Genomic DNA, 58,519 nt, shown 5'->3' with positions numbered 1-58,519 from the left:
ATGAAGGTGATTATGAAGAAGATGATAATTGTGAGGTTGGTGGGTGAGTGTGGATTCTAAAGGTGTTCTCATTGCAATGAAAATGGCCTAATAAGATGTTCCATGTGTTGTTTCTAGTTCCATATTTTCATTTTGACACTTAACAATGAAAATGGCCTAAGTTAATTGTTAATTGTTTGCCTTTAATATCTTTTGAGTCATGGATAAAAAAAATATATATAAATTTTCAAGTTCGGGGAGCATTTTGCACATAAGTGCAAAACTCCAGGAGGTTATTTGCAGAACATCATGTTGACTAACAAAAGAATTTGACGGATGGGGTAAATTGATTAACGTTATACTATTTTAAGAGGGTAATTGAAGTTTTGTTAATTGCAGGAGGGTAATTGACGTTATAACTATTTACTCCTTATTTTAGTCTCCAAGTGTTTAGCAAAAGTTGACGCCACATGTTTCAATTGAATTTTTTATGACATTTTATTTTGACGAATTCCATGACATTTTATTCATACTATTTTAAAATATCATTGGTGTAATAATTTAAATCATTTAATATTTGATAATTTATTTAAAACTTCAAATTAAAGATTAAACTTTTAAATTAAAAAAGAAATAGTTACATTTATTGAGTCAATGATATTTTAATATCTTAACGATGAAAATCAATTTAGGGTTGGTCTAGCGGTTGATTTGAGGTCTTGAAGTGTGCTCCTCTCAAGGTTCAAAGTTTGACTCCCCTCTGCAACAATTTTGATGGGTTAAGTCCATACATAGTTATGATATAGCTCTAAGTGAGGGCCTCTAAGTGGACGGTAGGATTGAATCCTTCGGATTGTATCTAGTTTTTTTAAAAATAAAATAAAAATCTTAACAATATAATGATATGCTATAAAAAAATGTCAATTGAAAAAGGTTTTTTCTAGATTACCTTTGAAGAATGGTGGATAATTTACCCACCAACCAATGAAAATGAACAATTTGTTGGTGGGGTCAAGATAGTTCATGGATACCACTTAAAAATGTGCTTATGTGGCTAATGTGTATTGGTTGGGGTAAATTACCCACCATTCTTCCATGGATACCCTAGTTGTCACCATTGAAAAATATGACATGAACTTTTATTAAACACGTGGACTAAAATTGATAACAGAAAATTTAGAGACAACATAGTTCAAAAGAATTTTTTATGATGATTAAAAATAAAATTTGGTATATTAATAGGGACCAGAAACATATGAATATGCAAAAAATTAAATAAAATTATTAAATTAATTTCATTCTTGTATTGATTTTTGACTAAGAATAAATTAGAGAGGGTGACTGACTAGTGTCAAAAAAAGATTCGTCGTTTCTAGACTTTTAAATAAATCAATATCCAATGAGAAAAATAGCACTATGTTGTCCGATTGCATGCATTAATTGTGAATCATAAATGACGTTCACCTTCATTAGGATCATTATGTAAATCAAATTTGAGTTTATGCCAAACCGGTATCGTCTTAGGGCAATCCCACAACATACGTAAAAATTTCTGACGAAGTACTACATCTTTAACAAGTAGCAATTTAAAGACATATGATAAGTACATCAAACCTAATTAGTAGGCAACTTCTCTTACATAACAATCCACGTAAAATGATGAAATTGAGAGGTTTTATTATCACTATAATAATTTTAATGTGCAAAGACGTCACCATTAGAAAGTTTCTTGAGTTTACAAAACTAAGTTATCACCATTGAGTTAAATCTCAAGTGTGAGTTTAGAATTGTAACCTCAAACTACATAGTCACTTTAATTAACAATTTTTTTTTTCTCTTTCTCAATATTTTTAACAAAATAATTTAAAAAAAATGTGTTTTAATATTTGTCATGCATTATAATTAAAGTTTAACCAGCAATGAATTTGTCAAATAAGAAGAGTTTTGAATCCTTAAACAAGTGACAGAGGTTGGATCTTTGCCTCTTGTCAACATTTATAACCTTATCAAAATTATTCATTAATCTCATTAACTAGAGAGGAAAATTAATGCCGTCTTATAATAGTTTTCCCTTCAATTATGTAGGTAAAATACACGGTTGATTGTCCGAAAAAAGAAATCAATCAACATTATGGATGGGTGAATGAAATGGACCACAGTACCATGATTTAGATGTATGAATTGGACTTGTATGAAACACATTGGCCCTATTAAAATGATTCGTCCTCCCACTTGATAGGAACTTGTTCGATTAAGATTGGGTTCAGCCAACCTCTTCCAATTTGTCAATTATTACTCCCCAACTTGATGTTCTAGCTCACGAGTGTTTTTATTTTTATTTTATTACGTACCAAGTAACTTGATCATCAATCAAGTAAACCAAATACTATTTAAGTACACGTACGTGTCATGCAAATAATATATTTTACAATTTGTTTTTGTGAAAGTATTTGAAGCCACACGATTCATTTGGTATAAACAAGCAAGTAAATATTACCAAAATAAAATAAAAAAAATAAACAAAGAAGTACTTGAATAGTTTAGGTTTTCACCTCTAAGTTACCTATATATGTTGTTAATTTATGTCATTCTCTTCCATAAATGCTTGCGTGCGTTTGAAAACATCAATGGCAACGATGTATGGTTTTGACTTATTATTGATGATTATATTTATAACTCGTGTGACAATTAGCTCCAAATAAGACAGAAACGTGACCTTGCATTGCTAAGCCAAAAAAAGGAAAAGACATTTTGTGTGAACTTTCCTCTAGAGAAAAATTATGTGAACTAAGTAATTTGAGTGTTAGATAATGATTTTGACAGAAAGTACGTAACTCTTATCCAAATCTCAGAACCTTCAAGATTTAATCCTAGGGCGGTATGTTTTTTAGTTAGGCTATTAACGTTGTACGATTTGATTGAAACAAAAGGACACATGATTAGGGGGAGGAAATCTTTAGTTAAAAATGGGTGAAACATGCATGAATCAAATTTTCAATTTTCAAATATTTTTTTGTTGAAGGCTTTTCAAATACCATTATTCATTGCTCTATTCTCTTAATTATATATATCTAGATATTTAAGATTATTTTGGCTGTCTATTGTGTGATCAATTTGGCTCCATAGGAATGTTATCATTTTTTAAGGGAAGGAGGTGCTTAGCAATGATGTGGTTGAATAAATAGGAAGGATTCAAATAGGCCTTTCAAATGTAAAAGCACATTGATTGGTGGTTGAACCCTTTGTTACTTTTTTTTTTTTTTTTACCATTTTGCATATTAAAAGCACAAAGATCGGCCAATCAGGAGGACTAATTTTCATTGTTCATTTGCGGTGAGTTCAATTAAAGGTATAAAGTAAAACCCTGTATGACATTTGAAGAATTTAAATCTGAGACCTAAATAAAGACGCACTACTAGATCACATGTCTTCGCCACCAGGCCAATTTGGGTTCACTTTTAATTTGCTTTACATATTGGTTGACATAAAATGTGACATACTACTAAAAGACATAAAATGTGACAAGACACATCACCACAACACACACCTATATATGATCCTTATTTGTCTTTGTTAAAGGTAGAGCTGGGCAGGGTTCCACTCCCATTCCAAATGGCCTACCATGCCTTGATTACGAACTAACAATCCGTATGAAAATGGGGAAAAATGTGACAAGACTGTAGAAGAAGATGGATAAGAGGTTTCTGGCCTAAGGTTTCCAGTATCCTATGCCTCATAATTGGTTAAAGTAGTTTTGGCCAGTCCTAACCCACATGTAACCAGTAATTTTTGGGAGTAATTCTTTTCTAAGAAGGTTGTAATAAATAAATCCAACTATTTAACTCAAAATTATTGTCTTGTGTTTAATAAGTATTCATTTAAGTCCCGTATGAAGTGGTATCATCAACAAATAAGTAAAATGGTTTAAGTTTTCTTCACCGCAACAAATCTAAATCATTTGATGTATCGAAAACTTGAGTAGTTGTGAGAGTTTGCCATTTTATCATTGTAAAAAATTGCAAGTTGAGTAATAAAATATTTTATTGTGAGATTGTATATCTTATTACGGAGTGCCGAACCACTTTAAATTTGTGAGTTGTCTTTTGCTTCTTTTTCTTGTGTGGTTGTGCTTCAATTGTGTAGAGATTTCATCTTCTCAATCTCCAACAATAGACATCAAAACAGATGTTCCGATCAGTGGTAGAAGAGAAGTAATGTAGTACTCCAAGCCACTCATTTGAAGAAAGGTTTGAAGGTGAGAAAAACACAAAAAGGGGAGTTGAATTGTGTTAACTTTTTCTTCCTTTTCTCCTAAGCTGAAAAACATTGATCAGAAGTAGATAGAGTTCCACTTCTGAAGTGATGTTCAGAACTAGATGCAGCGAATAAAACAGAGAGAGAGAGAGAGAGAGAGAGAGAGAGAGAGAGAAGAAAGACGCAAAACAATTATACAGATTCCTTCCACAAACCGGAAGTCAGTTTTGTCCCCCTTGCACTTCCAAGGAGAGTTCACTATGTAATATCTGATTACAATTGATCACTGCTAAAACTAGCAAGAGACTTCAAATTGCTCAAGCACAACTGCAAGAGACTTCCTATGCTCCTGAACACAATCAAGGGACTTCTAACGCTCAAGCACAACTACAAGAGACTTCTTAATTCAAACAGAATTACAAGAAAAATGTTTGAGGTTGAACACTTGATATACAATCAGTGGTGTTCACAATACAAATCAGATACAAACTCTTAAGACTCTAGAATTTCTAAGATATGAAATTCTAAGTGAACTTTTGAATGCAGAACAATTTCAGCAGAGTTTTGGCACTTGTAATTCTTGGTATTGTTCTACTCAAAACTCTAAGTCTTCACTCCTTTATATAGAGGTGTGAAAGAGACGTTGTGAATTGCCAACACATCAAAATAGAGTCGTTTGAAGCTTTGATCAATCATCAATGGTCTTTTGCCTGATATGGTTATTGTCCCATGAAGGATCAATTTCAAATCCATTCCCATTGTGAAGGAACATCGTTGCAGGCAGAGCTGTTTTTCTTGTCTTGTAGCAGAGACAAAAACAGAGTAGTGGAGGTAGTGGTTATACACTTCGTACAATTGTACTTTGTCAACGCTCTTTGAAGAACAAGCATCTAACGCCTTTAAATTCTTTCAAAATAGTCGTTGCTTCACTCTTCCAGTCTTCTGCAATGCTTAGACGAGATTAAATCCATTTAACAGCCTTTGAAGCTTTATGTCTTGCATCTCCTGATGAACTAGAGCTTCTGGTGATTTTCAACTTCTAATGAACTTGCTTCTGATAACGTCACCACTTCAGGAGCACTTTGTCTTCAGGAGCAGTTCTCTTCAGACGCTTTAAACTTCCTTTTTGTTGATTCCTTTGCTCTCTATTGTTCTTCCAGAACCTTTTTAAGATGTCAAATTTTTGTCTATGGTCCTGTACACTTGAACAAATATTAACATATCCAATTGACAATTTTTAATACCTTGTTATCATCAAAACTCTCAAAGGATAATGTTAAAACACATTTTGTTCCAACAAAGTTAACTCATCTTATTTGCGTTTTTTCTTTGATAAATTAGTACTTTTTATGTTAAATTTGCATTTTACTTCATTTCCTTTTATTTTGAATAAATAGGTAATGAAATAAATGAAATGAATGATAAAGAATTTGTAGGAGACATGCAATTGATGAAGACTTCATTGCCAAGAAATCAAATGGACTTAGTGCAGAAATCAATGTCAATCTGCCCAAATTCACAACACTTGGTTGAGAAACCGTCATCATTGATCCCCCTTAAATAAGATAGAAGAACACAAACACTAAAAATAAAGGTTGTTAGGTCTGCCTGTAACCATGTGTTACGACCTTAACAACCAAATCCCCCTTAAATAAGTGTTGTTTCATTTATTTACTTGAACGGTCTTTCATAGTGGCTCTTATTAAGTCTTGTAATGGCTAATTATGCATGAATTCAGCAAGCCTCAGGCTATACATAGACTTGACATCGTAAGATTTCACACCACTTCACACTCGAGAAACTCTTGTGTATTTGCATTGCATTTTTAATATAATTCTTGTTTAAGTTTACTTGCTTTTTTTATTGGATTAAATATGTTCTTGGTCCCTATAAATATACCAACCTTTCGTTTTACTCCCTTTAAAATTTTTCTTCAACTTTTAGTCCATATAAAATTTTCAATCATTACTTTTGGTCCCTATTTTAAATGTAATTTTTGTATTTTTTTTTAAATGAAATTGTGCATAAATGTGTAAAATATTCTAAAAAAAATTCCCAAAAAAATTAGAATTTTTTAAGAAAACATAAATTAAATATGAATTTTTAACCTTAAAAAATATAAAAATTTATATTAAATTCATGTTTTCTTAAAAAATTCTAATTTTTTTTAGGAGAGATTCTTATAATATTATGAATTTTTGTGCAAAATTTTATTCAAATATAAGAATTCTACATATGACTTTACTTTAAAGGAGGGACCAAAAGTGAAAATAGAAAATTTTTAAGGGTCTAAAAGTTGAAGAATTTTTTTAGAGAGATTAAAACGAAAAGTTGACATATTTATAGAGACGAAAAACATATTTAACCCTTTTATTTTATTTTACTTAGCTAGTTCATTCTTATGATGAGTGAGTAGTTTACTTAGTCTTGAGGTCATGAAAAGTAGTCTTACGCTAAACTTTTTATAATCCCTATTTCTTTCTATTGTTGAAGAAATGTATTCACCTAATCCAGCTTTATATATGTGTTTTTATCAAAATCTTAGGAAATCGAGAAGCAAAAGTGATGGAAATTTGCTGGAAATATAAAGCTAGACAGAAAGTTTGAATAATGAGAATAGTGTAAGATCTTTTCGGATGCAAGCATATGGATCATATTTAGTCGTAATGGACTGCACTAACATGGATTTTCATGTGTATAAGAAGCTATCTTAGTGAGACACTTCTTTATTGTTAGAGATAGAATATAGATATAAACGAGAATATCTTATCATTAGGCATGCATTTTTAAGGCAAACGAAAGGAATATGATTTGGAGCGTTCGTTGTAATGATGAACTCTGATGATTTTGAGACTTTTTTTTATCATTGCATAACTCCAAAAAAAAAATCAAATCGTCTTCATTTATCTTGCCTCCAAAACAAAAATCAAATCGTTTTCATTTATCTTGCATCTTATATAAAAAAAAAATCAAAAATATTTTCCTTATTTTCATAAAAGCTACCTTGAAATTCTTAAGTCCGCGCGAGATTGATAATTTATTACAATAATAAAACCGTGTACTTGCAATGATATTAAGGAACAAGTGTTACTTTTGTTGAGTTAACTATTCAAATCTTTATAAATAACTGATGCAGTCAAAGTTAACAGAAAAGAGGTAATGAGACATTGAAGAAGAGTCGACAAATAATTAGTGATAAATCTTATAACAACAATCAAATAATAGTAAAGAAGGTGCACAAAGAAAGAAGAAGTATATATATGGTCAATAATATGGTAGAAAATTTCAATCAAGAGATATGATTATTTTTAAGGGTAATTATTGTGAAGAGTTTGGTCTTCTACATGTTAAATGTACAAAACTCTTGAAAGATTTATGAATTCTAAAGAAGAAGCTATAAAATTTGAAGAGTGTTATTTCTGCAAATATAGTTAATTAACAGAATATTCTTTTACTTTTTCAAGATGAATTTGATGATAAAATGAAGAAATGTAAAACTTTGGATAAATGGAGAAATGGCAATTAAACTTAAGTTCACTACCCAAGACTTATAGCATATATAGTACGTATAATTAGACATATAAACGTTATAGTATAAGTCAACATACATTCTTAATGTGTACTAGAAGATTAATGGCTATTTAGGCAGCACATGGAAATCAAATGGCATGTGTAAACTAAATCCTTATGATATAGTTAAAGCTATTGTAGAAGAAAATTGACGAGTTCCATATTTTCATGCTCCAAAATATTGATATTTTTCTTGAACATCCCATGCACTAGTTATGCTTTATCTCTTTAGCTTTGATTTTTTTTGGGTTCATAATATTTATGCTTAGAAATTATGTTATGATCCTTGTTAGATTAATAAGATGCGAAAACATGTAGTAGATGCAGCAACAAAAGCAGAGATGCCTGCAGTATATACGATGTTTTAATCAAAAATAGAAAAAACAAAACAGAAAATGAGAAAGAAAAAGTGGAAGAATGCTCAAAATGTTAAAATACATTTGGTTGTTTTTTCTTCTCTTGTTATGTGTTTTCCATATTTCTTGTCATTTAGTGAATTGTTGTTATTGTGTATTTTTCATTTCTTTGACCAAAGGTTTTTTCATTAGGATTAAATTAATAAAATATATTTTAAGCTAGGAAACTCTATTTCTTTACTTTTGTTAGCGCCTGATTTGTTGTCAACTTGGAATAACCGGATCTCAATAATGTAGAATTTAAAGAAGAGAAAATTATATGGTGAAGTTATGAGAATGACTTTTCTGGTAAGTTAACACTATAACATCAAAAGTGTTATGAGTAACATCCTACTGTTTGTCCAGTGGCATCAAAAGTTCAGTCTCTATAGTATCATCAATTCATCAGATTAACAAGAATACACTTAATCTAATTTTATCATACTTTGTTTTAAGTGTAACACTCCATAAAGTGTAACATTCAAGACTATCATATGATATCAGCAACTCTGTTTGCAAGTTAAAGATGTCAATGATAAAATAGTACATGTAAGTCCAAGATGTTGCAAGCATTACTAGATGAATTGCTATTGATCATTAAACATTAAAATTAAAATTAACTTTTTTAAAAAAGTCAGTTTCACGACTGCACTGTAGAAGCTCCCTTTAAGAAGACATACTTTGCAAATTTTGTATTTATGAATTATTATTGCTCTGCATGTTGTGAGTACGTAAGTGTTTAAAAACATGTTGTGAGTAGTTTAAAATGTAAAATTTTCCCAAAAGTTTGTTATTATCATGCTTTTAAACACTTTCAAGGTAAATTGGTGTCACACAACTGTACAACATAGGGACAAATACCAACTACAAGGACGAGTTTTAGTTTTTTTACCTTGGGGTTAAATCTTCCACCATATCAGGTGAAGTTTAGCATGGGAAAGGCTAATTTTTTCCACCATGAGAAAGTTAGTTTTTAACCATTGAATTAAGTAGGGAACATAATGTTATCATGGTCTCTCAACACTAAAAATTTTCCACATCATCTTCCATCACCAACCTTCTCCCCTTCCTTTGAAGAAACCATCTTTTAGTGCTAGAGTTCCATCAGCTTCCATATGAAGAAACCACAACATATACATGCCAACTTCAATAGAGTTTGTGGTTTTTCTATCAATATAAAAAGAATTATTGAAATAAACCAGCAGGTGGGACAGTTAATTTCAGAAAATCCAGAACACATGATTATTGAAATATTATGAACACTCCAGATTCATCACCATCATCTTCAACATGCTTGAAAACAAAACCCCAATATGCAACTCTAAAAAATAAAACATTCTGAAAAGAACCAGCCCAAGAATTGAATGCGACATCAAATGACACGAATCTAGAAAACTCCCACTATAAATTCGGATTCAACCTCATGAATTAAAAATCTCATGTTTGCATTCACAGTGACAATGATATATAAGGATTTGAAAAACATTATTAACCCACTTTTTCAAAACCAATTTCGATCAAAGTCTAAGCTAATTCTATTATGAAAACCATTTTAACTTCTTATGAGTTAAACATGGTGGTGGTGGTAGTTATGATGGTTCTGTTTGGAAAGAGAGGAGAGGAGGAGGTAGAGAGAGAAAGTAAGAAATCTGGTTGTGAGGTTGAAGAGAAATGGAGAAAAATCTAATGTTAAAGGAGCATGATAAGAGTGTGTTTATCATTTGATCCGATGGTTAAAAACTAACTTTCCCATGGTGGGAAAAATTAACCTTTCCCATGCTAAACTTCACCCCTTTCTCCACCTATAAAAATCTCCAACAACTTTCTAAATTATGATGATTCAAAAAATGTCACTACCCCTCACCTTTAAATTCAATCGCACAAACCACTCACACAGCTCAACCAATAACCATATCCATTTTTTAATCTCTTCTTCTCTTGACATTCGCAAGTCACACCATATCATTCTCTTCTTCCTTAATCCAGTGACGGAGCTAGAAAATTTATGGAGTTCGGACAAAAAATTTATCGCAAATTCACATATGAGATAACATATAAACAATCATAAATCCAAATATTTTTTTTTCTAAAAAAAACCGAAATAAAATAGGTTTATCATTTTGTCAACAAAAGTACAATTTAAAATATGGTTATTAATTGAAATCGACTTTGTAATTAAATAACATGTATTCTGACTATATAATTCAAGATTTTTATTATTTATAACCCTGTAATATACGTGAAGTCCTAAAAAGCAACCGAGAGATTGAATTTTTTCATGATTTCTTAGAGGTGAGTTAAGAACGTTAAAATCTGGATTTACACAAAAAAGTTATAAATTTTCGACAAACGACAAATTAATTATGAATTTTTAAAGCGTCAAAAGCTCAAAAAACAAAACAACGAAAATCTCGACCTATAAATCGAATTTTGAGCTCATTATTTGCAGAGACATCTATAAAAGTACATAAAAAGGATATGTAAAGTTTCATAGCATTTTGAAGTCGTTTAAATTTATTTTGATTTTTCAACCAAAACATGCAAAATTAAAATTTTGTTCCGCGTAAGCGTATACTCACAAGTCAAATTTAGTTCCCTACTTTTGTAGGCATGACTAGAACATGATAAGAATCTTCACAATAAAATTTTGTAGTTTTTAAACGAGATACAAATTAATTATAAATTGTTTAAGAAATTCATAATTATGAGGGAATAAAAGGTCATAATTAATTTATCCCTAGTCGAAGAAATTTAATTTTTTGTGTAAAGCTATATTTTAACGTGCTAAACATGTATGAAAAAAATAGTGAAAAAATCAACCTGTAGGTCACATTTTTAGACCAGACGTATATTATAGGGTGGTCAAAAATAAGAAGAAATTCAAGTTGCAATGCTAGAATATATGTTTTGTATTTTACAGGGTCATTTTTCAGACATAATGTATATTACAGGGTCAATTTGAACAATTAATCCGTTAAAATAAAAGAGATAAACCCGTCAATAGTGTGCTAAATAAAATTATGAGACATATTTGCGTATGAGAATTTTCAGATTGCCCAAATTTTTCTTTTTGTAAGTGTGTTAATGGGCTTTTGGGTTGGGTTTAATGTGCAAAAATTATCGATCGAGCCCGAGCGACTGCCTGGGGTCGCCGGGCGGTGAAACCGCCCCTGCTTATACCTGCACACGATCCTTTATCTTATAAAATGTCAACATTATTATATTTTTTTATAGAATTTCTTCAATAAAATTTAGATTTTTATGTTTGTTTGATGAACGCTTGGGTTTGTTTATGAGTTTGATGAATTTTTTATATGCTATTTTATATGTTATTATAATGTTACATTTTATAACATAAAAGATTAGATCGAAAAAGAAAAATATAAAGGACGAAAGTGTTACCCAATTATGATATAAAAGATTAAACTGAGAAAAAAAAAATAACGAAAGTGTTATTTGAAATTAAGTTAAAGAAAAAATTATGTAGTTTTACCTTAATATGATATTTCTATATTTTTACCATGTTGCTCCATATCTTCTTCATAGAAAAGTATAAAATATATATTCACATTTCACAATTGCTAATAGAGAACAAGAACCAAGGAGTAGATCTACATTCTACATCCAATTTCTACGTCATTTTCGCTCCATCTGCATTGTTTCATCCTAGTGATATTTCCACTTTTCATTGTTTATTCTGTGGATTTTTTTTATAAATAATCTCTGACATTTTCTTCATGATATCTCTACTCTCTAGTGGATACCAGCATACGGATATCCATGGAAAATATGAATATTGTTACGCTTCTCATGTCTCTATGGAAATATATTCCACAAAAGCGTGTTTTAAAATAGAGTAGTGTTATTTGAACAACTATATGAAACAACTTTTGTGACAACTTCTTTTTTCTATCTTTTCATTGGTAAAAAACAATGGAGAGAGAAAAAAGAAGAGAAAGAATAAGAGGATAATGTGAGTATGAGAGAGAAAGTTGTAAAAAAGTTGTGAGAAAGTGGTTGTACAAATATCATTTCTCTTTAATATAGATATCATGAAACTTGCCACAAATTTAAACGTATGCTAGAATCTCTATTGGTCTACATATGGTATAGGTCTTTTCAACGATCTTTTGAAAGGTTTCGCATGTGTTGTATTAAGTTGTGATGTATGGATTGAACATATGCAAAGCCTTGATTCTGATGAAGAATTGATAGAATAGAATCGTTTTTTCATCATAAACAAGCATTGCATGTCTCCAACATCAATACACAACCCACTTATACAGCAACATGAACAATGTTTCTCAAAAGATCACTAAAAAATAACTATATCTTTTGTAAACTAATAGATGTTGAAGTGTTAAACTTTGAGAGGACAATATGCCTTGAAACTTAATTTTGATTTCACAAGATATAATGTGTGTTTGTTTTAGTGGTAAACTTGACGCTGCCTTGCGTTTGAGCAAAATCTTGTATTCTTAACTTCACAAAATAGTGGTCAAAAAGGTATTGAGACACGATAATGTTAATCTAAACGCTAAACCAAGCAATGCAATATTTTCATAGGGAGTTATCTAGAGTGTAGTGTATTTGTATTTTCCAAGAATGTGGATGCAAACAAGTGTGTGTGTGTGTGTGAGGGAGGGAGGGAGGGGGGAGAGAGGGAGAGAGAGAGAAGAGAGAGAGATCAAAGTGTGTAGGGTTTTGTATGTGCATTGATAGGGTTTCTTGATGTAGTATTTAAAATAGTAAATTATTATTTACGATTTGAATTTAAGATTGAACTTTTTTTTGGACTAACCTTCATGGAACATAGAGTTATGTTGTGTAATTTGGTCTATTAAGTAAATTGAAATTTTAATTTAAAGGTAAATATATTGTTTGTCGAATTTCTGTTTTAGTTCTTGAGCATAGTTTTAAGTCCCTACATATTATAAAACAATATAGTTTTTGTCCCTCTTTAATTATATCCTACAAAAGTGAGTTTTAAGATATAATAAAACTTGCCTCATATTTATATATAAAAAAAAAATGATATAACGTCTATTGATCTACAAATGATATATGTCTTTTCAACGATCTTTTGATAGTTGCATTAAGTCGTGGTATATAAATTAGACATGTGCAAAACTTTGATTTCGAAGAAGAATTGATAGAACAAGATCAATTTTCCATCATAATCAAGTTGTTGCACATCTCCAGCATCGATATATGACGGCCGCATGCTACTACAAGAAATAAAGTTTTTCAAAAGATCATTGAAAAATACACATATCATTTGTAGATTAATAGATGATGTAGCATGTGTTTAAATGAAGCAGAAAATTAAATTTCATTATACCTTGAAACTCAATTTTGCACGACATATTTTCATAGGGAGCAAGGCGGTTAATAACGAGTCAAGATCCTCTTTATTTATGTGTTTTTCAATTTCTTCTATTTAAAAAGATAAAAGACACATAAAGTTTTGAAAGAAAAAAAACACTCTCTCCTTTCCATAATAAGTGACTTTTTGCAAAAACAAAAAAAAAAGTCCCAAAAAAGTTGATCAATTTCAGTTTTTAATACAATATTAATTACATTAATTATTTCTTTACCAACATACCCTTATTTATTTTGCATCATTTTCTTCAATCAACAATAAATATTAGGTTGAAAACATAAATTAACTCTCTCTCTTAAGGATAAAATTGTAAAAGCAATATTAATTAGTACCTCCGTACCTAAATATAGGAGCCTTTTGTCAAAATTGCGGAGATTAAGAAAGTTGGTTGTAGTTTTAAATTTGTATATAATTACTATTGTTTTTACAATTTTATCCTTAAGAGAGAGTAAATTTATGTTTTCAATATAATTTTATTGTTGATTGAAGAAAAAATGCAAAATAAATAAGGGTATGTTGGTAAAGAAATAATTAATGTACTTGAAAAACACCAAAGGGGTCTTATAAAAAGGGACAAATTATTTTTTTAAAAGGGTCTTATAATTATAGACGGAGGTAGTATATACAAATTTAATACTACAACCAACTTTCTTAATCTCCGTAATTTTTGCAAAATATGCTCCTATATTTAGGGACAGAGGTAGTACTACTTTGGAAGTAGTGTATAAAGTATTAATTGAAGGGTAAAATTGAAAAGGAAAAATTATTATTGCATTGAAACTTGAAAGTGACGGTCTTTTTGAAACAAATATTTTTGGCTAAAACGACACTCATTTTAAAATAGATGGAGTAATTGATTATAGTAGGACCGACTTACATCCAATTTTTTGCATGTATTTCTTTCTAAAAGTTATTCTCCATTTATTTTCATAAATAAAAGGAAAAAAACAAATTAGTAAATTTGAAAATCATACACAGCTGCTTGTTTTGTTCCATAAGCAAGAATTGCAAATAGAAGAAGACCAATGCATGAGAGAGAATGCAGAAAGTAAATGCTAATGATAAGCAACCTCATTAAAGAGAGAGAAATGACCTGTAGCAATAATAATGATATGACGAAAATCTAATGAGACCCTAAATCTCAAAAGTCTAGTTAAAATTAGGACTTAATTTATGTTTAGCTTAAACCTATGTTTTATCAGGTTTTTTGAACGTTATAACGACTTAAGCTGAAATACTCCTTTATAAAATGGAGTGCGTCTATTTGTAAGAACATGGATAGGGTGGCGATGTGATAGTTGAGCTAAAGATAATAATAAGAAGAAGAAGAAGAAACAAGAACAACAAAGTAAGTAAAATGAGTTGTAGAGTTTCTTATGTGCATTGAATAGGGTTTTTTGGTGTAGTATTTACTGTTTGAATTTAAGATTGAACTTTTTTTGGACAACTTCATGGAACATGCATACGGCTGGGTTGTGTAATTTAGCGTGTTTAAAGACCGTACATTGAAATTTTAATTAAGGGTAAATATATTGTTTGTTGAATTTCTGTTTTAGTCCTTGTATCCGGTTTTCAATTCCTATATATTATAAAACAATATAGTTTACTCCCTCTTTAATTGTTTGGCTTTTTGGATTAAATTATGTTTATTTTTTTGTCATTTGAGCGAGTTTTTGATTGTATAGAATAGATTATATGATAGAGGATAATCCAAAATTCACTCAAATTATGAGGACGAAATACCTTAAATTTGAAAATTTTGATGTCATGAAGATCCAATTTTTTATTTCTTTTAAATTATAAGGTTGGAATCCAAAATTAAATTTTACAAAAAGTAAACTAAAATTTGCCAAAATAAAAGGGGATAAACATCATTTAGTTTTTTATTTTATTTTTAAGAAGTCCCTCTTTACTTATTAAAAAAGATGTAATCTTGCATTTTTATCAAGGGATAAATCTTTTACCAATAGGCGGATCTTGTTAAAATAATCCTTCATATATATATATATATATATATATATATATATATATGGGTGTATTCTTGTATATGCTATATCGAAGATGTAGAATATAGGCCATAAAAACAATAGTTTGAAATGAATATGTTGATTCAAAATGTTCGATTAAAACATATACACAACACCTAGTTTTTAATTATATATGAAAAATTACACATGAATGAAAGACAAATGAACAATGAGATGTATCGTTATGTCTTTTTAAATGGCGGAATCAATCATGATACACACAAAATTCATAAACCCATGAGACAAATCCAAAAATATCCACCATGATAAACGGCATTTATATTTCAACTAGAAACCAATACAAATGCTGGGTGAGTCGGTCGATCACTTAACTATATATATTGCACCTATAGTATGACTTATGAGATTAGAAAAAGATTATGGTACAAATTTATTTATTTGAAAGTTGCGGCATTTATACTGCATCGTTGTGATTGTCTAATTTTTTTTTTTTAAGAAGTCAAAATGGAATATAATATTAAACCAAGAGTGAATCACCCCGCACAAGGCGTACTGAGAGAGAGACTCACTCAGAAATGTACAAAGTCACAGTTTATGCCACACTGAGAAGCACCTAAAGAGAAAGCGAATAATAAACAATTACGTGGAAACACTTATGCTGAGAGGCTGATTTGATTTCAACCACATAAAAGAATTCAGTTTCACTTTGTCAAAAAGGTTACATGGTTCAGACACCGCATTTTTTAAGATACGGTTGTTACGTTCTTTTCATATAACCCACACACAAGCAAGCCAAATAACCCTGAAGAACGAATAAGTACACCGAGGCATACCCGCCATGCGAACAAACTGATCGAAATGTTCCCCTAGAACTGTTCTAAAACTGTTCTTATTTGCATCGTTGTGATTGTCTAATTAATTATTAATCCAATTGGTCTAAGTATGTGTTTGTTTACACGGTGGGATACCCACAAACCTGCGTTTTGACCAACTCTACAAATCTTAGCTTCCTTATTTTTACGTTTTCTTTGCCTTGGGACGCGTAATTTTGAGTTGGAACGTGTTACCAAACACACTATAAAACTGTTTACAATGGGCCACTTGCAGCAATGATTCACGGTAGAATGCAATTTTATTTCCTTCCAATGAAAGCTTTAATGGGAAACACTTTACTAAATAAGATCATATGCTATAACTCTTACACTTGACACGAGGACTTAACATAAGTTGCAATAACTCTGGATCATTCTATGCACGAGTAACTTATCAGAGTTGAAGCTAATGGTTCCTCTTGTGAAATTTGGTGCCTCTGAACAAATAGTTGTCCAAATATTATTGTAGCTTCCACGTGATTTTTAACCATCGTTTATGCGACTCGAAATGCAGGTCTTAGAGAAAATGGTATGCAAGAAATTTGGTTGCAAGTATGAGAGTATATAGCGTCATCATCCACTCACGTTTTAAAAGGAAAGACTTGACATCTCAAATTTGTTCTTAGACATAATAAAAGAAAGAACTACCGCATGAAAAATATTGTTTCAATATTACCTTTTATTTTATCTAGAAACAATGCCAAAGATGATGTTTTACCAAAATATTGATGATAGTTGTTTCTGCCCCCTTTTTCTGCACACACTTACGACTCGTATGTTTCACTGCTCTACACATTCTCAAACTTGATGATAAGTCACAAACCAAGTTATTGCTCTCAAATGTTTAATGTGCTCCATTAAAGGACCAATTGTTCAGAAGAACTCGAGTTTGATTTCTGAGTGGAATAATTTTTATGGTCAAACTTTACTTACATCACAGTCGAACCAGATTTAAGGTCTGTTTATTATAGATTATAAAAAAAAAAAAAAAAATAAAAGGATTTTTTTCATTCCATAATTTAGAGATTTTTTAAAAAAAGTAGAAGATATTTTGTGTTCATTTGTCGTTATAAAAACAACTTTCAATTCGAAGTAGATTTTGAGAAAAACTAATAAAAACACTTCCATTCGAAAGTTAATAAGTTGTAACAATAAGATGAAAACTTTCAAAAGTTATTTCATTATTTTTTAAAATAAAGTGTTTTGTTTTTCTATATAAAATTGTGGAGTGGCACCATTGATTGTTGCTTCTTCGGTTGCAAAGAGAGAATCCGGTGTTCTACGAAAATCACAACATTGAGCATAAATTGGGCGTCAATAATTATATATATACTAGTATGACGATGCTAAAAAAGCAAAAAACAAAAACAATTATATACTATTACTTTGCAATAAAATATCTACAATATCTTCAATTGACGCCAAAAACAAAATAGTCACAACAAAAGGCATCCCCTTAGCAGAGAACCCATATTGAGAATCAAACACTTTTTTTATCTCTTCCGACAAAAAATAAAAGTCTGCAACAATATATCAAGGATCCGAATGGATTGGCTTATTTAAACTTATCTACTTGCATAAGTTTTGTGAGACAATTTGGGAGAACTTATGAAAACAACTTATAACATTGTTCATGAGATGTTTTCAACTTATTTTCACAAGTTTTCCAAGATAGCTTATGAAAACAGCTTATAGCTTTTACAAAAACCATTTAACTTTACTTTATCTTTTGCTATGGGAAGAGCTTATATAAGCTCTTATCATGATAAGCACTTGTGCTATAAGATGCAAATAAGCTGTTTGTCCAAACAAGGCCCAATTTCATCTAAAATGAAGATCAAAGAGCAACACTCACATCCATGTACAAAAAAAATGATTTTAATAACTCATACCAGAAAATCAATGATCATATGGTTTAAAATATGATGCAACTAACAAGAAAATATGAGTTTTTTTCCTGAAGAACAAAAAGGGATTGGATTCTCCTTTACACTATACATTTAACTAAATGGTTAGCAGGAGTATCAGTCAAACAAGTATTGAAACAAGTCATATGGAAGTGTTCAGCTCGCATCAGTCACCTACTAGCTTTAGCATCATCATATATTTTGTCTAATTAAGGGTATAGTAACCTCCATAATTGGATTCAGTAACTAAAATAAGCATCATATCTACATAATGATATAGACACCCTAATTTCAAGGATCAGAATAAATTCCCCAAGTCCATTCAGCCTACCAATTAATCCACTGAAATTACCATGGACTGCCATCGCTTGTCCTCCATGAGTAGTTTTGAATATTTCCCAGCACCCCATCTTCTAGAAAACCAAATGGTAACACATACGTTCATAAAAACAAGCTGTTGAGGAACTGATCATTACCCTCCTCTAATACGTCTGCCAGTTTACCGAGTGCTTCAAGTAGAGCTCCTTCTTGCTCCTGAACCAAATTATACATTCATATAACATACTTTGTTAGAATTGCCTAAAGACAAATATGTAAGGTAATTCAATGTATCTCAAAAGGCAGGAATTACTTTAAGAGTCTGTTTCGCTCTCTCAATATCGGCTGGACCAGGCTTCTCTCTACTGAAAAGTATCTTCTCAACCTGCCAAATGTAACAATTAAGGAATTAACAACACAAAGGAGTAAGAACCAAAGAAAGAACACCTGAAATACAGTGTGTTTCATAATTGCTAAGTTCACAATGAGTTGGTCGGAATGTGTGAAAAATATGCCTCGGTGATTTGATTGTATCGAAGTGTAATTACAGCATCTTAGATTATAGTATTGGTTTTTCATATTTTCTGATATTTATCATTTGTTACCTTATTTATAATAAAATATAAAGAAATGTGGAAATCATTACTAAGAAAATTAAGATACTATATTAACCAAGTAATTGGGTTCAAGTGGTTAATGAGCTCCACCAAAGGAAGAATCATTCGGGAGAACGCGAGTTCGATTCCTGGGTGGAATAATTTTTAGTCGGGCTATACTTACCTCATAGCCGAACTCCGGATTAAAAGGGGCCCTTCCTCTGGGAACCGGAGGGTAGCACCCAAAAAAGAGAGAATAAGATACTATATTCCATGTACATACAAACCCAATAATTTAAACAGGGTATTAGAATAGTATCATTCTCTGTTGACTTCTGTGCTGCATGTGCCCTACTGGTTTTTACCCAAATATATCTTATATATGGTCTGGCTAATCCCAGATTATAGTGTTTCAATTTTATTCAAGAAGTCTTACTTGTAATTAACATAAAACTTAGTAAGACTTAGTTTGGGGGAAGTGTTTGAATATGAAAAATATTCTATCATATCTTGATTGTATCAGATTAATACTAAGGAAGATCCTCCAAGAGAAAACATTGAGTGCACCAAATCATGAACCAAAGTATGGAACAATCAAAAAGAAAACAAGCAAAATAAATAATTAAAGAATGCTAGCAACATACTCTTTATTGTTTGATGAAATTCATGCAGACCACATCAGTTAAGAAGTGAGACCCACACGACTTAGTGGGACATGTGCATTTAGCCCAATAATAAATAATGTGACAGAAAATGTATTGTTAGCCTTTCTTTGAATAATTTAGTCCATGAGTGAATACTATTCAATAATTTAGGCTGTGAGTGTGTGCTATTCAATAACAAAAGAACCTATGGCAACCATTTTATCAACTACAAGATTTAGATGCTAAAATAATATCTTTGAAAATTTGGGGCATCTTAGCTATCTCTCCTCCACCTTTAGCCCTCACACAACAACATTCACTCATTCCATAATCAATTCAACATTCAAAAGCATATTCCATGATACTGACAAAGTATCAAGTATCAAGATACCCCGAGTTTAATATGATATAATGATAAAAAAAAAAAATTATATAATGATCATCAACATTTTAACACATTAACATCTACTAGCTACTAGGTGCATTTCTTGGTCATCACTTCATATCTACAAGTTCCATATATTGCCAGTTATATTTAACTGATCATTTAATTTCAGTCAAATTGTAACTAACATAAAACCAATCAAAAATAGATATGAAATAAGAACTTTCTTACATCTTGGATAACCCTATCTGTTGCACGGATCTGGATTAAATCAGATTTGTTGTTTAACATGACAGACTTGGATGGGGGGAAGTACTGCTTAAATTGATCATTTTGTTTCGGCACATTCCCTCTTCCAATAGGCGGTAACTGAGCATCATAGTTGAACATTTCCTTGGGTTGATCAGCATTCCCATGGACGAACTCCGCAGTCAACAGATTGTCATTAAATTTTGGCTGGCACAGACAAAATTCAATTAATAAGCCAGATTCAACTATTACTAATAATAGTGTAATTAGAAAAATGATAGATAGAGTTACCAAAAACATAATGATAGATATAAAATGAAAGCAGGTTGTGAACTGTCCCAAAACCGCGGTCTATCTTTAAATGGAAGAAAAGGCTGGTACAAATCTTAAGAATGACCATCTAATGAAAAACAATGTTATCCTAATAAGATAAGCAGCTCAAGTGTTTCCTTTTAAAGAGTCTGCATTTGCATGTGTTTGGAAAAACAATCATGTGATAACCGATAACCTAATCATAGTGGTGCCTCTTTTAAACGTACTTTGTTTAATAAACAAGGGCTGGTAGAATTATCCTCAAAATTCCATAAAGAAACAGCAGCAGAATGTATGAATAGGAGGTGACACTGGTTCTGAGCAACCACCACACTTGACACATTAGACATATATCAGTGGAACAAGCCTTATGCATCCTACGAACCTACAATATTATTATTATACTATTAATTTTATTAAGTACCACAGATCAAATAAAAGAGTTGACTTCAGAGGGAGCTTTTGATTTCCAAAGTGATTAATCAAGAAGAAAAATAGCCCAACTCAACCCAAAGAATGCGTAAGGAATTATATACAACGGCAAGCTTTGCAAGTTGCAACAACAAAAAAACAGCCCAGAAAGATCAAAGGACTAATTCCTTTTATTCATGTTACAAGATAAATGAATAGAATCAAATTTATTATGTATGTAAGAATTGACTGGTCTTAGAAAAGCAAAAGAACTTTGGATATTCTTGGACAATTATTTTCCATGAGGCATATAACCCAAAGACTGTTAATGTAAAAATTCAAGCTATTAATTTTTCCTCCAATGCGGTTTTGAATATCCAGAACACATCTAAGACCTAAACCAAACAGGCTCTGCAGCAACAGTGCAAGATAAACAATTTTCACAATTGTATTGGGCCGATTTTACTTACTGGCAATGAAGCAGGAATATGAATAGAACTATGAGAAGCTTTACTGCGTGATAAGTTATTCTGAGGATAAAATGCAGCCGAGGATGGAGCTTTCAATCTTATAACTGAATTTCCAATTGAAGCAGAAGGACATCCAGTAGTATTAGCTTTAATATAATCCTGAGCATGCGAATGAGTTTGCAAGCTTACAGTAGAATTTCCAATTGAAGCGGAAGGACACCCAGAAGTATTAGCTTTGATATAGTCATAAGCTTGAGTATTAGCTTTAATATAATCCTGAGCATGCGAATGAGTTTGCAATCTTACAGTAGAATTTCCAATTGAAGCAGAAGGACACCCAGAACTATTAGCTTTGATATTATCATAAGCTTGAGTATTAGCTTTAATATAATCCTGAGCATGCGAATGAGTTTGCAATTTTACAGTAGAATTTCCAATTGAAGCAGGACACCCAGAAGTATTAGCTTTGATATAATCATAAGCTTGAGTATTAGCTTTAATATAATCCTGAGCATGCGAATGAGTTTGCAATTTTACAGTAGAATTTCCAATTGAAGCAGGACACCCAGAAGTATTAGCTTTGATATAATCCTGAGCATGCGAATGAGTTTGCAATCTTATAGTAGAATTTCCAATTGAAGTAGAAGTACACCCAGAAGCATTAGCTTTGATAGAATCATGAGCTTGAGAATGATATGCCATTTTCCTTTGCTCCCTGCAACATAAAATGTTAAGAAAGTAGTGAAGCTTCTGCATTTCACAATACAATATCATAATATTCGAACAGCTGTGCATAATAATAGCACAAAAACATTTGTAAACACCTTATCCATTTAATTGAGTCATCGGAGTTTATTTTAGTCAGAATTTCTCCATGTTCAGAATCTGCGATATTTAGTTCCTTTCGTAGTTCAGTCAAGAGCTCCTCTTTTCCCTACAGCCACAAACAAATTTTCAGCATATACCTTGCAAAAAAGGATAGAGGATTTGCAAGAGCATATTTAACGAGACAAACTCAGTCAAAGAGAACAGATTTAGAATAAATATTTACCCAAGTAAGAAGTTCTGATTGAGCAATAAAAGCCTTCAACATGGAACTGTAAGCCTGAATTTCCATTGAGTGAATATGATTCTCCCAGTTCACCGCATCCCTCGTCCCATTAGGATCTGTAATCAATGAACTCAAGAGGTCAGTCATCAATCTGCATTTATATCATCTGTAAGATCTATTGATATTAGATGATGCATTAAACCTTTATTTGCATTGAGAAAATCTAAAGAAACAACAATAATTACTCAAAGAAAAGAGGCAAAAGTTATTAGAACATGGAAAGGTCATAATTTCTTATTTTTCCAGGTGACCAACCAAATTGTAGAAGTGTTTACTGACATAACATGTGCAGCAGCAGCTAAGAACCATGTACATAAAAAAACACAACTACTGCAGATTGATGGCATTTAAGATCAATAACCAGAACTTTTTAGAAAATTAGGTGAAGTATAACTGCTACTAAATCCTGAGTACAACGAGACATCTTAACAACATATATCAATCAATTGTAATGCAAACCACATCGTAACAAAACTTGGTGTATAACAAAACTCACTTGTATTCAAAGTGAGAACTAAGCATTGACTACAAACTCATTTGTATTTAATAAGTATAAGTATCCATACCAGATATGTTCAGGGCATGAGTATGTCAACCATTTAAAAGTATGCATCATAGAAATTTAGTTTTGATTAAAATCCACAAGTATCCTTCTACCAAAAGCAATCATGTTTAAGATCGATAGAACAAGCAGAATAAGACTTCTTCCCCAAGTAATTTACTATTAACAAAGAATCAAATCAGAAGTATTCACCTCCAAGAAATGCACATTTTCAAAAGTATTTTACCTCTAGCTAATAAGTATTCGCGTGCACATTCTATCCAGATGTGGACCTAGGGCCTTTTTGGATTGACTCATTTGAGCTTATCTACTGACATAAGCTTTGTTAAGACTATTTGGGAACACTTTTTAAATCAGCTTATGACATTTTTATAAACTGTTTTCAGCTTGTTTTTATAAATTCTCCAATATAGCTTATGGAAACAGCTTATAGCTTATACAAATATAATTTAAGTTATTTTATCCTTTGCTATAGAAGTAGCTTATACATAAGCGCTTATCATAATAAATACTTGTGCTATAAGCTGCAAATAAATAGTTTATCCAAACAGGGCCCAAGTATATTTCTACTAGGTCAGCCTCATTATAGATCTCATACATCATAGATAACACAAAAAAAAAACATGAAGAATCAATGTCAATGGCCCAGTGGGGCATAACATAAAAACAACAACAATGATCATGTTAAAAAATGTATAATGGGTCCCATTTTTACAATAAATAATAACACCAACCATAAACTAAACTAAAAAAAATAAAAATTAAATATGTTTCTCCTTTGTAGCATCAACACTTCTACTCGAAGGTGTCCGACATCAAAACACATGATTTTCTTCGAATTTGTCATTTTCTTAAATAATTACTGATGTCGACGTGTCAGTGTCGATGCTTCATAGCTTTTTCCCCTTTTCATTCCCGAATACAAAACCATAGAGAGAAAAAAAATTGAAAAGGTTGATGAAAAGGGTCAAAATTAAATATATCAAATACATGTCATGAATAACCTAGGCAGCAACAAGTACTGTCGGCCATTGTTATTAACTGTTAAAATATTAAATATCATGCACAAGATCAAATTTTTAGTTGAAAACAAAACTGTATATTTGTTTAATCACACTTCACTTTCATAAAATAAAGAAAAAAACTAGAACAAGTGGGAAATGTGACAATGCAAATTGCTGCTATAAAAAGAAAAGGTCTTTTGGGTTGTGATTTTTGCATTTCAGTTTTTTGGGGTCTAAAGAAATGTAAGAAAGTGAAAGTAACGGATGAAGTTAACGTTAAAAAGAGAGTGAGAAAGAGAAAGTTTACCGGTGATGCGGTGGTTGGTGGCGTGAGAGTGAGTGTAGTTCATGATGAGTAAACCACCCTTTCCTGCTCTGCTCAAAAAATGGTATTATGGGGAGAGTTTTTAGCAATGTTTTGTGCCACTTTTTTATTTAGAACCAAAATGTTTTCGTTTTTATTTATTTATTTTTTGCTTTTTTTCCTTCATTTTTGTGTTATGTGAGAAAAACAAAGAAAGATATAATCAGTTTTTTTTACAGATATAATTAGTTAGTTAAGTTAGATTAATTAGTTGTTCTTATTAAGGAAACTAGTGTAGGAACATTTAGGAAGAAATAAGTTATCTTGTAAAATATTTGATGGAGATGATATAATTAGGATTATTTGTATTTATATTTGACGGAAACAAACATTAACAAATAATATTTCCCTAAAAAAAAACATTAACAAATAATATTATATCTATTTTGTAAAAAAATATATATATATTGTATCGAAACAACAATATTTGTGATTTATTCTAATTTTATTTTTTAATTTGCATTTTTTACATAAAAAGGTTTTAGTTCAGTTGATATAAACTGTGCATATGTTCTCGTGAGCTTAACTCAGTTGGTTGAATAATGCATAAAAATATGCAAGGTTCGAGGTTCAAACCCCGACCACTACAAAAAAAACAAAAACAGTACATATGATATAAACCGAGATAGAGAGCGCTAAGGGTTAGACTTCGAGTATCGTATTTTTCACTTATTTATTTTAAATGTGAATTTCTAAACATTGGATTACTTAATATAAAAAATAATGTATTATAATTATAACAAAAGCATTGGGAAAAAAGACTCTATCCTTACTAAAATATACTAAACATTGTCGAATATTTTACTACAAACTACAATTTTGATCTCTAATGTTACACGAGTTTCGTCGTCTAATATTTGCATCTTCGATCCCTTGCGAAATGTCACACGAGAAACAACAACATACAAAGCGTAAAAAAAGTCTTGGAAGATATATACCAACACAAGAAAGTGATTGACATTTATATAAGTTCTTTTTTATCTTTTTTCATATTTCTTAAGAAAAAGTTGTTATTTCAATTAACATGTCTATTTGGTGTATAAGTTTTACCAAATTATCTTTTGTTTCAATTAATATGTCTATTTGGTGTATATGTGTTAAATTATAGGGGAAATATCACATGAGAATGAGTAACTTATTGAGAATGGTGAGAATAAATTGCAGCCACCGGATTAAAAGCAATGGATTAGATTAAAACATCACTTAAATGACTCATGTGCCAAGCATGTGATCATTCTCTTCTTCTTTTCCATCATTCACGCGTCCCTTATTTTTCTTCTCCCTCTCTCCTGAGTTTGCGGTTCCAAATTCCTTGACATCTTTTGATTATTTCAATTTTTATGTCTTTTCTCATGCTATCCTCAACCATTTCAATTCAGCTATATTCCAGAACCCATTTACCCTTTAGTCGTTTTCCTTAATCTAACCCAGAAATTTCAATTCAATTTGCAAGGCACATTATAATGAATATATTGATGATAACAGTCGATTGTTTTTCTTCTACTTAATTTCCATTCTAAAAAAAATCATTCACAAAATCGTTTTTTGTTTTTGTTTTTGGGCACAAACCCATTATTGATGGAATTGCCAACGGAGAATGGAAATCTTAGCAAAGTTTTAACTAGTGGGGTGTGATGAATTCTTATATGAACAATCGATTTAACTAATGGATTTTTCTGTGTTGGATTGAATCGATTTAATGAATTAAGGCTTTAACTAATTAGTGTTTATTCAGTTGAATTTCACTCAGGAGATGAACATTAGAAGGTGAGTTTGAGAAGATGAACAGTAAGCGATAGAATAAGGAGATGCACATGTGTAATCTCTTAATCTCATCTATCCATTTTGATCTAATGGTTGAGATTCATTCTTATCATTATCATATAAGAAGTTCATTCTCATGTGATATGCCCCCTATATATATATATATATATATATATATATATATATATATATATTCTAGTGTTTTGAGTCTTCTGATTTTTTGAATTTATATTTAACTTGGTCAGTTACGCGTAAAGTATTCTAGTTATATAACTTGTAAACTGATTTTACAGTTTCTTTCTCATCTAAATGTATATATTGAGTAAACTACACATTCAAATTTTAAAATCCAAACACATAAAAATTGTATTTTATATATCCAAATTTTAAAATCCATACATAAGAATTTTGTAAAATACATTTCCAAATTTAAAATTCGAACATTTAAGACACAATAAAGTATACAATGCATCGACAATTTGTGTGTCCTAAAACGCACGGACAAATTCTAGGGTCAACAATGCACTCAAATTTGCATAAAATTGATGTCTTGGCTCATTATCATTCACAAACCTTACCCAATTGACATAAATTCGAACCAAGCTGTAGTATACTATAACATCGACAAACACAATTTATTTAGGATCAATGATAATGTTACACTCTCTGATTTGAAGCGTCAACTGAATCTTCATCTCAACTATGATGATATCAACGGGTGATCTATGTTGAGTATCATCATTCATTAATCGGTTCAACAAAAGGAAGTTTCAAAATAACGACCATGTGAGATTGATGTTCTCTATATTTACAGTGACCAATCAAAGTAGAAGTTAAGTTGGTCAAATCATCCCGTACTATTATGCATAGTTTGGTTTCTCCTGGAGAGTCGAAGAAATCATGGAGTGCATAGTTGAACGATATGAATAAAACAAGTGACTTAAGAAAACGGTGCTAATAGTAAACTACAATTTAAAGCCCATCAGATCTCACAAAAACCCAACAAAAAGCCCAAAACTCTGCGCGCGTATGAACCAAATAGCAGAATTCGGATAACGGCACCTTCTTCTTCTCTCTGCTAATTCATTTCCACAACCACCAGCTTCAACAAAAACTCACTCCAAAATCACAAACTTTAACGGAGAAGATGCTAGCATGTCCTAGCACCACCTTCCATTGTCCTACCACATTCCACCGCCATTCTCATCCTTCGAAGTTGCTACTCTCCAAGTCCAAGCCTCTCATCTTCCCTCCCCGTTCTAGCTTCGCAGCGTTTGGGAAATTGAAGCTCAGTTCGATTTTTTCCGGTAAGAATTGTCGCCGGTTCAATGTCAAAGCTTCAATTGATTCGTCATCGGAGCTTTTGGAGTCGGCTGACGGCGGTAGCTCGCACATTGCCCCGCATTCCGTCAAGATTCCCGTTGGTGACCGATATGTAAGTTTTATTCATTTTGAACATATGCATTTTGCTTTAGCTTTGTGTGTTTCGCATTGGTACATAAATAAGATAATGTATGCAAAATGTTAGATAATTTAGATTTATATATCAGTAGGAATTTAATTTTATAACATAATTAGATTTATATGTTAGCAGGCATTTAATTTTATTTAACAGCGGACATTATATCTTAAAATAACGACGTGTCACCTATAAAGCAAGACACTTGAACACGATGATAATTTTAGAAAATGACATAATTTAATATAATCACATGTATGTTGTCTCGGTTTTGGACACCGACACATGTTGGACACTAGACATGCCTTCGAAAACGAGTGTCACCCTTGGAATCTAACTTTGGGTCTGATTGAGAATTGCGAGCCTTCTTTTCATGATTTAAGAAAAATCACATGCTATTTCTTGTTGTACCCATGAGAAGGAGAAGAAACCTTGGGTTCACTAGTATTTTGTTTAAATACAAATCTCTTTTGGCAAAATGGTTTTAATAGTTTTCCTTTTGAGCCTTGTTGCCACCATAGTGGGCACCGAAAGGATAATTGTTGCATAGTTTGGTTTGTATTAGGTCTTTTAGGATTGCTACTTTGAGGTCAACGTGAGTAAAAATTAGAAAAAATTGATTGTAAAGAGTTGTCATAACCTTCACCTTGTTTATGTAGCAAAGTTTGTATTTGTGGGAAAAGTAGGGCATTGGTGAAGAGCTATTTACTATGTAGAACTAGCACATCAGATTGAAGACATGTTTGGTCTCCAACACGACATTGACACATGTGATTACATTCAATCATTTTCTTTGTCAAGTGATTATTGGTGCCTACACGTCAGTGTTACTGTCACATAGGTTACACATTAAATTGGTCGCTTTGCAGATCTAGACTCATATTTAGCTCTAGTTTGTATCACTATGTTTCCTCTTGATTCTGTATGATCTATCAAAATGCTAAAGTTGTGATACTTTGTGGTATGATACAGTGAAACATAATCATACCGGGTCATGCATAATTCAATCCATTTTTTATTTGGCACATGATATGAATCAATAGCTTGCCAAATTGAATCAAATCATGTGCTTGGAACTGCATGTTGTGCAATTTTAATTATTTTTGTTCTTAAGGGATTCCTAACTAAATAAATGTAGAGACAGAACAATTTAGTTTTTCTTTCTTTCTATTGTTGTGGTAAAGTTTATTTCTATTGCTTCCCAAGACTATGTCTTTGACTTGTTAGAGTTATTTTGTTCGAAAATGGCAAATATTCATAATGTTTTTTATTTTACATTATTTTTGTAGCTGGGGTGTGATTGATGAAAAAAATATCTTTATAGAGTAAGAGAGGCATACATATTAAATAATAGGTTTTGTGGCATTCTACAGATTTTGGTTGAGACTGGTCATATGGGAAGGCAAGCAAGTGGTTCTGTTACAGTTACGGATGGAGAGACCGTAAGTTTTCATATTTATTTTGATTGGTCTTCATGATTGTGAACATTGCCATATGGATCAAAATTGTGTTAAAAAGAAAACAATTTATTACTCTCTATGAAGGCCCTTGTTTAAGCTTAAAAAACTGATTTTACGATCAGTGTTATTACAGTCATATTTGTCAATGCTAACAATGTTCAGCACCAAGTGTGAGAGCGTGTGTTGAGATCCTTGCCATTTCACCCACATTATTAGTTCAGACTTTAAATGTCTTCTCCTGACTGCAAGGGAGTGTATTTTGAGTTCCACATGGACTATAGATATTGCTTAATTAGTTGCTTATAAGTCTCTGACAATACTCACCTTACAAGTTGGTTTTGTGGGGTTGAGTTATGCCCCAATTCCAGATTGTAAGATTCCTCACTGATCACTGTATCACATTCATCCTCTCTGATTTAGATGAATAGTCACCAATTTGTGTTTTTGATCTGTATTCATTTCCTTCAACTGCTCAAGAGTCACCAAAACTATAAGCACGAAAGAGAGAAAATACTGAACTATAGATTTACATTGATAGGCCGATGATGTATTGTTATGATAATGAAGTGAAATTGGGTCCATGAGTTAGGGTATGTGAGTTTATGGAAGAGGAAATGAACAAGTTGGTTGGATGGGAAAGAGGGAATGCAAGAAAGAAGGGAAATAACAGAAGTGGTAATTTTCATTTGTTCATCAGCATTGCTCCATGTCATTGTCATCTTCCTTTTGATTTGATCTACTTTTATATTGAAGTTTTGGTTTCTTCTCAATTTCAATTTCAATATCACTATCAGATTCTGGTCCCTATCATTTACGTCGGGCAATTTATATTGATACTGAAAGTTGGTACGTGCCAAATGCATCCACACTCCATTGTCCAGTCCTAGGTCCAATCCAAACTCTAAAAGAAACAATAAACACAAATGTCATAAGATGCACGACATTTATAGTGGGTGTGTGACTGTGTGTTGTCAAACATAAAACTGGTTGTGCTTTCACCTAATAGCTTAATTGTTGAGATAGTTGATTAATGACAAAAAAGCATAACATTTACATTGTTTTATTTCAGATTGTGTACACCACTGTTTGTTTGGATGATATTCCTAGTGAGCCATCCGATTTTTTCCCCCTTTCTGTGAATTATCAAGAACGCTTTTCTGCCGCTGGTCGCACTAGGTATGCCTTACATACTTTTCTGATTATTCTGTTATTTTTTCTGATTTTCAATTGCATTTTGCAGTGGAGGTTTTTTTAAACGAGAAGGAAAGACAAAGGATCACGAGGTACTTTTTTGGATTTTATTCTAACTTCTCTAATTCAATTGACGATGTCCTTTTTTTTTTCAAGGGAGGGTTTTCCTTGTTTCATCTGAATAGCTCTTTTTGGATAAAAGAAGAAATCTTACTCAAATAAAATTTTGCTATCTGGAAATGGCTTTTGTTTTTAATTATTTTCCTTATTTTTTGATTGTCATCTATTGCCTGCAGGTTCTTATTTGTAGATTGATTGATAGGCCTCTGCGTCCTACTATGCCTAAGGGCTTCTACCATGAAACTCAAATATTGTCTTGGGTATGGTCCTTACAATTGCCTTCATAAAGTTACTTTAGTTGGTCTTCGCCAAGTCTTTTATTTTACGTTGTAGTGATGGTCAAGTTTCATTGTATTGGGGTTGAACTGATGTAGCGCTGACATTGTCCAATAATTATATGATGAAATATATGAAATTGAAAAATTTAACAGATTAAATTAGTTGTCAAGCAAAATATTGGACCAAGAAAGTTATCTTTATTCAACTTTGACTTTAATTTTTTTATAATATATATATATATATATATATATTTTTTTTTAATTTTAAAACTTTTATAAGCTTCATCTTCATATTAGAAATTTCTATACTTCTCAGTAATTAGTTGTATGAGACCTGAGAAAATATGTAATTAGCTAAAAATCAGTTAATCAAGAATATTTTTGAACTTATTAAAACAACATTTGCTCATTATTTATTAAATTAAACCTTTATCTTTCCATTGTTTAAAATAATTATGGATTCATAGTTATAGAGAATCTTTTTCCTTTTTCTTGTGGGCCCTTATTATATGTCAGTAACTATATGCTTTACAGTTAATAATTTAGTTTCTAAATAACTTAGTAGGTGCTGTGAATATATAGATTTCTGTTAAAAATTCCAGTGGGGGAAATAACCAGCAGTACAGGAGATATAATGACTTAACAACATTTTTTTTTTCATTTCTCCGCTGTACTAGCTTAAAGGATTTATGTATTTTGCCTCATTCTTTATTCTATTATTTTTATGCTTTAAAATACCTGTACGTTGTGGAAAATTTACCTGATGCTGTCTGATGTGGATTTACTCTTCCAGGTTTTAAGTTATGATGGATTGCATATCCCTGATTCCTTGGCTGTCACTGCAGCTGGTATAGCACTGTAAGTGGGTCATTCTATTTTGCTGCCAACCCTGGGCATTTAGCCCGTGCTCAGAGCTATCTATTTCTTCTAAAATATTAACAAAACTCCTCATGCTCTGTACTTTTGTTTACTGAAATATAAAATTAAAGAGAGTTGAGTTAACAGAGGAAATAAATACAAGTAGAAAGGATAATTAGATATCTTGTAAAAGATGGGGAAATAAAGTATGTACATACATGATGCTATTCTCATAGGCACTCTATGCGTAACCATTATTCTTAATAATTTCCACAGTGCACTTTCAGAAGTGCCCACGTCAAAAGCAGTTGCTGGAGTTCGAGTTGGCCTTGTTGGCGACAAGTATATAGTAAATCCTACTTCTGAGGAGATGGAAAACTCTGAGTTGGACCTCATGCTGGCTGGCACGGATAGTGCAATATTGATGATAGAGGTAATAACAACACTTGCTTGTGGCCAATATCATGTTAGGGATATGATAATAGAACCGAAGCTGGCAATCATTGGTTTTTGTAATTCAAAAGCAAATCATGCACATATATCAGTATATGCCTTGGTATAGTACTGTGGAAATGCTGAAAAGTGGAAACCCAAAAAGACTTTTTAATTTCCAAGATTTAACATGAGATTTGGATTTGCAATAGGACCTTAATTTTGAAGTAATTCTCTTTGTGCAACCGAATATAAGAAGTTTTACATATAAAGATCCAATATTTGAAACCCAGCGTTTATGTGTTTCTATCATTTATCTACATCAAGTACATGCTATCCCAGCTACCAAATTTTGTCATTGAACTAGCACCTGTCAGCAGGGCAAACAGATTCCCAGATTTCCCTACTTTAAATACTACATATTTTGCAAAAGAAGGACCATCCCCACATAATTCCAGCCTTGTTAAAGACAAGTTGCTGGAATTTGCATTGACCTTGGTACATAAAATGTGGGCGAAAAATAGCTTTTCAGAATCTAATATATTTCCAGTCTTGATTCTTCGATCACTTATAGTTGTACTTCCATACTAAATGAACTAATATAAAATTTTATTGCAGGGTTATGGCAATTTTCTCCCAGAAGAGAAGCTACTTAAAGCTGTAGAAGTTGGTCAGGTTGTTACTTTATCGTAGTGCTGTCTAATATAGTTAGTAGAGATTTGTTTCCATAATTAGGAAAAATTGGATGCGATGTGATATGTAATTCCTTAATTATGCTAGACATAGTCTATATTTATAATCACTTTCTGAATTAACTGACTTAAAAAAAAATCAGACGCTTTTTCATCTTGTAGTTTCTAGACAAACCTTAATAATGATCAGGAATTTCCTTTTCCTCCTTTAAAATCATATGCACGTGTTCTTAATTTACTACTGGCTTTGCAAATGTACCATAGTAAATAAATTATTTTACGACGTTCTTTCAACCCACCACTCTTTGGTATAAATCTAGATAAATTATTAAGACATAAAATAACTCCTATTTTTAAAAATTATTATGTTATTAGGCATTGGAAATGTTCATTAGAAAAAGGTGATCATATGTACAAAAGTAAGACATTTGCCTCCCTAAGGAATTTAGTTTTAGGTATAGCGGGTTTGGTATAGTTTATGTTGTTGATGTTCTTATTTTTATGTGTGATTTGTTTTTTTATTTTATTATTTATGAACAACTCTGCATTGATGCTTAATTTTTTTTCCTGTTGTCCGTTATTAGGATGCAGTGCGAGCAATCTGTAATGAGGTAGAAGCCTTGGTTAAGAAATGTGGGAAGCCAAAAATGGTTGATGCCATCAAGTTGCCTCCTCCTGAGCTTTATAAACATGTTGAGGTATACGCTTTGCTATCCTATATCATCTTTGGTTGGTTGGTTTTATGATAAATTTTTTAAAAATGTCCCCAATTCATTAATTTCTCTATGCGAGAAATTGTTCTCTCCCCCATAGTTCCTGTATTACTTGCAATTTATTTCCTTTGTTTGCACACCAGTACTTAACAGGATGTGTACTATTGACTTTATCAAGGACCTGGCTAAGATAATACTGCTATACAGATCAATATAGGGCCTTCTGAGTTTGGACAATCTCCCAGTTATCATCCAGTTGTTCATTTTCCGACAAGATTGTAACCGTTGCACTTTTTTCTGTGCACATTTACATGTTTTTAAATGGTCTGTCATATTGAGCACATCTATTCTACCCTCTCCCCTGCTGATAAATTTCTAATATGGCAGCTGCCTTACTTTTTGATTCCTGTATGGATTTGTACTGTTTTCACTGAAATTTTTAGTTGAGTATATTGGAGCTCTATCCCCTCTTTTGTACCTATTTGATAATTGGTTGGATCGGTGGTATTCCCGACTTGGCTCAAAGATGACTGTCCTTGAATCAAGTTGGTCAATGGACATTCAGGAGATAATTTATGGAGGGGCACACACTGGTCCTATTTCATTTCTAACCAGATTTATGGCTTTCATGATGATGATGATGACGTTGTGGTTGTGTATCTTCACTCTCATTTCCCCTAGAAACACCACAAGAGCTTTTCCTCTAAAATTTCAGAAACTTGCCATGATACACCCCAAGTCATTTTGGCTCATCTGTTGATATTGTTAGTTTGTTGCATGTTAATGTTTATGAAAGAAATTGGCACTGGTTTGTTTGACTATTATGTTCAACAAAGTGATTGAAGGCTTTATTAAATAGTTTTGTTGAATATGGTGGTTACGATGAAAACTGAAGTGAGTGGTAATATGCAGGAAATCGCTGGTGATGAGTTGGTCAAAGTTCTTCAAATTAGAAACAAAATACCAAGAAGGAAAGCCCTTTCATCATTAGAAGAAAAGGTTCTTAAGATACTTTCAGAGAATGGGTTTGTCACAAATGATACTGCACCAAGGAATAATGCTGAAACCATCGCAGAGATTCTTGAGGACGAGGATGAAGATGAAGAAGTAATTGTTGATGGTGAAGTTGATGAAGGTGATGTTCATATAAAGCCAACCCCACGGAAACCAACGCGTTTAGTAAGCACCACTCATGTAGTTATGTAGTCTTTATATATTTTTTTCCCGACTATGAGGTGAAACATAATATTGGCATCATAGGCTCATTGTTATGTTTCATTGGCATGTTTAGGTCAGATGTGCTAATATATTGTGTTTCTTGAACGACCTATATTTTTTTTCTTTCATTTCTTTTTCTCTGTAGTTTCTTTGTAGGCTTACAAGGATTACTAAGAGCATCCACAATGGTGGGTGTTTCACCTATGTAGAGCACTAAGCTAAATAGACATCCACATTGTGGTGCCTATTTAGAAGGGTCCCTATTGAAGGCTCCCCTCCCCCCTCTCTCTTCACTTTTTTTTTGGGGGCCCACTCAATAAATTGTATTGAAATAAACGAGTAATGTTGAAATGTAAAGATATAAAGTTATTGGTGAGACGTATTTAGTGAACTGTTTTGAAGGGCTGGGTTTGAGGAATTGGGTGCTTATTATTATTAGGTACTAACATTAAAAAATTATTAATGAGTGATGTGTACATGCTGGACCCACTTAAGCATCCAAGTGGGAGGAGCTCCATTGTGGATGCTCTAACCGTTCTGTGTTACTTATTTTTTTTTTCTTCTTAATAAATCATTTGTAAAAAGACATGATACATGTAGTTTATAGACTCTTAGAACTGCAGCATTGTCTGTGGTCTCTTTGGAAACACTGGCTTGCTTTGCTATAATTTTTTGCCCCTCCCGCTTTGTTTTCTCCTAGTTTATCTGTTTAGATGGATATCTGATAGAACAAGAGGTGCTTGACCTATAAGTGAAGATGAATGGGGCATGGATAAGGACCAGGTGTTGGGCAATATCTTACCTTTTTCCTAGTAATTTTAGCCTTTCAGTCTCCCCTGACCCAAGGACTGTGGCAAACAGATGTTCATAAGTTTTTCTTTTCCCATTTTGTGCATCTATTGGTCAATATTTGCTGGCAATAGACATTATGTTCTTTCTAAATTTATTTTTATGTATTCGAGCTAGTATACTATCTTCCTTTGTTCTTGGAACTACTTGATTGATCATTGATGTAAAGGCTATGCCCTGCTTTATATTTATACATGATTTACCTTAACTTGTGTAATTTTTTTTTTTTTTTTTTTTTTTTATTTCCTTACAGTTTTCTGAGGTAGATGTGAAGTTGGTATTTAAAGATGTTACATCCAAGTTTTTGAGGAAACGTATAGTAGAGGTATGAACACTTAACATAAAATACTATCCTAATTATATACATGATTTATTGTCTTAGTGGGTCTCTATCAAACAGTCTTCTAGCACAAATGGAACAATTATTCCACCAAAAGAGTCTTCATGGAGTTATTGTTCTTAACTATTGAACCTACCTTGCAGAAAGGGTCTTTGTTTATCAATTTCTTTTCTATGCATGTGACAGGGTGGGAAAAGGAGCGATGGGAGAACCCCAAATGAAATCCGTCCAATTAACTCAAGCTGTGGCTTATTACCTAGAGCACATGGAAGTGCTCTTTTTACGAGGGGCGAGACACAGGTTGGTGGTGACTTTTCTTTGTCTCCAAATTTATGCTTTGATGTTTTATGGTACTGTCTTTATATGCTCATGCAACTATGAAGCTTGGATCCTCCAAACAAGGAAAAGTGTTGGTGTCACACATACCCGTATCAGGCACCAACACTCCTAGGATACTTTGTTATGTGTCTCAAACGTATCCCAATTTTTTTATTTGTTTTAAAATTATTATTTTGGATTCTCTTGGATACTTTACAGTAGAACAATTCTTCCAGATACTTCTCTATACTCGTTTGACATTGACAAATTTTTCATATTCCTTGTTTGAAGTTATACTAGAGATGCTTTTCTTGATATCCAGACATAAGGGTTAAAATTTATTATGTAGAAACTGTATTTTTTTTGTTACGGTCAGAACTGTTTCGTTTTACAAATTGTGATCATCATAATTATAAATTAATGTGGAATGAGCAATGTCTCTTTCTTTACAATTATTATGCATCTATATAAATTTTCTATCGTATCCTAAATTTCAAAAGTTTCTCATGTCCCTGTATTGTGTCATATCATATCTGTGTCGTACTATGTATCCAGGCTTTATACTCATGCACTCATGCAGTCATACAACTGTTCTCTTTTACTTTTTTCAATTATTTTGTTGGAGAAAATTGATTACAAATACAAAGGAGGATGAAAACCTATAATGCATGGGCTCTTCTTCACACTAACACACTTTGTTTCACATTTATAGATCCACCCATTCCTCGAGTTGTTCACTTATGCCCTCTTCTTCACATTTTTATGCTGTTCTGTTTTTATTTATAGTTAGTTCTTTGCCAGTGATATTAATATCTGCATCTTAACTTGAGTAGTAAATCTGTTTTGTCTGTTTGGCAGTCGCTAGCTGTTGCTACGCTTGGAGATAACAAGATGGCACAACGAATAGACAATCTTATGGATGTTGATGATTACAAGAGGTTCTATCTGCAGGTCTCTTTAGAACTTTGACTGCTGTTATCATCTTATAATATTCACCTGGTTGTCATCTATACTGAGCTATAGTTAAAAAAACCAAGTGGATTGGTTTGACTTGTGAACAATTCATTCGTCAAGTATAGTTCTTGGTTAGAGCTTTAGATGCCATGAAGCAAGATAAAAACACACTGCACTTTGATTCAGCAGGTCTGACCATATCTCGGTTGATAGCATAACACCATCAAAATAAAAATCTAGGGGATAGGGGAGCCAGATGAGGAATGGAACCTTGTCCATTTCAGTTATCTGACAATGATGGGAACTGCTAAGCCCATCTGGTGCTGCTGGTGTTACTAAACAATTCTTTAATTTGTTTTATACTGAACTTTAAAAAATCCATTTCTATACTTTATTGAAATGAATTATTAGTTTATATTACAACATTTGTTTAAAGAAGATGATTTTTCCAGCATAATAAATATATAGAAAATCTTAAAATTTTGATTTAGAATTTTATTGATGAACTTCTATGTAATTTAATAACAACAATGCCTCATCTTTTTGAAGGAGTTGTTTTCCATAATTTAGTTAAATTATTTACTAAGGAACTTTTTTCACAAAAAAGAACTTCTTCGTTTATAACATGCTCTGGCGTTGCTGTTTCTTTTTTGTGATATGAAAGCAAGCAACTCATAAGCTCAGTTTCCCCAAAATACAATTTGAAACTAAACCTTTTTGTTTTCTTATGATCTTCCATGACTTGATTATTCATCACAACTAAGCTCATAATGAAGATCTTCAATGACCTGTATTTATGTACGGATAGCTATATTTTATCCTGGTGATTGGTTCAATGCATAGCTTTCTTCGTTTATCTTCCATATTGTGATTGTTTGTACATGAAGAAAATTGTTGGGATGTATAAGTTTATTATAAATTTTATCGTAAAATTTTCAGAATGAAATTATTGGCACTAACTCGACAAAATTGGCAGTATTCCTTTCCTCCTTCATGTGTTGGGGAGGTTGGCCGGATTGGTGCACCGAGTAGAAGAGAAATTGGTCACGGGATGCTTGCTGAGAGATCCCTTGAAACAATTTTGCCTTCTGATAAAGATTTCCCTTACACTATTCGTGTTGAGAGTACTATCACAGAAAGCAATGGCTCTTCGAGGTGAGTATATGTATATATATAAAGATCCACATGAAGCCACACTACTTAATTATTCGTTATAGATATTCTCCTACAAACAATAAATTGTATGTGTTTGGCGACAAACATGTTCCGCATCATATAACATAATAATTTACAACTGTAAAGAAGCTATTAGGGTTGTAAGAATTGTATTTTAACACACCGCTGTTATTTAACATGATTTTCTTTTGATTACAGCATGGCATCTGTTTGTGGAGGTTGCTTAGCATTGCAAGATGCTGGGGTTCCTATCAAGTCCTCGATTGCCGGAATTGCAATGGGTTTGGTTCTTGATACCAAGGAATTTGGTGGAGATGGAACTCCGCTTATTCTTTCCGACATAACTGGATCTGAAGATGCATCTGGAGATATGGACTTTAAGGTTTTTATTTACATAACTGAATAACTGAACTTGTGATACCTATTTGTTCATAATTTTATTTGGTTGAATAAGTGATTCAAAGAGTTCAGTTTAATTTCTTTTAAATCTTTTGTTTCTTACTCGCTACCGTTATGCTCAGCCTTTTGTGTAACTGAAGTTTGATTCCTAACTAAAGATATGACAGAATCTACAGTTTATTTAGTTTTGTCCTTGACGATACCCTCTTCACACAATAGCAATTAACATAGAAACTAGATCAATAATGGAAAAACAAGGAATATATTATTTCTGAAAGAAAAAGAAAAGAAAACAGAAGGATGAGGATTCTACTGTCCACAGAGCCGAGCTCCTATAGAGAACAATGCTCTTTGCCCATAGCTAACCCCAAAATGATTCTCCAAAATAACCTTGCACTCTCCCTCAATCTCAATATGACATAATTCATCGCTTCATTAAGCCGACCCCCCCCCCCCCCCCCCCCCCCCCCTCTCTTCAATGTCAACATTCTATCCTTTCATCTTATTTTTCCTGACATAACTTCCGCACACCATGGGATTGGGCAGCTGATGTGCTTGCTCTTCATTTAAGCCCACATTCTCATTTAGGTCCTAACAGTTCTGTCAACACTTTTTAGGAATACAATGTGGCTGGCTTTGTTTCTCTAACTACCCCTCATTTGCTTTTGCTTTCTTGCCGTTTCCTGGTTTCTGGGATGGTATCAAGAGCATTGCTTCAATCCTAGGCTAGAGCTTCCTCTCTTAATCAATTCCAGGCCTCAAATTCTTGTGTGAATCCTGTCTCCGCTCCTGTTGCATTTATCACTCGTTTCATGCGTCTAGATGAGAGCTTTTTGCTTTGCAAACAACAATTTGGGGGATCTATCAAGGTTTATGAGCTTCATATTGTTGAATAAGAGAAAACAGGCATGAGATAGTGAAACTGTATGTTTCAACTACACATCATATTGTTGAATAAGAGAAAACAGGCATGAGATGGTGAAACTGTATGTTTCAACTACACAGCAGAGTCGGTTTTATTTTGGTTCAAGACAATAAATACAAAATGAATATGGGAGATATTTTTCCTATTTACATGTTGATATGACACAATATGCCATCTTCTCCCTGATGAAATGACAATCAATCTCAGTATATTTGATCATATCGTGGAAAATAAGATTAGAGTCCATATCATGTGAGAAACAAGCACCATACTATAAGTTCTCACAATTCACTAATATTCTACTTCTACACTGAATCTTGCAACTGCATTTTGTTTCTTGCTCTTCAAGGATATCAAGTTGCCTCCAATAAGCACACAATATCTAGAAATGGACTGCCTATCAATGGGCCGCATATGTGTAACCAACTACTCGAGTATGCCTTTTTTCTTCATAGATAAGCCATTTTCCTGTAGCAATTTCAATGTATTTTAGGATCCATATCACATAATCTCAATGGTTCTGACAAGGGGAGTTTAAGAACTAGCTTACCAGTGACTGCAAAAAAAGTCTAGACGGGTGACTATGAGATAGTTTAATTTACCAACTACTCTCCTATATCTCCTTTAATCTGATAATGGCTCCCCATGTACCCGTCACCTGAAATAGAAAAGTGAGACCCAAAATGGAAGCAGGCCGGGCTGGTGACTCGAGCTGCGAAAAAGTGGGCTGGGTTGGCTGCTACTTTAAATTGCAGCAATTGTATCGGCGCATGAGGAGGCGGTTGGAAATGCAAGATGGGACTGGTTACAGTGATGTCTGAATTTGAAAAGATGGCCTATGTTGTACATTTGCTGACAGAATCCCTCTTTTGTGACTCGCATGGGAGGGCGCATCTGAAAGGACGATTGGATGGCTGGGTATGAAACTTTGGATTTCAACTTCTTTCAAGGCAGGGACCCTTTGCTCTGGGCGTGGTCAATTACTTGGTTGTCACCGGACTCCGTGAATTGCTTGACAAATTTAGGGTGTTTCGCCAGTTCTCAATGCCACATCCACCCTTAGTTTGAGGGGTAAATGTTAGAGTAATACTTGGGAGTTGGGTCAGTTATTTTCAGCTGTTATATTTTTGTGTGATGCAGATGATGCTTGTATTCCATTTTCTTTTATCAAAAAAGTTATGCTCAGCTGTTAGTCTATCCGGCCTTGCTGTTTTGTATATATTATAGTTAGGGATCTGAGTTTGATACCTGATCATAAATATAACACAGTTTTGTTAGTTTTATCAGCTAAAAGTTCTCAGAAATTTTCAGTTTTCGCTGATTCTCTATATTGCTCCTTCATCTTTGTTTCACTAATTTTTTGGTTTCTGTCATTCTTGCTGCTTTTTTATTTCAAACCATATTTATCAATAAGATGATGATATTGATTGATATAATAATGTTAAAAGGGATGTTCTGACAATGCAGGTTGCTGGGAATGAAGATGGTATAACTGCATTTCAGATGGACATTAAGGTTAAGTAGTATAAACATTTTTATACTAATAGTAATGCCTTGATATGCTTATTTCCTTTTTTCTTGTTTGTTTGGATTACGACAAACAGCTTATTTTCTTTTAGAGTGTGTTTGGATTGAGGGTTTAGGAGGGGAAGAGAGGCGAGGGTTTACTTTTCTTTTTTAAATTATGGGCTATATAACATGTTTTTCTAAAATAAATTAAGTGTGATTGAAGTATTATATGATCATTTATCATGTTAATATGTTAACTTTTTAAAAAACATTTCATAGTGTCCGTAATTTAAAAATGAAAAGTAAACCCTCCATCCAAACATACCCTTAGCGTATATCATCTATTAATTGGCTTCTAGAAGTTATTATCTCCTGAATAAGTAAATAATAATTTATAGTGTTTGATATTTATTTTTTAGATAATATTGTTCTCTGGTGGCTATTAATGTATCGGTATTACAGGTGGGAGGAATTACTTTGGCCATCATGAGAGAAGCACTGCTACAGGCAAAAGACGGAAGGAAACATATACTCGGTAAGTTCAAAGTTGAAACACGTTAGGTGTGTATTTCGGTGAATGTTTAATAAAGATGATTATGAATTAATTAATATTGTAAAAGTGATTTGTTTATGATTGAGTTTGAAGTGAACTGATTTATGTTTGCATGTACTCTAAAAGCAAGTTTGAAGCAAAACCTGGTATAAGTTTTTCAAACCAATCAAAAGCTACTTCTTATCATTTCTAGTTAAACTAAGGTCTAGAGGCAATCAATTATGCACTAGGACCTAGAGGGAGAGGGAAAATCAGAAGAGAATTGACCGAAAAATGTGTGAATTTTGCTAAGTTGATTTTGTTCCGTTCAGTGAAGCCTGGGTGCATAGTATTAGTGCGTGTCAGATGCGATACGAATACGTGGATTCATGAATTTTTGTAAATTTAGTATATGATATGGCCTAGACACGTTAACAAATTTTTTATAATAAACAATAGGGTTAAATATATTTTTGGTCCCTATAAATATACAACTTTTTGTTTTAGTCCCTCTAAAATTTTCCTTCAACTTTTAGTCCCTATAAAATTTTCAATCACTACTTTTGGTCCATATTTTTAAGTTAATTTTTGTATTTTGAAATGAAATTGTGCAGAAATGTGTAGAATATTGTAAAAAATATATAGAATTTTTCAACAAAACATAAATTAAATATGAATTTTTAACCGTAAAAAATATATAAATTCATATTAAATTCATGTTTTGTTAAAAAATTCTAATATTTTTTGGGAGTGACTCATAATATTATGAATTTTTCTGCAAAATTTTATTCAAAAATATGAATTCTACATATGAGTTTACTTTAAAGGAGGGCCCAAAAGTGAAGATGGAAATTTTTTGAGGGACTAAAAGTTGAAGAATTTTTTTAGAGGGACTAAAACGAAAAGTTGACATATTTATAGGGACCAAAAACATATTTAACCCTAAACAATATATACTTGTAGAATAGTTATTAAAAATATGCATTGGTCATTTTCATTAATAAATAATTATAATGATCACAATTTACGAAAAAGAAATACTTGTGATGAAAACAGAAAGTGCAGAGTTTTCGTCTAATATAATATATTTTAATCCCTATGTTAGGATATTATCAAAAGAATTCAAAACAAATTTTGTCTAATGTTAACCTATTCATTCTCTTCTCCCCCCTATAACAATCATTCATAAAAGGCACGACTTCTATCAACTTGGTTTGACTATTTAGACCATCTTTCCTAGGAGACATATCTGTGTGTAACAGTGAAGTATCTCATGTATCCAATAAAATATTTTTTAAAAGTTTAAAAAAAATAATTCTAATACTTCTAGGGTATGTATCCGCGGATTATCGGTATCCGATATGGATATTTCCCCAATTTTGGAGTAACCAGACTTCATAGGTTCTGTTTGATCCGGCAGTCACAATGGTATTAATACATATAACAAAGTTATGCAGAAATGAGGTAATGAGCACAAAGTATGGGATATTTAATCAATAGTATTTTCAAGAAGGTAAACAAAATGGGTTTCTATTCATACTAGTCACACCATTTTTTACTCAAAAGTGTAAGAGCTAAGGTGGGGGTTATAAGTAGAATATTCCTTCCTTCTACTTCTACAAAGCAAGGGATATTTTCTATTTGCCGTTGCCACTTTGTCATCATCCTTTTGAGGGCCTTTCAAATTTTCTTTTTGCTTATCCTTCACTCTTGTTAAAATAAACACAATGATTTGGGATGCATGTTCATAGTGAGTTCTGTAAAAGTTGATTTTTTTTCTTCTTCTGGATTTTTGAAGTCTTGAGTTAAACATCCTTGGTTGTTGTAGAAGTGCTGAATATGTTTTTATTTTCTTGCTGATTTCTTTTGTTACCTAATCTAGGAGAGATGATGAAATGCTTGCCTCCTCCAGCAAAAAGGCTTTCCAAGTATGCTCCTCTGATTCACGTTATGAAGGTATGCTTGTTATTTTACTTCTTTTTTCAGCTATTACGAAGTCGAACATTTTATTTCCTCATCCCAACATTTTACTTCTTTCTTATATTATTAAATAATTTAGGTCAGACCGGATAAAATAAATCTTATAATTGGTTCCGGCGGGAAAAAAGTGAAGAGCATTATTGAGCAATCTGGAATAGAGGCTATTGATACTGAAGATAATGGCACTGTATGTCAACAACCTGCTTATTTACATGCTTTTATGTGATTATTACAGTACTTTTCTGTTGATATACATTGATTAATGTTTCTGTGGGTATTGCAGGTGAAAATATTTGCGAGAGATTTGGCTAGTTTAGAGATGTCTAAGGCTATCATTAGTAATTTGACAATGGTTCCAACTATTGGTGATATATATAGGTAACCATCTCTCTGTTCTTCTGCCTATATTGGTATGCTGCTTGGTTCCAGCTATTAGTGGTGTATATGGGTAATTATCCACTGTTTTCATGCTTATATTGGTCTGTTGCTTGAACTGACATGACTATTTTCAATGGTTCAAGTTAGTGATATATTTTTTGATTAAAAATATGTAAAAAACTAAAAGTATTCCTAATGGGTGAAACATTTGAGAGGGACTCGTAGTGTTCAACTGCTGATGTTACAAAATGCTTGAAATTTGATCTTGAGTTTTTTCTTGTGGATGGATGAGGGGATATTGGCCTGTTCATAATAGGAATCACATAAACAGGGAATTAGAAAGGTCACAGCCATGAAGCTAATCTGTCTTAAGAGACTACATCATATCAAGGAATGGAAGGAAATAGCAAAATGAATAAGCGGAGAATAACAAAAAAGTAAAGTACAATCAATGTGTGTACCCTGCCATCCCAGATTTAGGGCCGGCCGTTCTGCTCTGTTATCCATGACGGACAACATAGGATAGAGTGTAGCAGCTGACCTAAATAGGCTACAGAAAAATAGTGGATGGTTGTTATTTTAAATTTTTTATACCATTTATATAATTTATACTACATAAAAACTAACCACTGGGTGACATGTGATAGCGAGTAAGACTGACCGAGAGAAGCCAAACACTGTTATGGCGCTTTTAAATTGCAAAGTTCCCAAAATATCCAAATAAAAAAGCCCTAGCATATAAATTTTATGGAGTTTTGGTTTTTTTATCTCAATAGTCAATATAAAGTGTGGTGCTATGCTATAGCAGGAAGAAAACATTTTAAAAGCCCTAATTTGCCACATTTCAATCAGATTAAAATGTATATATAAAAGCTGTGCATAAAATAGGAATCCCCAAAACGTGTGTAATAAGAGGGATCATGACTTTGAATCTACTCACTCTAAGGAAACTTCACCATAGAAAAAAGAGGAGTGCTAGCATCACACTCTCAAACACACACATACCAACACACTCTCTTCTATTGGTTAAAATTCATATGGGTCCCACTTAATTTATTGGGACCCACACAATTTGGTGGGACCTGTTAACAATGTAGGGTTTCAGAGAGAAGAGATAATAACACAGAACGGCTAGGGTTTCATATGATAACCATGGCATAGAATATCGAAATAGAGTTACAAGGGATTATATAGCTAAACCTAAAGGGACTAGACTAACCTAAAAATACAAAGGCCCAATAGCTTAAGCCCAATAATTTGTTATCTAACAGGACCCATATGAATTTTACCAATAACAGAGAGTGTGTTGTGTTAGAGAGTCTGTTCCTGGCATTATGCTAAAAATAAATAAAAGGAAATAATGAAAGCATATGTGGAACAAACAAAGAATGAAATACAATCAACAATTGGATATTTGGGCTCTGAATTATTCATCTCTCTCTAGTGTGTAACCTCAGGCTTGAGAATGGCGTATTTCTCGTTTATAAAATAATAAGATGTAGGATGTTTTTGGATATGGATTATTATCGTGTTGTTTTTGCGTGCCATGATATCCTGCCTATGTTAGCCTTGCTATACAGAGCCAGTCCCATGTCCGGATGAAAGGACAGGGTCGTGTTAGGCCTCAACAGTCAGCATAATCTCTATGACATGGATCAATAGCTGACCCCACTTAGTGGGATAAGGCTTGGTTGTTGTTGTTTTTGCATGCCATGAATGATGTTTTCCCCTATTTGCTGTCTTAACCAATTTTTCCTTCATAAAGAAAAAACTTATTTTCTTTTTTGATGATTGTTTTTGCAAAACTACTTGCCAAAAGACTATATATGATTTTTCTTCCTTGTATACCTCAGGAACTGTGAAATCAAATCAATAGTTCCATATGGAGCGTTTGTAGAGATAGCACCCGGACGAGAGGTACACACTTCCACTTAGCTGCCGAAACCAGTTTTAAAAATATAGTTGTTTCTTTGGGTGTCATAAATGCTTTATAGCTAATATTTATTATTATTGTGCTTATAATTACTCAGATGATCAGAAAAATGTATGTAATTGCTTTTTTTTGTATCATTTCATTTGATAATACTTTCAAATGTTTTAAAGAAAAAGGTAATGCTTCTTAAGAATGATGGAAATTCCAAACTTTGTAACTAATATTTGGACATTTCTTCTGATTTTATGTAGGGACTTTGCCACATTAGTGAACTGAGTTCAGCTTGGCTAGCTAAGGCAGAAGATGTAAGCATTTTATTTTCATTCCTTTTGCAAAGAAACAAATTGTCCTTAGCATTTTATTTTCATTCCTTTTGCAAAGAAACAAATTGTCCTTAGCATTTTATTTTGATTCCTTTTGAAAAGAAATAAATTGTCTCTGTATCCGAAAAATGGTTGTATATTATTTGACTTGCATTTTCCCAGGCTTTCAAGGTGGGAGATCGTATTGATGTAAAACTTATAGAGGTATGCCATTTTACTTCTTTAGCCTTTAGTCATGATGAACATTATTAGTGGTCCTAAAATACCCAAATTTGTAGCATAGTTCTTCTAGATAGTCAATCCCAAACAGCTGCTCGGAGCTATGCCAGCCCCAAATGTGGAGTAGTAGTATATCCTGTAGCGGGATGCCCCTATTTGATCATTTTTTGGACCAATTACATGAATAATTATTTTAACTACATAATTAAGTTTTAGTCTGTATAACACAACAAATTTACCAACTGGTTAACAATGATTTCACTTACTACTCAAATTAACCATTTAGTAATTGAATTAACGACTTTCATTTTGTGTCTAAGTGCAAACATAGTTTTTTTTGTTTTGTTTTGTGGGGGTGATAGAGTTAACTACACGGATTGTTGCCAAAGGTAGTAATCTTATTAATACGACATGAATGTATTAATCTGTTATTATTTTTTGATAAAATTTATCTGTGTAATTTAATTAATTTTACTATTGCATAGGTTCCAAACTTTTTTTTTTTGAATGGCAAATATAGTGTGTGTGTGTGTGTGTGTGTGTGTGTGCGCGCACATAAGGGGGAGGAATACAAAATCAGTAATACAACACAACCAAGCAGTCCGAGATAACTAAAGAACTCCAAACATAATTGATACTTGTTACTTTGATAATATTAAACTTTAGTATGTTAAATGTTGTATCTGTTGACATATTATAAATATGTAATTATGCATTAGTAAAAACCAAATCAATTGATTCAATTCAAACTGCATTTGATTAGATAGGATCAGATTCGTTTAAGGAAGCAATTCAAACCGACCAAACCGCGTTTGTTTAGTCATTGTGTTGGATTTGTCTAAAAACTTATCAAAACCAAACCGGGAACACCTCTTTGTTTGCCTTTCACCTATGCTTTTCCATTCTCTGAAGTGGGGACGAAGCTGATCTAAACATTCTTTTTTGTAAGATATAGTTGGTTACTTGTCTTAATATATGCCTATTTGAAGTTTCTTTTTTTAGTATATCGTTGGGATTCTTTCTTATCATTTGAACTTCTTTCTGAAATTGGTAATCCTGCATCGAGTCAAGTCAACCCGTTGTTAATGAATTGGAATACTTCCTGCTTTACATGCTTTATTTTGAATTGTGTAAAATTATATAAAAGAGGCAAATCATGTTTAACACTAGTGATGGACATGTTTGATTTTACCATAGCTCATAATATGCATTCTTTCTAATGGATTTTAACCATGTGCTGCAGATAAATGACAAGGGACAACTCCGTCTTAGTCACCGAGCACTGCTTCCTGATGCAGATCCAGATAATTCAAATTCAACTGATAAGGGTTCATTGGAAGAAGTTATCAGCCTGACGAATGCTGGTTTAGTTGAAGAGAAAACTGAACAGAATGCTAAGGTTAACACTCGTAAAGGCAGAACCTCATCGAAAAGGAGTTCAGAGGATAATTCTGCACTTCCATCAAAAAAGTTTATCAGGAGATCTTCCGAGGATAAGCCTGTCACGAACAAAGACAAGATAAAGAAGAGCGACAACAAAGATGAAAGTAGTTTGGTTAGTGAAGAGGCATAAAATTGAGAGCCAAAATATTTGCATGGAAAACTGAGAATGGCGATGCTTATGATAAAAATGTTTTCATATGCACACCAAGGAGGTTGCCTCTCACAAACTAACAAATCAATGGTATGAGCAATCTATATCTTTCTCAGATGATTCATTGTACTGATATACTTGTATACAAATATCCAATCTATTGGAGTTTTGGCTAATGAAACTAATTTTTTGATAACACATTATAAATGGTAATAAAAAGAAAATTGCCAGAACTTAATTGGTCAAACCTGTTCAATGACTGGCAATTTGGTAGCCAAAAAACTTAGTACTTAAAATTATTATTTCTACACCTGGATGGCAGTTGAACTCTATCATAACAAGTAAACAGTAACTGGTATTACATTGATTGTAATTATCTGATTCAAAAATTTGCTTTCTTTAAGTGTGACTTGTGTTTTGGTGGCATGTCTTCTAATACCTTGTTATTCACTTTCCCAGAACAGATGTTATTTACGACGAAGGTTTTTTGGCACATCCTGGTGTATGAACTGAGAGTATAGATACCTACGGGACTCTACTTTTTAGGGTAGATAATCTTGCTTACGAAGGAAAGGAGTTTTACTATTTGATGCTCCTTTTGTATATTCTGCTTCAGATGTTTGTATGTGATAGTATGTCATGGGAATTTTTTCCATTTCTCCCAATGATACATCTGCATCTTAAGCCATGTACTATATATTCAATTATTTAAATTATGCTTCTTGTTGTAACTCTCATTTTGGAAGTATCAAATGTAAATCTTAGTATTAGTACAACAGTACAAGTGATAGGGGAGAAGTAGTATTATTGTTCATGGGCACATGGTTGTATTTGGTGTTTCTCTTTCTTTTTCTTTTTTTGACAAATTGAAATTGGTATTTTAGATAATCTAAAGAACACATTTTCGGGTAATCTCATGGTCGTTAACCACATACACACTTCCTGCGTTATTTAGAACTTGAACAATCACATTGTGAAGAGTTTGACATAAGGTGAAATGTTGATTTTATTTAGCTTTTCTTTCTTTGCTTCCATTGGACTCTTAAACTCACTATCATGAACTTGAAGCCAAAGGTGCACCGGTACTACTGGATATGCAAAAAGGAAGGTTTTACACAATAATTCAATCACATATCACCATAGACATTTGCTGAAATATTTCAAGTGATAGAATAAAGTAGCTAAATAGAAGTGAACTATATTGAGACCATCACTGGTGGCACAAAAAAGTCTTTTCAAGGGAGGGGACAATGCAACTGTTATGTACTAATCCTATTAGGCTATGTGCTTCATATTAGGGAACCATCCTCCTCTAATATTCTAGTTGTTTAAAAAGTAATAGACTTGAGAATCAAGGAATTGAGGCAAAAAACAAAGAATAAATGTAACTAAGTAAAAGATCAATTTCATAATATGTTTACATTTTTTGTTACAAGAAGCCAACCAGTGCACAACTACTGTCACCTACTATTTTTTTATACATGATATCATACAAATTGTAAATAATTAATGAGGAAGAAGAGATATAACTAATACATAAAATAATGACATTCTTCTCTAGAAGAAAACAAATATAGGGCCCTAAGCTTGGAAAGCATTTTCTTTTGTACAAGGATTTATACAACTTGTACAGCTGCAACTTAATCTCTGTCAAACAACCTCTAAACACCAAGTTCTATAGAGTTTAAGCAGCATGGCTTCTGGGAGGTTGATATCTTTCGTCAACTTGACTTGCTGGCACATAAATTGCATCTTTTAGAGAACTATGAGTTCGGCCATAAAACCCATAAATTAGTAGTCCTGTTGCCAACCATACAGAAACACGCAACCATGTTTCCGCTCTGAAAGAAACATACAAGAATTAGAGAAATGATTCAACTCAATAATTAAACAAATATAAACAGAGAATACTGATTCAGCATAATACATTGAAGATAACTTAATATTTTGTCCTTGCGTTATTTCTTTTATTTTTTTTATGTTCAATTGCAGTTTATTTTTGGGACATGAAACATTTCAATTCAAAATCAGACAACAGCGATAAAATTCCATAAACTCTCCTGATAATCTTTATTTCTTAAATAAGTTAAGTATTAAGGCTTACCCAAGATTAATAAGTAGGTAGGAATTGATGAGAATGCAAGCTACAGGAAGCAGTGGAACAAATGGACATACGAAACCTGCAAATGGTAAATGATAGAGTTATGAACAGGAATCATGACCAACCTACTTTTCTCGGTTTGTTTTAATGGCAATGAACACTTTTTCAATATGATTAATGCCTGATACTAACAGATCAGCATGGCATCTACATCAGCAGCCAGGAATGAGGCGCCTACTCACACTTGGGTCGTATTTAGATAAACGACTTAATTTAGCTCTTATAGCATAAAAATTTATCATATAAGTGTCTATGTCTAAGTTATTTATATAATAAAAGATATATTAAGTTAACTATTTTCATATTAAGCTATAAACTGTTTTCATAAGCTATCTGGAGAGCTTATGGAAATAACCTAAAAACAACTTATAGACATGTCATAAGTTGTTTCCATAAGCTCTCTCCAACCAGTCTCACAAGTTTTTACGTCAATAGATAAACTCAAATCTGCCAATACAAACAAACCCTAACACTATCCAAATGAATTTAACAAACACAAGGATATGATGGTAAGACATACCTCCAGAGTGACCAAAGTCGTGCCTTGCATCATCTTGATCCATACAGGTTAGGAAGACGAACCCAGAAACAAGAAGAGTGCCTCCAACTCCACACAATGCAAAGCGAACAGAACTGATAATAGCATAAAACAGTGTTGAGAAGACTTAAAACACTAAGAACGATTATTAACTAGTATGAAAAACAGTAATGAAGTGCATAAATCATAACTGCAAGTGCAGTTTGAGATAAAAATGTGTATTAACTATTAGACTAACCTAAGGAAAGTTAAACATGAAGCTGCATATGTGAGGACAAACGCCCCTAAGCATATGATCGCTATGGTCCACCCAACAACTCTTCTTCTATTTAGATCTGCACCCAAAAACAACAAAACAAAAGGTGTAAGGAGAAAAACAACAGATGCCAAATAAAGAAAGAAAGGCAAGACCAGAAATTATAATACGTAATAAGTATGCCAAATTAATATGGGAAATGCTAACTTGTGCCCTTAAGGCACAAGTTAATGTAATGAGTCAAAAGTGGAAATAATTTGTTGTAACAATGCATTTGAATTTAATTTTATTACTTTTAATTAATTAAGTGCACAAAATTTAAAAGATTGTTTCTATTTTTGGGTTGTTTAACATGTGCCCTTAGGTCACAAGTTAGCATGACCCAAGTTTAAATTAACACCGATGAATTGGAGTAGTAAATCTATAGTAACACAGATTATTATTTTTTTACCACTAAAATAACTTATATTTGATAGAGATTGATAAAGGAGAAGGAAAGTTATAACTCACGGTTGCCTTTGGAACGGTGTTTAGAAATAAGAGGGTAATCAATGGAGAAATCTCGCGTAACATCTAAAGGTTTTGAGACTTCAGAAGTACCGATATTTTCCTCTTCATATTCGACTTTGATTTCTACAATTGAATCCTGGAGAGAAGGAGGCACTGGGACTTTATTTGGAGGAATATATCTAAGGATCAGCACAGATATTGCCACCATGGTGAATGCTAAAAGAGTCCCCACACTGACCTGCAGTAGAAAATCAAAATACATGTCGGTACTATACTAATATAAACTGTATATACATTTTCCTTGAGTGGTTATGATTCATTTATATCATGAGAGCAGGCTCTTTCATGGTATGTTCCGATATCTATTATATACAGTGGACTTACCATCCCTGCAAGATCAGAGACTTCCATAGAAAATGCTAAGACTGCAGCAGCTAGGCCGGTAATTATTGTGCCCTTGACAGGAACTAGAGTGTGCTTATTTATGTCACAAAAAAATGGTGGCAGTAGTCCATCCCTTGCCATAGCCATCAAAATTCGTGGCTGTGAAACATTGAACAAAAATACTATTTAGTTTTTGGCTCGTCAAATCAAATACTTATAAAGAAAAACTGAGAAGTTTTGTGATAAATGGAAAAGGTTTTGTGATAAATGGAAAAGGATAACAGCATCAACCAGCAATAGAAATGCAACTTATATTTGGATATGATGATGATTCAAAAGAAATGCAAGATATCTAAAACTAGTCCTTATAAGACATGAACAGTCCTCATATATTGAGTCTTACTACTGTTTAACATAAACCATACACTTCATTCCACATCCACCAAGATTTTATATTTATCCCTAATAATGATAATTTAGTAAGTGCTACAACAATTTCTAATTTTAATCATAACTTTAATTCAAAACATGAAGGTGAACAACAACCCTCACCTAATATAAGAGAAATTACAGATCAAATATACTCAGTTGATACTAGGGAAGAATAAATAATTGGCAATTTCAGAGGTATCCATTAATCTACCTGGGGAAGTATCCCACCCATCAACGCTGAGATGAGAGCTGTGCAAGCTCCAGCATTTATAATGTAGCTGCCATCACAAACAGTAAACTTGTCTTCAAAACTATCTATATTGAGCCACCAAAACTTTATGAAGTTACAAACTATAAACTTACGCGGCCCATTGCATCCCATGGTCGGAAAATGCAGAGGATATGGGGGTATCAGGATCAATAGCATAATAAGGTACTAAACCAACCACAACAACAGAGACCAGCATATACATTCCACAACATAGAAACAGTGAAGCACCAATGCCTAGTGGCAAATCTCGTTGAGGATTTTTCACCTGTCGATGAAGTGAAACATTATCAGCAAGTTTAAACCATTGAACATCCCTCAATTATATATCAATAGTAGGTCTGGCAGAAATCTGTCTACATTTACTTTTTCTTTTTACAACAAAAAAAAAACGATTATTTTTTAATGCAAAAGAGCCACACACATAAGTTACGGTAAGAAGGAAAGGAAACTGCACTCATGGAAGTTATTTTTGTGTGGCAATGTGGCCCAATAAAAAATTGTAGTCAAGGTAAAATTGGTTAAATTTGCGTACACCAAAATCTGCTGATGAAATTATATATGTAGATATAGATTATATCACAGAGCACTATCACTCTATCGTCTATACCTCTTCAGCAGTGCTGGCAACTGCATCAAAACCTACATATGCAAAAAAGACTGTCGCAGAACCAGCAAGCATCCCATCAACTCCAAAGGGAAAATATCTATTAATGAAAAATAGACAAGTTTTAAGTAATAAGAGGCCAAACCAAACATGTATGAGGAAATGAAAAACAAAATATTAAAGTACCCGGTAGGAAGTTCATATCCAACCCATCCAGACTTGAATCCCATGTAACCACCAGCTACTATCACAAAAAGCAATGCACATACATTCACTGATGTCACTATGCCTTGTACCACTGTGCTCTGCATGTATGTAGCATCAAAGTTAAAATTAACTCCCAGAACAAAACAGTTGGATATTTTGATTAAAAAAAATAGAGCAAATATGTGCAAAGGATGCATGTAATAAGTTACACCAACCAAGAAGAGAAAATTCTAGTTCACACGGTCAAGAATAATATAAACTAAATAAAATTTGAACAATTGCAGAATGAAAAGGATTACCTCCTTGATCCCCAAACATAGGAGTCCTGTAACAAGTAATACCAAAATTGCTGCACATGGGTCCACGACAATATCAATCCCAGGAATATGCTGGCGTGACAAAAAGAACGGTAGATTGTCCAGACCACCAAAAAGTGGAGCCTATACAAAGAAACATATCTATATTAGATTGCATAAAGACATATAAAACAGACAATAGAAATTCAAAACTACAAAAGCAGAGAAATAAAAACAGATGATTTTCACATTCATACACCAAACTATTCACTTTATTTGCTGTGATGTTGAAGAAATAAAGTGATTTTGCGAATGACAGGTCATGTTGCCTTTTTGGTTCACTCACTAACGAATTAAAAAGTTAAAGTTGGACTATAGATGTAATAAATAAACATACTCCAAAGCAAGCAAAAACTCAACAGAAGAGTTAAAAGCACACCATACAAGATTAGGGGTTATGCCACGAGCAACAGCAGCGCTACCAATCGTATATTCCAGTAACAAGGCCCAGCCGATCAACCAAGCAACACTGAAAACAAAGAAATCAATTTCATCAACATAGACCTCAAATTTCTAAATAGAAAATCTCCACCCTCATAGAGAAAAAATAAGATAGGTCTTTATCTATATTAGTATCAGAGTACCACCATATAATGAGCATGAGAAAAAAAAGTAAGCACCAAAACAACAAGTCAGAAATACTTACATACAGAAATCAACGATTTTTAAACAGTGTTCATTAGTTAAAATCATTTTCTCACGTAAATGTGTTCTAACAGGAATCAATTTACTCAAACATGTTAAAACTTGGTGTAAATTTTTCAACCTAACACAGAATCTACTTTATATAATTTCAAGTAAAACCAAGTTTTGGAGACAAATTCAATTCATCCTGATAATAAGATCACATTAGATAGAAACAAAATCAAAGCTGATGATTTCTACTGTGAAACCAAAAAATACAATAAAACTAATTTTTCAATGAATTTTACAGAATCTAAACCAAACACACACAAAGGTAAAAGGAAAAAGCATAACAAGGATGAAAAGTTCTAAAAAGGTAAGAGAAAAAGTACCCTTCTCCAAGACATATGTATGAATAGTGATATGCACTCCCAGCAGAAGGGCATCTACAAGCTAACTCTGCATAACAAAAGGCTGAAAGACCAGCTGCTAACCCAGCAATCAGAAAAGAAATAGCCAAAGCCGGTCCAGAATGCTCTCTAGCTACTGTTCCAACCAAAACATAGACTCCAGCACCAATTGTTGAACCAACACCTAGTAAGTTATCATCATAATTAAAAAACACATCAAACTCAATTTCCAAAACACAGTTAACTATAAACCAAATCATGTGTATGTACTGATGCAAGGAAACAATGAAAGCTAAATGTTGTCCTGTCACTAAGCAAAAGGCGGGAAAAGTTTGAAGGCCGACATCATCAACTATCACTATCAGAAACAAAAAAAAAAAAAACCATTTTCAAAGAACATCACACTTTTTACTTTCTGCACTTTACACACTTGACGCTGTCTTTGACAACAAGTTTTTGACGTCCAAACATGGTTTCTCTTTTTGAATAAAAAAAACAAAAGGGTCAAACTGAAAGTACATGAAAACATAAACAAAAGAATTTTGTCATGTTTCAAAACAGAATTCAAAGAACTCGAGATTAAAAAAATCAAACTTTTTGAGCTGAATTGAATGAATTAGTACCAATTGCAATGAGATGATAAACAGATAACTCTTTAGCAAGAAGAGGCTTAGTGTTTTGACGTGGTGAATCAACCTGCTTCCTTCTAGTGAAAAATAATATCCAGGAACCCTTTTGTGAAACACCACCACCCATCAAAGAAAGCAACAACGTTGTTGAATCACAAGATTAGATTTTTGAACAGTAGTGTTGAGAGAGCAATGAATGAAGTAATGTAAAGTGGGAAATGTAATCGGTAGAATATGTTTGAAATTGTGGGTAGGTTCAGAAATAACAAGGAGGAATGAATGAACCCTCTTTATTGATTGCTGTTGTTATGAATAAGGAAGGTATAAAAGTATATTGTTTTTTTGTTCAAAATAAAAAAGGAAAGAATTAAAATAAATTGTCCAATTGTGGTTGTGAATTTTTGTTTATTTAATGATGAGAAATGGGAAATGATTGGGAACTTATTATGAAGAGAGAGAGAGAGAAAGAGAGGGTGATGAATTGATTGATGACATAACAAACAAAGGAGGAGGAAACACTCAAACAGGGATAACCCAACCCAACCCAACCCAATTATTATATAAGTGGTGCCATTTTTCTTTAAAAAAAATAAATAAGTGGTACCATTATATATATATATATATATTGCACCTTTATATTGTAACAAACTATGCATATCTTTTTCTTATTAAAAAAAACTAAACATATATGTTTCCATGACACCAATAAATATAATATCATATAATATAAATTTCAACATTTATAATAGTAATTTTTTTAAAAAAATCATCGGGCTTCTTCATGAGATTGTCAAGACAATGCCAATTGGGACTAGAAAAAAATTGTGTACGAACATTGTGTTGAAAGATGAAAGGTATTATTGTCTAATTTGTCAGCATAAGATGATAGGATTTTGTATAAGTTTAATAATGACCTGAAAGATGTCTTTTCTTATGCAGCGAGAATATAGTTGATGTAACACTATGGGAAAAATATTTTGTAGCTTTATCATTTACCATCTATTTACCTTGAGTTCTTTGCTTCCATTTTGTAGTCAATGGCAACCCAAATATATGTAACAATTGGTCAGGTTCGAGGCTGCTCATCAACCTACATTATCCGGTTGTTGAGAAGTTTAAGACTTAGTAAGTTTGCATTATGATTTCACAATACAGTGTTAGAGTAATTATTATTTCACAATCTGATTTGATTGTTTTTGACCATGTTTCTTGAATTGTTGTCGTGACCTTAACACTTCTCAAGCTCAGAGTCAAAGCATCAGTAAGAACTTAAGTCAGAGTTCGGCCAATTGTTGAATTTATAAACTTAGTCAAAGCATCAACGATTTTTCCAATCTGTCTTAGGTTAGGCCAATTGTTGAATTTATAAACTTAGTCAAGGTCTGCTTTTTTTATGCACAAACAAGCTATGAGTTTTTTTACGCAGAAATTAAAAATACATATTGCATTATTCTTTATTTCATGTGCATAATATGTGTTAGGATACATATTGCATCACTATTTGAAAAGCAACTAAATTCAATCCTAACTAGTTTGGATGGCATTATGAGAGTTGCATCAAATAATCGAAGACATCAATGTCAAATGGTGCTAGCTATAGATGCACATGCGGGAGCGATGTTTAATTTTCATTTGTTTCAACAATGTTAATTGGTCAACGGGGTTCATATAATGCACATGAATGCATTTATCTAGCCTTTTTAGGAAAATAATATGAAGATAAATTAGAATTCATGATACATTTTCTTTAGCTTAAAATCAGTTATGCTACCTTTATTTTATAAATTATATGTAACTATATTCGCATACGTCTTATCCATGTTAATATGTAATAGACTAATATTGTTTTTATTTCCCTATTTAGCATTTCCCAAATGAGGTGTCAAGAACAATTCTAAAAGGAAAGCGCAAAACAATCACTCTCATTGATGACCAGACACAGAGAAAATATAAGTGTCGCCTCATTGCCACCGAAAGAGAAATCTATGAAAAATACTTGGGTGGGCAGTGATTCAATTTCTACAAAGAACGTGTGATGGAAGAAGGTGGTAAGCTCATCTTTGATCTCGAAAAGTCGCCGAAGAATTTACATGTTCGAGTTGTTCCAAAGTAGATCTTTGCTGCTGAACTATTTGAACTTCTATTATTTTGACGCATCGCTTTGAACTATAATCGTAAACTATCTTGACTTTGGAATGTCATTTGTTCTTTTCATTTTGTCTGATGTAAATATTGGCAAAAATTCCTTTTTGGTTAGTCTATGACACTTGCAATCTTTTTTATAAACCTAACTATTATGTAACGTTAATCTGCACATTGTTGGTTCCTTCATGATTCCAATTAGTATCAAGTTAATTACAATGTTGTTTTCCTAATCTCTTGAACAAAATAGAACATGTTCTTTTCCCACAGCAAATCTTTATAATGCTTTGGTAAATGTTTTAGAAATGTACTTATATATATAACATCTAATTAACACTTCAATTTGTTTTGTACCTAGAACTTCCCAAATGAGATATCAATGACATTTCTAAAAGGAACAGGGAAAAAAATCACACTCATCGACAAACAAACTCAAAAAAGGTATAAGTGTCGCTTGATAACGGCAAAGAGAGCAAGTTACGAAAAATACTTAGGCGGTCAATGGTTCAACTTTTGCCGAGAACATATGTTAGAGGTAGGTGATAAGCTAATTTTTTATCTAGAGAAGCCACCTAAAAATATGCACGTTCAAGTCGTTTCCAAATAA

The 58,519-nt window shown here is 32.5% G+C and overlaps 3 protein-coding genes across 10 annotated transcripts; 1 reads left to right on the top strand and 2 right to left on the bottom strand.

Annotated features, from left to right (window-relative positions):
- Positions 1 to 18,373: 18,373 nt before the first annotated feature.
- On the bottom strand, positions 18,374 to 24,829 carry LOC11436960 (uncharacterized). Of its 6 annotated transcripts, none has more exons than XM_003624666.3 (7): positions 24,718 to 24,829; positions 22,785 to 22,900; positions 22,558 to 22,667; positions 21,734 to 22,448; positions 20,523 to 20,747; positions 18,980 to 19,051; positions 18,374 to 18,882 (listed from the first exon to the last, which is right to left on the bottom strand). In XM_003624666.3, exons 1-7 carry the CDS (start codon positions 24,758 to 24,760, stop codon positions 18,790 to 18,792), a joined length of 1,374 nt encoding a protein of 457 aa, XP_003624714.3. In that variant the 5' UTR covers positions 24,761 to 24,829; the 3' UTR covers positions 18,374 to 18,789. The 6 variants fall into 6 exon arrangements, with proteins under 6 accessions (XP_003624714.3, XP_024625936.2, XP_039683296.1 ...); XM_024770168.2 differs by lacking the exon at positions 24,718 to 24,829 and adding an exon at positions 23,411 to 23,570; XM_039827362.1 differs by lacking the exon at positions 24,718 to 24,829 and adding an exon at positions 23,100 to 23,258.
- A 2,759-nt stretch (positions 24,830 to 27,588) lies between these two features.
- On the top strand, positions 27,589 to 49,208 carry LOC11438450 (probable polyribonucleotide nucleotidyltransferase 1, chloroplastic). Of its 2 annotated transcripts, none has more exons than XM_039827602.1 (25): positions 27,589 to 27,973; positions 29,371 to 29,439; positions 30,527 to 30,633; positions 30,698 to 30,740; positions 30,945 to 31,028; positions 31,840 to 31,904; positions 32,181 to 32,337; positions 32,955 to 33,011; positions 33,613 to 33,726; positions 34,654 to 34,920; positions 36,062 to 36,133; positions 36,335 to 36,448; positions 37,325 to 37,417; positions 38,397 to 38,575; positions 38,795 to 38,978; positions 41,388 to 41,435; positions 41,892 to 41,964; positions 43,844 to 43,917; positions 44,021 to 44,128; positions 44,225 to 44,319; positions 46,173 to 46,236; positions 46,504 to 46,557; positions 46,738 to 46,779; positions 48,038 to 48,478; positions 48,853 to 49,208. In XM_039827602.1, exons 1-24 carry the CDS (start codon positions 27,686 to 27,688, stop codon positions 48,365 to 48,367), a joined length of 2,781 nt encoding a protein of 926 aa, XP_039683536.1. In that variant the 5' UTR covers positions 27,589 to 27,685; the 3' UTR covers positions 48,368 to 48,478; positions 48,853 to 49,208. The 2 variants fall into 2 exon arrangements, with proteins under 2 accessions (XP_039683536.1, XP_003624712.4); XM_003624664.4 differs by having other exon boundaries at positions 48,848 to 49,208.
- A 563-nt stretch (positions 49,209 to 49,771) lies between these two features.
- Positions 49,772 to 56,246, bottom strand: LOC11442979 (cationic amino acid transporter 2, vacuolar). Of its 2 annotated transcripts, none has more exons than XM_039828050.1 (14): positions 55,765 to 56,246; positions 55,124 to 55,325; positions 54,492 to 54,576; positions 54,051 to 54,191; positions 53,731 to 53,849; positions 53,548 to 53,644; positions 53,033 to 53,205; positions 52,881 to 52,947; positions 52,238 to 52,396; positions 51,944 to 52,091; positions 51,326 to 51,422; positions 51,070 to 51,182; positions 50,493 to 50,568; positions 49,772 to 50,229 (listed from the first exon to the last, which is right to left on the bottom strand). In XM_039828050.1, exons 1-14 carry the CDS (start codon positions 55,895 to 55,897, stop codon positions 50,073 to 50,075), a joined length of 1,767 nt encoding a protein of 588 aa, XP_039683984.1. In that variant the 5' UTR covers positions 55,898 to 56,246; the 3' UTR covers positions 49,772 to 50,072. The 2 variants fall into 2 exon arrangements, with proteins under 2 accessions (XP_039683984.1, XP_003624709.1); XM_003624661.4 differs by having other exon boundaries at positions 49,774 to 50,229; positions 51,854 to 52,091; positions 55,765 to 56,244.
- Positions 56,247 to 58,519: the final 2,273 nt, after the last annotated feature.

This window comes from Medicago truncatula, chromosome 7, assembly GCF_003473485.1.
Source record: "Medicago truncatula cultivar Jemalong A17 chromosome 7, MtrunA17r5.0-ANR, whole genome shotgun sequence".
NCBI classification, from domain to species: domain Eukaryota; kingdom Viridiplantae; phylum Streptophyta; class Magnoliopsida; order Fabales; family Fabaceae; genus Medicago; species Medicago truncatula.
Note: the sequence above shows the minus strand (reverse complement) of the source record. Positions and strands in the feature narration are given on the sequence as shown.

Bases quoted from the DNA above. Each gene is read 5' to 3' on its own strand.
- LOC11436960 (XM_003624666.3), bottom strand. From the start codon at position 24,760: ATGAACTACACTCACTCTCACGCCACCAACCACCGCATCACCG. The intron at 22,668-22,784 runs GTAAATATTTAT...TTGTGGCTGTAG, and splicing joins AATCAGAACTTCTTACTTGG to GGAAAAGAGGAGCTCTTGAC. The intron at 19,052-20,522 runs GTAAGAAAGTTC...TACATTTGGCAG, and splicing joins CAGATAGGGTTATCCAAGAT to GTTGAGAAGATACTTTTCAG.
- LOC11438450 (XM_039827602.1), top strand. From the start codon at position 27,686: ATGCTAGCATGTCCTAGCACCACCTTCCATTGTCCTACCACATTCCAC. The intron at 30,741-30,944 runs GTACTTTTTTGG...TATTGCCTGCAG, and splicing joins GAAAGACAAAGGATCACGAG to GTTCTTATTTGTAGATTGAT. The intron at 31,029-31,839 runs GTATGGTCCTTA...TTACTCTTCCAG, and splicing joins AAACTCAAATATTGTCTTGG to GTTTTAAGTTATGATGGATT.
- LOC11442979 (XM_003624661.4), bottom strand. From the start codon at position 55,897: ATGGGTGGTGGTGTTTCACAAAAGGGTTCCTGGATATTATTTTTCACT. The intron at 52,948-53,032 runs GTAAGTTTATAG...TTGTGATGGCAG, and splicing joins CATGGGATGCAATGGGCCGC to CTACATTATAAATGCTGGAG. The intron at 52,092-52,237 runs GTAAGTCCACTG...TTTCTACTGCAG, and splicing joins TCTCTGATCTTGCAGGGATG to GTCAGTGTGGGGACTCTTTT.